Below are 72089 nucleotides of genomic sequence, written 5' to 3'. Positions count from 1 at the left end.
AGAGCAACTGCAGCGACTGAGGGAAGATTTATCAGATGACATGCAGCACAACTAACTGTTCATACAGAAAAGCGTTACTTAGAACATGTAATTATTCATGAATAAGTATGAAAAGGTCCTATAATGTCAAATGCTGTACACAATTTTCTAATGCCTCAGAGAGAGTTTTAGCCTTTTTTGTACTCAGCGAAATACGATAGGAAATCTGTTCAAAAATCTGCGGAAATAGCAGGACCTGACATGCACTTACTGAAAAAGGTGCGAAATCGCTTGGCACATTGGCATGTGAAGCTGCATTCAAAATGCTGAAAGAATGATTGACAAGTAGTCCATTATTCATCTTTCCAAATTATGAAAAGAAGTTTGTATTATTGAATGATGCTAGTAATCATGTATTGGGCTGTGTTAAGAAGTAGAGAGGAAGGAATTTATGCTGCCCTATACATCATGACAGTTAAACAAAGTAGTGAAGAACTATTACACCAAAGAAAACGAAATGCTGAGTCTAGCATGATGCCATGACGCACCCCTCTTGTTATTTGAACAATAAAAAGATTATGGTAATAATAGATCACACAGACCTGGAATGGGTACTGGGACTGAAAGATTCATTTAGTACCGCAACACGCTGGATGCTAAAATTAAGAGAATTTGTTCTGGAAGCACTCCATAAACCCGGTAAAAATCACAGCAATGCAGGTGTCTTCAGTAGCAAAATCAGTGTACTGCGGAAAGTAGATCGTACCACTGCAGAGCGGCAAAGAGTAGACGCTGCTGACGCCGACTGCAAACTTTCTGCATCGTAGTGACAGTTCGCCATGCATGGCAGTGGAGTATACAAGACGACAAAGCTTGTGCTGCATGTTGTCAGAAGAAAAGCTACGACAGACACATTAACATGTATTATCTGGTTATGAGAGCCATAGAACCACAGAACGGCAACGAGACGAAAATTAATAGTGCCATACATGTATACAAGATGTGGAACAGTAAGTCAAAAACCGTGTACCATAAGCACTGCATATCGAGTTAAACCATCACCATATTTCACTACAACTGATACTGAAAAAGACTGGCATGAATGTGTTGAAGATTGTTAGTGTTTTAAAGGAATGTTAGATGATGAGGATAGTGTAATCCTTTCTTAGGTTGCATGGTGTGTGGGGAGTGTAAATTAGTAGAATTCACTTAAATTCATATTCTTGAGGATTGTCTTAGAATTATTGTGTAATTCTTAAGTTAGTTGGGTTGAGGAATATAGAAAGCTTCATTTCTATGTGTTTTTGAGGTGTAGTTGAGTAGCCACCCAGTCCGATTTCAAATCATTACCTCTCGATTTATGCATCTCATTATATGTCAAAAATGATACGGATGTTGCATAAAATTTGAGCTACTGCACAAGGAATAAGTTTCGTTTTACTCAGCAGCATAAATATCCGACACAATACTTCATACACAGCGAACAATTTGTTAAGATTTAACAGTGTGTCTCTCCGACAACAAAGCATAGACATTCGCTTTATCGTACTGGTGACGGCCTTCCTAACTATCGCCATGTGTGTGATGTAAGGCTAGATCTGCCGTAATTGTTTAAATTCATAATTACTGCTTCGTCACATGTATGCCCAGAACTGCCGTATGATAACTTATGGCCTGTAGCAGTAGCTGCATGGCCATTATATAAGATAACTCTGTTATCGGTACACTTTCCACGTGCTTGTGGTGTGTTTATTGCTTATGCAAGCGCTGAACTGTTATCCGGAGTTCACTGTCACCCAACGTACTTAAATTCCAGAATCGTTGCGTGTGAGAATACGAGATGAATTGTTTCAGTAAAGTGAAAAATAAACCTGACTTCGTGGTACTGGTAGTCCCACTGCACTTCTAAAACTGTATGTGTAGAACAAACAAGAAATTGTTTAAATAAAGTGAAACAATCGCCAGTCCTATGCTATACCAGAACTACTGCAATAGCCTAGTTGCGCTAGTACACTGTATTCAAATAAAGTGGTGAAACTGTTTAAATGACGGTGGTAGGAAGATAATATCGACAATATGTTAACTTGTGTGTCACAGAGCCTACTGTTTTTAAATATAATGTAGCTGTTTAAGTCAGTGGTCGTCAAACGTTTTTGCTCAAGAGCCAACTACAATGCATTATGTTTAATACTGACATTATGGGGCAGCAACGGTATCATTAATTGTTAACTTACATAAATTAGTACGTTTTGGCTACAGTAATGGCGTAAAAAATTGGCCACTGTCGCCCCCCCCCCCCCCCACGCCGAGTACTGACTGTCAAAAGTCAGCGCCATTCGGAAGACTTCGTGTCGATTGCTCCTTATTTCAGATTCCTGCCATCCTCAGCGTCACCAAAGTTGTGACACTGTAGTTGCCTGACGAAGTGTTCCTGTGTTGTCTTTGTGAGCGGATGATTAATGGATTAATAACAATAATCATATTTACATTTATATGAATTATGCAGAATAATAATAATAATAATAAATAACATGTAGAATGATATCCCATCACAAGTGCTTATTAAAAAATTTCAATTTAATTTTTCTTCAGCTCATTGTGTTATATTACAACAGCCTTATCTTAATTTCATACTCAATGCTACAAAAATGTACAGTCGTGGACAAAACGAGCGAACCCCTCGCCTTTTCGTTATGCTGATCCGCACAGCGTTAAAGTCTGCCACACAACATAACACGCAAGGCGACGAAGTGCAACCAACATACTATGCACAGGAGTGGGATTGAAAAACTATCCGAACTTTGTCAGACTGTTTTCAATCATGTGTAAGACGATATTAATGCTGATTAGTGTGTTAAACACAACACGTAGCCGGCCGGTGAGGCTGTGCGGGTCTAGGCGCTTCAGTCTGGAACCGCGTGACCGCTACGGTCGCAGGTTCGAATCCTGCCTCGGGCATGGATGTGTGTGATGTCCTTAGGTTAGTTAGGTTTAAGTAGTTCTAAGTTCTAGGGAACTGATGACCACAGATGTTAAGTCCCATAGTGCTCAGAGCCTTTTGAACCATTTGAACCACAACACGTAAACATAAGGTATAAATGAAAGAATAAACGCTAATTAGTATGCATTGTACTAATAAAAATGAATTTCAGCTTATCCAGATAATATAACTGTTTTAGTAAGACAAAGTACCCCAGATCGTTACGAATTAGCAAAATATTATGAGCATTCGGCTGCGAATCGGTCTGTGTCAAAGTTCAGACCAGCCATACCGGTTTCCTTGTGTTGACCTACCATGAAAGTGTGCAAATTTACCAGTGCGTGAAGATTCATAACGAAATTCAGTTAAAAATCATTCAGTACCACACTTAAGTCAATTCAATTATTGGCAGAAGCGGAAAAAGTAGGCAGTACACAGCATGAAATTGTACAAGAGTTTCATATTGACATCCACAGGGCACCAGTATAGTATAAAGGTAGCAATAAAACTATTGGGGAGCGACAATTTCTTAAAATTGCAATACTGCTACTCAATGTGCCTCCATAGAGATTAGAACCGAAAACAAACCAGACCTCCCTTGCAGTAGCAAACACCTTTCACTACTCTAGCAGAAAGCCCAGGCAAACAGCCCTCTATTATTACCCCAGACGTGAATAAGCCGGCAATTTCGCAAGGAAAATGGCAAAATGATCTGCAGTTTCTGTTGCATAGAGCTTTCTGGACTCAAAAACATGAATTTTCTACCTTTACGTCACCGCTTATGTGACAATCATTCGGGATGTTTCCAGAATGAGATTTTCACTCTGCAGCGGAGTCTGCGCTGATATGAAACTGCCAGTACCCCGTCTCCTACCTTCCAAACTTTACAGAAGCTCTACTGCGAAGAGGAGACGAAGTATTGGCAGAAGTAAAGCTGTGAGGACGGGGCGTGAGTCATGCTTGGGTAGCCCAGATGGTAGAGCACTTGCCCGCGAAAGGCAAAGGTCCTGAGTTCGAGTCTCGGTCCGGCACACAGTTTTAATCTGCCAGGAAGTTTCATTCGGGATGTTTATCGAAATAACAAAATAGTTACTAGCGAGTAAGTTTAGCATGATAATTCTGCGCCACCGCAGGAAACAAACGGCTATATAACTGCCAAACGTATTTTGTAATGTTTCAAATTCTCCATTAGACTCATAACAGTCAGAACACGTTCATAAGCGGAAGTGTTTCTTAAGATAGCTAGCAACGGGAATGCGCGCACTTTTAAAACGCTGTGGAATTAATACTGGGATCTGAATTACCACGTGTATAGGCAAATAGATTTTATTTGCATTCCTGTAAACGTGATTTGGATTGAAAGCATAGCTACGATTAGTATGCTGATGTATCCACTGCAAGTAGAACATTTCGAATAAAGAGTAGGGAGAATTATTTATTCGGCGCTCTTCTTCAGTAACTGTCGTGGATATTTTCGTTGTTAGGATTTCGTCACCTAAATCGGTAAAAATGGAACCCTGCTAGTCTTACATCCCTGACCGTCTATCTGTCTACCCATCCTTAAAAACCCATTTACCTCGAGTACGGGTAGACATAATAAGCGGAAATGTATCGCACTTCCTGCGGCATACGGTCCCTTGGTGGTGTAAAAAAGTGAGCTTCTGTGTCAGCGCACTCTAAAGTTACGGCCGTTTATGTAAAGAAAATTTAAGCGAAAGGTAAAAAAATGGTTCTAAGAACTATGCGACGAAACTGCTTAGGTCATGAGTACTCTAGACCTAGAACTACTTAAACCTACCTAACCTAAGAACATCACACACATCCATGCCCGAGGTAGGATTGCAACCTGCGACTGAAGCAGCTGCGCGGTTCGTGACTGAAGCTCCTAGAACGGCTCGGCCACCGCACCCGGCGAAATCCTTTTCACCTCATGTATAATGATAATATATACTGTCTAGTGAGGATAAACTGTATTCGCCAGCAACTCAGATCGTTTGATCATGGAACTTTTACGAAACTACATTCTAATTTTGTTCGAAGTCGTCTGCAATATCCACTTATAAGCACCCTAGGAAAGTCGTATGCGATGTCCACTTCTGAATACGCTGGCAGATGCTGCAGTACCATAACAAGTATTTAAAAATTTATTGTTATTGGTCCAAGCATGAAACTTTATTTCAGTACCAATTTAACGCGGTTGACGGTCAAGAAAGTGAGACTAGTAGGGTTCCATTCTTACCGATTTAGGTGAAATCCTAACAACGAAAATAGCTACAACGATTGCTGAAGAAGAGGGCCGCTTAAATAATTCCCCCTACGCTTTATTCGAAATGTTCAGTCGATACATCAGCATACTAATCGTAGCTATGCTTTCGATCCAAATCACGTTTACAGGAATGCAAATAAAATCCATTTGCCTATACACGTGGTAATTCGAATCCCAGTATTAATGTCACAGCGTTTTAAAAGTGCGCTAGCTTAAGAAACACTTCGGCTAATGAACGTGTTCTGGCTGTGGTGAGTCTAATGGAGAATTTGAAACATTGTAAAATACGTTTGGCAGTTTCGTAGCCGTTTTTTTCCTGCGGTGGCGCAGAATTATCATGCTAAACTTACTCGCTAATAACAGTATTTCGTTATTTCGATAAACATTTCTAATGATTGTCACATAAGCGGTGACGTAAAGATAGAAAATTCATGTTTTTCAGTCCAGAAAGCTGTATGCAACAGAAACTGCAGATCATTTTGTCATTTTCATTGGGAAATTGCCGGCTTATTCATGTCTGAGGTTATAATAGAGGGCTGTTTCCCTGGGTTGTCTGCTACCATAGTGAAAGTCGTTTGCTACTGCAAGGGAGGTCTGGTTTTGTTTTCGGTTCTAATCTCGATGGAGGCAGATAGAGTATCAGTATTGCAATTTTAAGAAATTCTTGCTCCCCCAATACGTTTTATTGCTACCTTTATTCTGTACTGGCGCCCTGTGGATGTCAATATGAAACTCTTGTACAATTTCATACTGTGTACTGCCTACTTTTTCCGCTTCTGCCAATAATTGAATTGACTTAAGTGTGGTACTGAATGATTTTTAACTGAATTTCGTTATGAATCTTCACGCACTGGTAAATTTGCACACTTTCATGGTAGGTCAGCACAAGGAAACCGGTATGACTGGTCTGAACTTTGACACAGACCGTTTCGCAGCCGAATGCTCATAATATTTTGCTAATTTGTAACGATCTGGCATACTTTGTCTTACTAAAACAGTTATATTAACTGGATAAGCTGAAATTCATTTTCATTAGTACAGTGCATACTAATTAGATCTTCTTCTTTCATATATATCTTATATTTACGTGTTATGTTTAACACACTAATCAGTATTTATATCGAATTACACACGATTGAAAACAGTCTGACAAAGTTCGGATAGTTTTTCAATCCCACTCCTGTGCATAGTATGTTGGTAGCACTTCGTCGCCTTGCCTGTTATGCTGTGTGGAAGACTTTAAAGCTGTGCAGATCAGCATAACGGAAAGGCGAGGGTCTCGCTCGTTTTGTCCACGACTGTACATGGGAAGATGACCATCTGTGTAATGCGCATTCACGAGTCCACCTTACTTCCATTTGAAATTTGCACCGTAGCAGTTTATTGGAACGAGTCACGCCGGCCCGAGAATTTTCAACGGTGCAAGACAAACAAAAAAAGATTCCCTCTCTCTCATATCTTCTAACCACGAAGTTGTCGCGCTACTTACCCCTTCGTCCCTGAGGTAAGAGGTAAATGGCCAACTCTACTTGGCTCAAGGCCGATTTCACAGTTATCAATTAAAATTAAGGACACAGGGCCGTGAGTCGTGTTTGGGTAGCCCAGATCGTACAGCACCTGCCCGCAAAAGCCAAAGGTTTCGAGTTAGAGTCTCGGTCCGGCACACACTTCTAATCTGCTTGCTGCAGAGTGAAAATCTCATTAATTCTGAAAGTTAGACATCTTAAAATACTGCTCTCTCTGTAAGAATTTTGTTTGCTAATGAGCAGAAAAAGTACCCTCTTAAGAGGCTTTTAACGTTAGTTGATGTTTTTGGATTCGGTTGTTTGCTGGTAGGTGCGTACGGCTGAGAACCGCGACCCGCATGGACACTTGATTCAAGCTTCACAAATGCTCACATACCCTAGTTACAAAAATTAATATTACAATTCACACTTGTTTACCCAAAATACTTAGACGTGTTCCAAAAACTATGTTAGGCTCTGTCGTTGATGACCAAAATGTCATTAAATGTTTTTCTGTCTGCTGACTCGCTATTAATTCCCGCGCCTCATGCTTTCCACTAGTTTATAGCTTTGGTGTGCGGCTTCGCTTTCATAGCTGTATCCATTACTATATAAGTATCAGCACTTCCCAGTACGTTACGAAGGAGAGTTCAATGAGAGCGTGGATCTACTTTCATCCCACTTTCAACCTGGCCACTTGTCCTGGGCATTGGGATCAGAAGGTTTTGGCTTCGATCCCCGGCTTGTTTAGTTTCTTATAATTCTTCTAGTTTCCTCGAACTTCGTCACATTTAATGTGCAACACGTGTACATTATGTTTAAACGATTACTACCCCACCACCGCCGCTGCCTCCACCTACTCTGAACAATTCTGAATTGCATACCCTAGCAGATTGCTCACTTTAAACAATTCATTGTCGAGAAACCAAGCGAGGTGGCGCAGTGGTTAGACACTGGACTCGCATTCGGGAGGACGACAGTTCAATCCCGCGTCCGGCCATCCCGATTTAGGTTTTCCGTGATTTCCCTAAATCGCTCCAGGCAAATGCCGCGATGATTCCTTTGAAAGGGCACGGCCGACTTCCTTCCCCGTCCTTCTCTAATCCGATGAGACCGATGACCTCGCTGTCTGGTCTCCTACCCCAAACAACCCAACCCATTGTCGAGAAACCAAGAATTTTCTTGTTTAATGGCTTGTTTAGTTTGTAGAGCTGCAAAGTCTGGAGGATAGACATTTTGTTTAGTTCTTTATTTCTGATTCTATAAAACGCAAAAATGTAGCTTCCCATGTCATTTTTAACGTTCCATGCCATTTTACGTAAATCATTAAAGAAAAACTGAGAATCACAGGGGGTGTGAGGCGTACCAATATACATCGCCAGCAACGAATTTGATAGAAGCTTCCTTGTCATACGCCATGAAACATCTCAATAGGAAACGGTTTTGCAGACTGCAAGCATTACATATTAAATGACATCATTTTCGTTGGTTTTGTCGTCTGAGTGAATAAGCGCGTCAATGTAGCAGGTATGTGAAGTATGAGTCGTTGAAACTGTTAAAACTAAATGTCAGTCACACACATGGGGAAGACGATAAATGTAAAATAGCCAGATTTTGGTACTTCAATAATATAAATTTTACTTCGGTCCCTCAGACGGTATAGATGGGGCTAATTCGATTTCATTTGTTTTTTGGAAGGTATCAGTTTGAAATTACCGGGACTCGAACCCGTGATCTCCTGATCTCCTGCTTACACGGCAGACGCTCGACGCTTTTCCGTAAGACCCACATTCCCAACTTATTGTCCCTCACTATATACATAGTATCCGTGCCCATTTTACTCATTGCTCGCGGCTTTTTGCCGATTCCCGTAAGAGTTCGGGCACTGTTTGTGCATCCGCGCAGAAGAAGATGATCAAATGGCGAAGATGGTATCTGAACAGATACCATCTTCATATATATGTACCAGTTTGGTAAAATTATTTCGCAAGTAAGGCTGCTCGACAGACGGAGATTACGGGTTAAGTGAATCTAAATAGGATCCTGATTGACTATTACATTATTCGAAGAATCAGAGATCTTCCGCGCTCTTTGGTACCGGGAGAAGACTTTCGTGCATGAGTCTTGTCGAATCGGTGGTCAGCCTTCGTGTGTGCGATCATTTAGCCCAGACTTCTAATCATTCTTCTGAAAGTTGTGCAATAACTGTTTTTTGAAGAACTGTATTTATATGTAAAAGCCGAAGATGACGTCCATGGAAATTTCGAGTTTTTCTGTGGAAAATTAGACTTTTTTCGTAGAATAATAAATTCTGGGTGGCATACTGTGCAGTCGTGAAAGTGAACTCCCAAGAGTTTTAAATGGGAAGAGTTGCTCGATACTTGAGCGAGCATTGAAAAGTATTATACAGCGTATGTTTCTATAAACAGATAAAATGTGCGCTTCTTTCGATAACATGTCGTCATTTCAGATGTTAATAGCACTACTAGAGAAAGAGTGTGTACTTTAAGTGTGACAGGATTAGTCCAAACTATGCTCATTTTCGTACTTTCGTTTCTGGAACTTTGTGCTAGAACGCACTTCGTAGCAAGATTTTTGAACTCAAAATGACTGTACAGAGCCGGCCGGGGTGACCGAGCCGTTCTAGGCGCTACAGTCTGGAACCGGGCGACCGCTACGGTCGCACGTTCGAATCCTGCATTGGGCATGGATGTGTGTGATGTCCTTAGGTTAGTGAGGTTTAAGTAGTTCTAAGTTCTAGGCGACTGATGACCTCAGAAGTTAAGTCCCATAGTGCTCACAGTCATTTGATTTGACTGTACAAAACAGACGTTCCTTGCAGGGATTTTTCTTCATTTACTCGTTACAAACAACGAAATTAACTCAGGAAACATATATAACACAGTTATATATCCCTACACACTGTCGTCATGGGCATCTTTTTTGTGTCCTTGCAGCTTTTCTCAGCTGTGGAACATTAAACGCCGCGTCATGGCAGGTAGTATTTCTGAAAAACTCACCAAGCTGAGTACTTTCGACGTTAAAGGAAGACAAAGGTGGCACAAGGCACTAGAGTTAGTTGGTATACTCACACAATAAACTAAACTCCGTCCGAAAGACGCTAAGGGTACTAACCAACCGCCGTGTCATCCTCAGCCTATAAGCGGCACAGGATACGGATATGAAGGGGCGCGTGGTCAGAACACCGCTCTACCGACCGCTGTTAGATTTCGTGACCACACCCGCTGCTTCTCACACGCACCCTGCTCGCCAGCAGCGGTCGGCAGACCGGACGGTCACCCATTCAAGTGTCAGCCACGCCGGACGGCACTTAACTTCGGTGAGCCGACAGGGACCGGTGTTACCACTGCGACAGGGCCTATGACCATACACAGTGCACATCCAAAATTTTAATTTTGATGTGGGACAGTGGACACCATTGTCCTGTCTGATGAGGTTCCCGTGGGTTTCCTTTGGTCATCAGACGAATGCCGCACCTGGAAATCATTTACAGTTGGGGTCCCCTCTGCCCCTCTCCCAGCCTGTTGGGGTGTTTGGTTGATACGAACCAAGTCCTTCAACAGACCGCCAATCTATCACGAGGTGAAAATAAAAGATGAAAAAAAATTGCATGAATTTTGTGATCCAAGTAGTGCTTGGTGTTCCTACCGTGCGGCTGCCCGGCGGCGTACAGTTTCCATCAACATGCAGTGACTGGAGCTATTGCACTGATAGGCCCGAACGCGTGTTGTGTGTTTCCAAATAAAATAATTTCATACACCTGAAGATGGGATTTAAAAATCCCGAAACAGGTCGTGGTTTGAATAAATATTAGTACAACTGAATCAGATCTCTCTAAATTAATTATCATGCATCTCAGATGCGGATATCCTATGTACCAAATCTTGTGATTCACAGCAAGTAGAAACAATAATTTGTAGAGATATTTCAGTCACAGCCTTGTTGACTATAATCGCTGATTGCAGGCAGTCTGACAGATTCGTAACCATATTCTTACCCGAGAGAGCAGCAAAAATTGATTTTACGGACATCAAAAACTGTACTTTTGAAATTTAATTTATCCAACTACAATAATTACATCATCAAAATCCGTGACGTGACTAAAAGTTAATAGTCATTGCGGTTCTGAACACTGCACGTAGACAGTAATCGGGACAACTGAGACTATAGTCATTGCGGTTCTGAACACTGCACGTAGACAGTAATCGGGACAACTGAGACTATTTCAAATAAAATGATCATCTTCATACATTGATATTACACTTTTGTTAGCTCACCTACAATACGAGTGAATTACATTTGCGTTGCGAAGTATACACCTACCCGTGGCAACAAGCAACGAAATTGGTGTGTATAATGCGACAATCTTAAGTGAATTTTTTGAGCCCTTTCAGAGCATTCCTGACCTTCTCTTGGATGCTCTGCAGCAGCCTAAATTCGATTTTCTTTTAAAAATTTCTGGCAGTACTTTTCTGCAGTCATTGAATTCGAAGCGAGGCGGTTCTTTTGCTTTTACTTGACTATTGCACAGCAAATGGTTGGTCCCTTTCGACAGCGGAGCAACGAATAGAAATACTTGTTTTCTAGCGTTATTCTACTGAACCACACCTTTATAACAGTAGATCCTTTCTAGGTGCCAGTGTTTACACTAGCATAAGTCGTTACATTTCAGTAAGACAGTGTTCGTCAAAAACATTATTAAGCCACAGCACCAGCGTATTACCTCTGGAGTCTAGCTATCACAGTGACAGACGTACATTCATATTTACGGATTGTTTATGTGTGAGATCTGTTCGATTACACACGCACCCACACACACACACACACACACACACACACACACACACACACACAGGATAAAAATTAACAAGAGAGACTAGAAAAAAAAAGATTGGAAAGGACGCATCCCAGCGTTAATTTTTATTGCTTTTGGGAAACCATACGGCACGTAAGTTAGAATTATTAGATAGTGATCGCTGCCCCACTGTTTTCGTATGAATGCTAACTGTTGTGCCATGATGTGCCTCCGTCATCACCAAGGTGAGAGGGCTGCCACTCACAAGTAGTTAAGTATCTTGTAGCGGGACTTTGAATTTCGCCGCGCTACACTCGTTCCCTCAGATATAAATTATACCGTCGCAGCGGTATGAGCGCTCGACGGCAGAGAAAATACTAAAATTGTAACTCTTTTTTTTTTGTTTTCTATCCGTTTTTTGTCTCTCGAGAGCCGAAGCTTAATTCAGACGTAAAAACTTATTAGCTAGTCTTGGTCGGATTTAGACGAAAAAACTCATTGATGTGCAGATGTGTTGTGAAAGTTTGTATGAAATTTGGAGGTTGAAAGCAGCAACGTAAAATATATTGCATTCAACACCAAGATGGTTTAAGTTTGTATACATTAGTAATTCCCGGACAATGAAAATGTATTGCAAGGTTTCCGAGCAGCTATGTCTTTCCACGCAGAAATGAAGCAGGAGATTTTTGAAGAACAAGACCTGGACGCCGCACAAGAGAAGACATGTTAACATGGTAAAGGATGAACTCTTATCTGTGCCATTTCCCCCAGTTAATCACATTTTGTTATTCTCTGTTCTTTTTCAAATAATTTTTGTAGTGGAAATTGGTTTGACTTTTGCTCAGAAACGCCAAAAGGACCACCCCAACAATACCTTTTCCGAATCACGAAGTCCGATAATTTTTTGTAATACGAAGTCCGATTTGCATTTCATTCTTTCCCTTTTTCACGGTCATTAACGATTTTAAAACCCCCTTTTTATTCACCATTTCTTCCCACATTTTCAACCTTTTCTTTTCTTCTCTTTTTCTTTTTTATTAACCACTACAATCTGCAATTAAATACACGTTCCAGTCACGTTAATGTTATAACAGTCTATATTCGACATCAACGTGCAGTGACCACTCTCAGACGGCAACTGGCAGCACTAGCAGTGGAAAGTATATAAAGATTGTCGGAAGAAGTGCAGTTGTTGTCGCAACGTGGAAACAGAACAATTTCTCTGACGCCCGAAAAGGTATGTTCATTGGCTTTCGGGTCAAGCGTGGAAACAATTCCGAAACGCCTACGTTTGTAAACTGTACGTGTGCGTGGCAAAACTGCATTATCCAGAACTGGCACCGAGGCAACTGTGGTGAACCACGAGCGTTAGATTACAGGGACGAACGAGAGCTGAAGAGATGTGTAAGAGAAAATAAACGGACTACGGTTGAGCATCTGACAGCCCAGGTGAACCGAGGTGATATCAACAGTGTTTCTTCAACGATCGTTCAGTCAACGTTGCTGCATATGGGCCTCGGCATAATGGCATCTATCAGCAGGACAATGCAACGTGTCACACAGCTCGCGGACTATGTGCATGGTCCTAGGAGCTACCAAAGTCCCCTGACTGAAACCCAATTGAGGGTGTGGAACCAGCTCGACTGAGCTATTCGCACCTTGGATCCCCTATTGAGATACCTAGTGCAGGTGGCAACGGTGCTGGAGTCGACATGGCTCCACATCCTCTTCAGTCTCTTCCGGAACCTGGCTTACTTTCTTGCTTCACGTTTCACAGCGGCTCGCACTGGAAAAGGTGGTTGTTCAGGAGTGTGAAGGTGCTCAAATTAATGTGAGTGAACTGTGTAGCCCACCAGTTCTCGCAACAATATTTGATGTAGCCCGCATGAGCTTTGCTGCTTGGGTTAAGGCGTTAAAAAGAACAACGACAGCGACAGGTCTAGAGAAACTGGACTGACCGCTACGAAGGCCGCCGTGTTGACGGGGTAGAGGTGTCCCGCCGTGATGAGCAGCGGCTTGTGGGCGCGCGCCATCACGACGGACAGCGCCCTCTGGAATCCAGTACCGGCGCCGACCCAGTGGCTGCTGTACGCTGCCTCAGACAGCGCCTCGCCCTGACAACAACAGCAACACGGTGGAGCGCACCCTCTGAGATTTGTCCAGACTGCTGCAGGTGGGTCAGTCTTTTTGCAATCTGTGTAAAGTGGTTTGCGATCGGAGGCTACTGAGTTGGCTTAGAGTTTAGCGACTTTTTTCGTGGAGCAGATATTTTCCGGCAACTGTTGGAAATTAACTTGTGAGACGCTGGGAGGAAACAGCACTCTCCAGAGAAGTGTTATTAGTAGAAAGAGGAATTGTTCAACGAGAACGTCTGCGTTCTGCTCCTCAGGATGTCTGCCACAAAACATGTGAAAACAGTTTGGCGTTGACAGCGGAAGCAGGCGATCTGGCAGAAACCCTTCAGGCTGTAGGTGGCCGGTCGTGGAGGAAGTGATCTGAGAGTGTTCAGTGTTTTGGCAGCCAATTACGTCCCTCAGAGATCAAAAAATAATTGTTCCAATAGGAAAGCATACGAAATTTTCAAAGTGCGTACCCATTTACAGGTGTCTCATTCTGAGCAATTCTTTTCGGTTTTCTAGGCAAGTGTGTAGATTTAGTGCAGGTGCTCTGCTCGGTGGGCAGAGTCCTCCTATTAAGTCGTTGAGCCATTACCCAGCTGGATGTGATGCAAAGAGACCGAGGTGACAATGCTTTGGATACGTGAGGAAACACATAGGAGCAACATGGCCAGACTGAAGTGTTGCAGACATAGTAGCTAGTAATGGCTAACGATCATGTTGCTGGGACTGGAGCCTCCTATTGACGTATTTTTTTAGTGTCTGCAATGTAAACTTGGATTTTTAAAAACCCACCTTCCTCAAAACACAATATATTTCTTTTTATGTTCTTTATCCACACATGTTTTGACGCCTATCCATCATCCTCAGTTAGTCTCATTTATTTTTGTAAAATATTACAGAGTACTCTAGGTTGGCATTCTGTTTTGGGTCTAAAAAATTTAACATGTGTATTTTGTTCTGACGCCTCTCCTGCAACTACATTGATTACAAAGAAGCCATCGTACAGGTTCGTTTGCTTTTATGATTTGATAGCATGCCATCTGCAAGGTAGTGTGAAGATTTTGCTTAAAGAGTTATTATTTGTTAACTTTTTTCCGAGAGTAACGACGTTGCAAGTTCTGGATTTTCGACTTTATTCTCATCCGGTATCACACGTCGTCAACCACAAAAAAAAAAAAAAGCTCGTCGTCGTTTCGTTTCCGTCTACTGTAGTTATAACTTTGAATGTTAGAGTTCAGGAGGTGTGTGTGTGTGTGTGTGTGTGTGTGTGTGTGTGTGTGTGTGTGTGTCAGAGGGAGAAAGGGAGAGAGAGGGCGAGAAACTCAGAGAGGGAGAGAGAGCGAGACGGATAGAGAGAGAGAGAGAGAAGAAAGGACGAGTGGCTTAAGAAGTAGATGTTCTTGGATAACAGAGGATATAGTACGTTTTCATTAAGTAAATGTCTTTGTGAAATTCATTACTCCTCCAAACGTTGTTTTCTTGCGTAGTGTTGTGTATTCGTTCAAAACGTTCTTCCCTTGTACTACTGTTTTTTCAGTGCGTAAATTATGCTCTATTGGAAGTTTTTGGTAGAGACTGCCATTTTGTCTCAGGACCTTGAGATAAGTTGCAATGTCATTTGGACGATGAATTTTCCCTACGGCAGGATTCTGAAAAGTTAAGTGTATGCTATTACCTTTTTTAGGTCCTGAGGGGCTCACAATGTAACGTTTTTGCAGCGCTAACTGGTTGATGTATTTTAATTTTGTCGTTAACAATTAGAGCCCCACTATAGTTTCACGTATGTTACTACGTGTTAATAGTTTTTTCGACAGCATATTAAAACCGAATACTCTGGGAGTGAACAGTCGACTGCTCACTAAAGTTGAGACTAGATGAGATAGCATTGTTCAATAGAACACTGTTACACAGAACCATTGAAGTGTGGCCAGAATATTTCGACGTGGCTGAACTTCGTTATCTTCTGATTATAATGGTAGCAAAGTGCGCTTCTATTTTGCCCTAGTTTCTCAGTTACCTCAGTTGCGAATGTGACAAATTTTTGTGAATTGTCCAAAGTCCGTAGGTTTGCTTTCTTCTTTAAATAATTTTATGAAGGAGGAGACCAGAAAGCGCTTTCGTCCTGCCGGAGAATTTTTGGTAAGCTGAGATTTTATTTTATATATTGGTGGGAATATAGTTAGCGCCAACGACAGAAGCAGCAGTCGTTTTTTTTCCACGCATCTGGTGGTCTAGCGGTAAAAAGAAGAGATCGAGTAGTGGAACCACTGAGACTTTATTTATTTATTTTTTAAGTATGTATTTATTTAACCTTATCTGACTGTGAAATTATAAAGTAAATACTGGCAGTATTTCCGCTACCACTGCTGCTGCCATTAATAATGATAATAATAATAATAATAATAATAATAATAATAACGTCAATAATAATGACATTAATAACAACAATGATAGTGGCAGGTATAAAAAGAATTTATAGGTGCACAAAATAAATGTTTTCTAATATAGCGAATTCTGGGGTAAGCAAATTTAAGAAGACTGCACCAGCTAAGAATAACGAAAAATGAGGAACTTCTGGATGGAAAGGAGGGTGTACACGTGTAACGACTGTGTAGTCATTATTGTCGCTACAGTAGGTACGTCATAAATTGTCTTCTGAGGCTGGAGACGTTACCCAGTTCTCTAATAAGATGCGAGAGGTTATTCCAGAGTCGGGTTCCAACTGCTGATAAGAACTTCTAGAAAGTGCCTGAATGACGGAGTGGGGACAGGTGTTTCTGTCGTGTTGTTCAGAATAGAGCGTTAACGACGAGAAGAGATATGAGGGACAATGTACATTGATAAGACAGTAGAGAAGACAGAGAAAACCGCTGTGCTTTTCTGCACGCTGCCAGGATAGCTGTGCATAAGACGCTGAAATATGTTCAAAGAGTCGAACATCACAGATATAACGAACACGGGCATTCATAGCCAGTTACAGGCACCGTGAACTGTCCTGAGAAATACCTTGCGGGATAAGATCGCTGTAATCAAGAATTGAAAATGTAAGTGATTTCCCTTTGACATCGTTCAGAGATGCCGATGTCTTCTTGCACATTCCGTTTACTTGCTCAGTCCAATTTAGTTTTCATCTTATTACTCCGACAATCTTTGCTGATGGAGATAAGTAGCTATTTGTCCCTTTTAAGATTGAAGGTGGTAACGATTCTCGATATTTCGCTCTATGAGCCTCGAATGACCAACCAGCAGCACTTGCTTTTTGGATTGGTTGAGCTTTAACCCTATATTCTGTGTCCATCTTCATGGTGCACACAGGTCATTAGTGATACTCTCGATAGCTGCCGTCAGGTTTATTGCTTTTTGCGCCTGGGTACAACTGGAGGTGTTCAGCGTACATTTGGTATTTACGGTAAGACAAAACTGATGACACACAAAGACTAAGGCCTTGGATAGTGAAGGAACAATGCAATTATTTCGTTAATCCGTGTGTGCTCCGGCAACGTCCATTTTAGATACTGGCTTAACTAGTCCCTGTTTCCACGCTTCAGGGAAAACATTTGTAGCTAAGGAGTGGTTGAAGATGTCTGATATTGTAGGCACTAGTGCGCCGATAATAAACTTCACCACTTAGAATATGAGTTTCACTCTAACTTCAACGTAATCTTCACCTCTTTTGTTTTTGCTCTATAATTAAGATGCAGTTGACACAACAGTGCGTCTGTTTAGTAATTTTAAATGTTGAACCTGAGTGGAAAACCTTGGTTCATCATTCACTGCAAGTTTTGCAAAGCACAAAATAAATGTTTTTCGTAGCAATAACTGATTCTGATTTTTAAAGTAGGTCGAAGTCGAAATTAATGACCTTATCTCTCTGTACATGATTATCAATTAGCTATTACAACGAGTCAGTATCTCGTTCTCGCTAAACATTAACGAAGCCAGTTAACTGATTTATAGTCAGTCACTCGCGTCATGAGCGCGCTTTCATTGGCAGCGGCGTGGCTGCAGCGCGCGGGTCGCTCGAGTCGTTGACTTCACTCTGTACACAAGTAAAAGAAATTATTCAGATAGTGAAGGGAGACGAAAATTTAATAGTCATGGGTGACTGGAATTCGAGTGTAGGAAAAGGGAGAGAAGGAAACATAGTAGGTGAATATGGATTGGGGGACAGAAATGAAAGAGGAAGCCGCCTGGTAGAATTTTGCACAGAGCACAACATAATCATAGCTAACACTTGGTTTAAGAATCATGAAAGAAGGCTGTATACATGGAAGAACCCTGGAGATACTAAAAGGCATCAGATAGATTATATAATGGTAAGACAGAGATTTAGGAACCAGGTTTTAAATTGTAAGACATTTCCAGGGGCAGATGTGGACCCTGACCACAATCTATTGGTTATGTCCTGTAGATTAAAACTGAAGAAACTGCAAAAAGGTGGGAATTTAAGGAGATGGGACCTGGATAAACTGAAAGAACCAGAGGTTGTACAGAGTTTCAGGGAGAGCATAAGGGAACAATTGACAGGAATGGGGGAAAGAAATACAGTAGAAGAAGAATGGGTAGCTTTGAGGGATGAAGTAGTGAAGGCAGCAGAGGATCAAGTAGGAAAAAAGACGAGGGCTAGTAGAAATACTTGGGTAACAGAAGAAATATTGAATTTAATTGTTGAAAGGAGAGAATATAAAAATGCAGTAAATGAAGCAGGCAAAAATTAATACAAACGTCTCAAAAATTAGATCGACAGGAAGTGCAAAATGGCTAAGCAGGGATGGCTAGAGCACAAATGTAAGGATGTAGAGGCTTATCTCACTAGGGGTAAGATAGATACTGCCTACAGGAAAATTAAAGAGACCTTTGGAGATAAGAGAACCACTTGTATGAATATCAAGAGCTCAGATGGAACCCAGTTCTAAGCAAAGAAGGGAAGGCAGAAAGGTGGAAGGAGTATATAGAGGGTCTATACAAGGACGATGTACATGAGGACAATATTATGGAAATGGAAGAGGATGTAGATGAAGATGAAATGGGAGATACGATACTGGGTGAAGAGTTTGACAGAGCACTGAAAGACCTGAGTCGAAACAAGGCCCCGGGAGTAGATAACATTCCATTGGAACTACTGACGGCCTTGGGAGAGCCAGTCCCGACAAAACTCTACCATCTGGTGAGCAAGATGTATGAAACAGGCGAAATACCCTCAGACTTCAAGAAGAATACAATAATTCCAACCCCAAAGAAAGCAGGTGCTGACAGATGTGAAAATTACCGAACAATCAGTTTAATAAGCCACAGCTGCAAAATACTAAAACGAATTCTTTACAGACGAATGGAAAAACTAGTAGAAGCCGACCTCGGGGAAGATCAGTTTGGATTCCGTAGAAACACTGGAACACGTGAGGCAATACTGACCTCATGACTTATCATAGAAGAAAGATTAAGGAAAGGCAAACCTACGTTTCTAGCATTTGTAGACTTAGAGAAAGCTTTTGACAATGCTGACTGGAATACTCTCTTTCAAATTCTAAAGGTGGCAGGGGTAAAATACAGGGAGCGAAAGGCTATTTACAATTTGTACAGAAACCAGATGGCAGTTGTAAGAGTCGAGGGACATGAAAGGGAGGCTGTGGTTGGGAAGGGAGTAAGACAGGGTTGTAGCCTCTACCCGATGTTATTCAATCTGTATATTGAGGAAGCAGTAAAGGAAACAAAAGAAAAATTCGGAATAGGTATTAAAACCCATGGAGAAGAAATAAAAACTTTGAGGTTCCCCGATGACTTGGAAGGACTTGCAAGAGCAGTTGAATGGAATGGACAGTGTCTTGAAAGGAGGATATAAGATGAACATCAACAAAAGCAAAACGAGGATAATGGAATGTAGTCGAATTAAGTCGGGTGATGCTGACGGAATTAGATTAGGAAATGAGACACTTAAAGTAGTGAAGGAATTTTGCTATTTGGGGAGCAAAATAACTGATGATGGTCGAAGTAGAGAGGATATAAAATGTAGACTGGCAATGGCAAGGAAAGCGTTTCTGAAGAAGAGAAATTTGTTAACATCAAGTATAAATTTAAGTGTCAGGAAGTCATTTCTGAAAGTATTTGTATGGGGTGTAGCCATGTATGGAAGTGAAACATGGACGATAAATAGTTTGGACAAGAAGAGAATAGAAGCTTTCGAAATGTGGTGCTACAGAAGAATGCTGAAGATCAGATGGGTAGATCACATAACTAATGAGGAAGTATTGAATAGGATTGGGGAGAAGAGAAGTTTGTGGCACAACTTGACCAGAAGAAGGGATCGGTTGGTAGGACATGTTCTGAGGCATCAAGGGATCACCAATTTAGTATTGGAGGGCAGCGTGGAGGGTAAAAATCGTAGAGGGAGACCAAGATGTAGGCTGCAGTATGTACTGGGAGATGAAGAAGCTTACACAGGATAGAGTAGCATGGAGAGCTGCATCAAACCAGTCTCAGGACTGAAGACCACAACAACAACAACAAGTAAAAAATTATATCTCTACATACACCAGCCTTTGATTTTTTTAGACATATTTTCCCAGATTTAAATTAAAAATAATTCTCGTCCTGGGCAAGGATTACGAGAGGTTTTCCTCGGATGTAAGGCAAATGTCTGAACTGTAAATCCTCTGACATGTTCCCAACTGGGACTCCCTTTGTTGCCTCACGACCAAACTGCGTATACTAGCTGGGAAGCCCTGGTCTTGACCGGAAGAACTCGCTCTGCCTTTTGGGGTAGGGAATGAAAAGTATTACAAAATGCAGAGATCATGAGTAATTTTTCACAGAGTGCAAAAAATATTACTTTTATAATTATGGTGGACGGAAGGCGTTATGCAAGTATTGTACGGCAAATTAGGAATCTGGGTCGGACGGAAAACGTGCTCGGATAGCCCATGTGGTTAAGGCGACCACTCACATAAAGTGCAGAAATCCACCTTCTAATCTCGATCTGGCAGAAATTTTCACTTGTCGTCATTAAATTCATGTCAGCGCCCAGTTGCGGCCGACATCAGAATTTATTTCGTTTCACCATCTATATGTACGTCTGCAGCATCAGGAAACAACAGATATCACACATATGAAATATTACTTTTATTTGATTTGATGGCGATCCCGGTATATATCTTAAACGTTTTGGATTTACTTAATTCACTACACCACCACAGTCGGTGGGATTGATTAATTAACAGTTCACAATGCTCTCGCATTGCAGCAAGCAGAAACTGGAACAATTCAATCATTATTTTTAAAAAATCGAATTTGATACACTGGTGTTGCACTTTTGTAGGCTCATGTACGAAATATGGAAACTGAATTTATGTAGTGAGATTTGCACTTGCCGCACGTAAGTGCGTAATATAATCATTTATCTATATTACGACAGTTTTGAGAATAAGCCTTTGCTAAGACAACGTCCGTGAGAAAATGTTTCATTTACCTCAGCGTCTACAGATCAATCGTATCATGTCTGGAGTCGTAGATATGGTATTTGATCATTTATTCTTATTGACCACACTTTTTACGTCTGAGTGTAGCTCCGTTACTACTTCGTGCAGGATGACAACTGAACAGCAGCTTCACAACTGCGGTGTATGCAACAAAGTAGCAGTAGGGGTCAATGACAGTGTTGGTTATCGCCACAGCTGACTTTTCAATTACCTGTCCTACGGATTCCAGTCTTTGGCTGACGCTAGTCTTCCTCATCTACTGACCCTACTAGCGCCAGAAATACAGTATTCAACACGAACTGATTGCTGACGCCGGAGGAAACAATGGGCTGTCAGAAAATATAAAGAAAATAATATATCGACCCACAATCTACAATTAAGCACTTTAATTCATCATTTTTTGCAGCTGGCTTCGGATTCCTTTGCCTACTCGTACGCTGTAACACCAGCAGCCCTGGCTAGCCAGATAGGTGTGTGACCTCAGAATGGGTCTAATCCGTGTGCTGGACAATTGACCACCAGTGCGATACACCAGTCCGTTTCGGCGGTTTACCACGCCTGCTCTCGGAAACTGAATCCGAGCTCACACAACAAAGCATACATTATGTGTAGACAACTAGCCTACTCGTGTCCTCATCGCTTTCACAGCGACGACATCGCAGAGCCAGTAGGGCAATGAGCACAATTTGCTAGCAAGATAGTGCAGTCCTACCTGTTGTGTGATGATGTCCGCCGTCCAGCAGTAGAAATATATCTGGGTGCTGTGGAAGGGCAGGACCATGGCGTACTGCAGGGCTGTAAGGGCGTCCTTAATCTGCACACACACATACACACATGTATCAAAGACAAATGTTCCCTAATGTCTCGCGCCTGCACGTATCATTTACACAACAGAGGCACGCATGTTTACCTGGGCACAGTACCCCAATGAAGTTGACTACTGTAGATGTATAAAGAACAGATTGAAAGAAATCTACTGTATCCTTTACTGCTTTCATCTTCTGACACATTTCTACAGTAAGCATGTATTAATGCTTGATGAGTTTTCTCACAGCTGAGCTATCTGGCTTGATATCGTTTGTCGCTCCGACCTGCTATCTTCTCTGAGATGCGAGTTGTCCAACGAGTGCTCTACAGCACCTGGATGCGTAACTCTGGTCTCAGAGTGTACAACCAGCGTGCCTACAAATTCGTGCTCTACGTATTGCCCGTCAAGTCGCAGTCAGGTGAATGAACTCCGTTGCTATGTAAAGTGATTAAAGGCGATATACACATTTCAGATTATAAACCTAGTGCCACGGACTACATCGGTGACAAACAGGAAATTGTCAGATCAGCACGATATCATTTACCTGTCACATTGTGAAAGTATCTGTGTTGCAAAACTAGAGTACTCTACGCCATTAAGCGGCAAAATAAATGTTAGTGGGGAAAGCATCACTTCAGATACTAGGTGTGCGAAAATGTATTTCGGGATCCGCGTCAAGTGGGACTGATGGATGACATCGAAAAAGTTCAAATAAAGGCGGCTTGTTTTGTACTATCGCGAAATGGGGGAGACATGATACGTGCGACGGGAGCTTCTCATGAAATTTCAATCACCAGTTTTCTCCACCAATTGCAAAAACATTCTGTTGGCACTCATCTGCAAGGGGAGAAATGATCATCACGCTAAAATAAGAGAAATCAGGGCTCGCACAGAAAAATTTAAGTGCTCGTTCTTCCCACGCGCCGTTCGAGAGTGGAACGGTAGAGAGACAGCTTGAAGGTGCTTCATTGAACTCTCTGGCAGGCATTTTACTGTGAATAGCAGAGTAATCACGTAGATGTAGATGAAGATGATTAGTCTTTCAAAGTCCGGTTCATGTGAGACTTTTAAAATGATACAACATTTCACCATGTTCTTCACCAGAAACCTTGATCATGCAGAGTAATAGATTCATTGGTTTGGTTTTGGTTTTGTTTTGTTTTAGGGCGCAAAAACAACTGGTGTCATACTCGCCCAAGTCAAAACTATAGAACACGAAGACAGAGAGGAGATGAAAAACGACTATACTTCAATCCCAATCGACGAAAGAGAAGACAGCTAAAAACAGGGACGTGGAGAAAGGGCTATAAAATACGCCATAGAGAAACGGATGTTCATAACTAAAAATTACATTGCCTTCGGCATATTGCTACGACGGATAAAAAGTAAAACGCGGTCCACAGACCGCGCGTCATTTGCTAAAATGGACGATAAATCAGACGGCAAACCCAAACGGGAACGTAAACGGTTAAAAAATGGGCATTCTGTCAAGAAACGGCGGACAGTTAAAACTTGAACACAATGTGCACAAAGTGGAGGGGGAGCGCCACTTAACAAATGGCGATGGCTAAAAAGGCAGTGCCCAATAGGCAACCCAGTTAAAATGACCTCCTGTAGGCGGGAGGGCTGAGCGGAGGTCGTCCGAGCTGCTGGGAGGGGCTTAATAAACCGGAACTTATTCCCATGAAGGGAGGACAAATGGCGATGCCAAAGGGACACCACCTCCTGACAGAAGACAACACACAGGTCATCGGAGGGAATATAGGATCTAGTGGGCTGAGGTACGAGGACCGCAGCTTTAGGAACAGCATCAGCAGCCTCGTTTCCTCGCAGACCGACATGACCAGCAACCCAATTAAACATCACAGTGGCTCTATCAAGAGCGACAAGTGACAGTTTTCCTGGACCCGTTATACTAACGGATGGGGAGCAGGAATACAAATTAATTTATTTTGCATTCAGGCGACAATTCACAGCCACGATGCAGCAGATGAGCAACATATACACTACTGGCCATTAAAATTGCTACACCAAGAATAAATGCAGATGATAAACGGGTATTCATTGGACAAATATATTACACTAGTTCTGACATATGATTACATTATCACGCAGTTTGGGTGCATAGATCCTGAGAAATCAGTACCCAGAACAACCAACTCTGGCCGTAATAACGGCCTTGATACGCCTGGACATTGAGTCAAACAGAGCTTGGATGCCGTGTACAGGTACAGCTGCCCATGCAGCTTCAACAGGATACCACAGTTCATCAACAGTAGTGACGAGCCAGTTGCTCGGCCACCACTGACCAGACGTTTTCAATTGGTGAGAGATCTGGAGAATGTGCTGGCCAGGGCAGCAGTCGAACATTTTATGTATCCAGAAAGACCCACACATGACCTGCAACATGCGGTCGTGCATTATCCTGCTGAAATGTAGCGTTTCGCAGGGATCGAATGAAGGATAGAGCCACGGTTCGTAACACATCTGAAATGTAACGTCCACAGTTCAAAGAGCCGTCAATGCGAACAAGAGGTGACCGAGACGTGTAACCAATGGCACCCCATACCATCAAGTCAGGTGATACGCCAGTATGGCGATGACGAATACACGCTTCCAATTTGCGTTCGCCGCGATGTCACCAAACGCGGATGCGGCCATCATGATGCTGTAAACAGAACCTGGATTCATCCGAAAAAATGACGTTTTGCCATTCGTGCACCCAGGTTCGTCGTTGAGTATACCATCGCAGGCGCTCATGTCTGTGATGCAGCGTCAAGGGTAACCGCAGCCATGGTCTCCGAGCTAATAGTCCATGCTGCAGCAAACGTCGTCGAACTGTTCGTGCAGATGGTTGTTGTCTTGCAAACGTGCCCATCTGTTGACTCGGGGATCGAGACGTGGCTGCACGATCTGTTAGAGCCATACGGCTAAGATGCCTGTCATCTCGACTGCTAGTGATACGAGGCGGTTAGGATCCAGCACGGCGTTCCGTATTACCCTCCTGAACCCACCGATTCCAGATTCTGCTAACAGTCATTGGATCTCGAGCAACGCGAGCAGCAATGTCGCGATACGGTAAACCGAAATCGCGATAGGCTACAATCTGACCTTTATCAAAGTCGGAAACGTGATGGTACGCATTTCTCCTCCTTACACGGGGCATCACAACTACGTTTCACCAGGCAACGCCGGTCAACTGCTGTTTGTGTATGATAAATCGGTTAGAAACTTTCCTAATGTCAGCACGTTGTAGGTGTTGCCACTAGCGCAAACCTTGTGTGAATGCTCTGAAAAGCTAATCATTTGCCTATCACAGAATCTTCTTCCTGTCGGTTGAAGTTCGCGTCTGTAGTACGTCATCTTTGTGGTGTAGCAATTTTAATGGCCAGTAGCTGCCATTGTAGCTGTTGCAAACCAATCCTTGGATTGACCACTACAGAAGAAGAAGAAGAAGAAGAAGTGCAACTTATGAGGTTAGCAGGAATGCAATGCTGATTATGGACCAAACACTGAACTCAGTCATTGACCTTGAATGCATGTCATCTCATAAAGCCCGTCTCTGTCCTAAGCTACACTACGCTCCAGTACTTCGACTTCCGTCCTCTACCTTCCGCTCTCCTAAGTCATGTCCCTACCCCTACACTCTTACCCCTTCACAATCCAATATTTTACTGACAATTCAAATGAGGCGACCAATCGCATCCCGGTATTTTGATGGACATTAGCTGCCATCTTGGACACGCGGCAAGACCTCTCTTCGGACTAGGAAGCGCCAGGGGTTCTCTGGCGCGGGGATCGGTGGTTGTTGACTGGAGTGACGCAAGCCAGACACGTGGCGGTCGAGACGTGTCTCCTGTGCACAGAGAATTGGCCAGGAACAAGCGGTGTGTTCGGTGGCCTGCAAGGCAGTGCTATTGCATAAAGCATAAATGCATTTGTGGCGATGTAAGCGAGACGAAGCCGACGTTCAAATTAAGGTATGATTTTACTGTGCCTCTGATGAGAGTACTGGTGAAGCCCCGTAGTACTGTTCACTGCAGCCGTCACGGTCTATCAGTTGCGTAATACCGAGTACTACACACATCAAAAAAAGTTTTGCATCAACCCGGTTCCCAGAACTCCTGAAGACAGACGTTGACTGTGGATATTCTATCACAGACGCAGTCCCTTTGACTCTTCAGTGGTCTAAACCCGCCCATAGATGTAAACAACCACCTATTGGACGGAGGGGGTCCGACAGCCCATCAGTTAAGAGTCATTCCATCGGGCAGGAGGTACACGGATCATGTTGTCTGTAGTTCAACCACGCCTAGACCGTAAATACCGCGGTTCGGTCGCTTCCGCATTGTTACTTTGCGCCAGGAAGGGCTCTCAACAAGGGCAGTGTCCAGGCGTCTCGGAGTGAACCAAAGCGATGTTGTTCGGACATGGAGGAGATACAGAGAGACAGTAACTGTCGATGACATGTCTACCTCAGGCCGCCCAAGGCCTACTACTGCAGTGGATAACCGCTGCCTACGGATTATGGCTCGGAGGAACCCTGACAGCAACGTCACCATGTTGAATAATGCTGTTCGTGCAGCCACAGGACTTCGTATCACGACTCAAACTGCGCGCATTATGGGCAACTTCACTCCTGCCGTCCATGGCGTGGTCCATCTTTGCAATCTCAACACCATGCAGCGCAGTACAGATGGTCCCAGTAACATGCCGCTGAGGATTGGCATCACGTTCTCTTCAACGATGAGTGTCGCATATGCCTTCAACCAGCTGTTAATTATGATTGTTTGTTAAATATAGGCATACGTGCAAATGGGGAAGATTGTTGCCAGATTCCGGAGAGTACTGGACGGCAGATGAAACAAATTTAAGGGTGAGAGGGTGCTGGAAAATTTGCCTGGAAGATAGATACGACGGTGACAGAAAATTTAGCTGCCAATTGCATCCTCGGAACCGTTTGGATTTCTAAGGCGGGATTAAATCCCAATTTGTCTAATTGCCAGCTTTGTTTTAAATTTTGTCCCAAAGGATGTTCTACTTTTGCCCTCATGAATAGAAGACTGGTGTGTTTCTCACAGGGTAAAAAAGGGAGTCAACGTGGAATTGATTTGTTGGAAGTACAATTGACTCACTTGGATGATGCAATAATGGAGAAAATCAAAGGAGTTTGCGCCGAGTATTCGGGTGTTCATACAGATAAATTAGGGTTTACTGGATTACTACAATACTGGGTCAAGTACCGGTAAAGCAGCCACCTACTAGATTATTTTCACCTAGGCTGAAGTTTTTAAGAGAGCAAGTGGACAAGATGTTACAGAAGGGTGTCAGTCGCTTCTCACAATCACCTCACGCTGCACCTATGTTTTTGGTGCCGAAGGCCAGTGGCGGACAGCGAACAGTGGTTGACTACCGGGAGCTTAATGGAAAGGTCGTGTTATGGTCAATACCTCTTCTTGAGTTGCACTGGTTTAACAGAGTTTACATATTCATCATGCTAGACCTCACCATCTCAACCCGTCCTATAATCACATATCGCTGGATGAAGCCAGTAACAGCTTGTGCTTCTGACTGGAACTTATTCGAGTTTCGTGAAATCCCATTCGGCCTAGCGGCAGGTGCGGCTGTACTTCCCCAAATAACTGATGTGGTATTTTCGGATACCAACTTTGAACATGTGTTCCATTTTCTGGACGATCTTGTCGTTTACAGTACTCCTATAACAGAGAAAATTCAACATCTACATGATGTATTTGAACATTTCAGAACGGCTGGGTTAATGGTCAATCCCACAGACGTAATATCTGTGGGACTGTCTGTGAATTTCTTGGATATATTGTAATGGCAGAAAGTTTATCTATTGATCCCGCAGAGGTACTAGCAACTGAGGAATTCCCAACACCACGCAATATAAAAAAGTTCCCAGATTCGTTAGGATAACATTTTTTCAGGAAATTCATTGGTGGATTTGCTAAAAAGGCTGTCCCACTCAATGAGCTTGGAAAAAAGGAGTGTAAATTTAACTGGGTGGCATCTAAGCAGGCAGCATTTGCCAGTTTGGATGAAGCTTTAAAAACTTCGCTAGTACCGGCACTATCCTATTTTAATATGGACTTTATATTACAAACAGTTGCATCAGCTTTAGGATTGGGAACGGTTTTGCTGAAGAGCAGGAAGTGGACATCAAGGTGATCGCCTATGCCTCCCAAACATTCAACGAATCGGAGAAAAGATATTCTTTCTGCGAGCTGGGGGCATTAGCGGTGTTATTTGGTATTAAAAGGTTTAAATACTACCTTGAACATAGTAAATTTTCGCTCGAACTGGACAACGAAGTCTTCAGGCTGGTATTAGCCAGGTCCCAGAAAACTGGATACATTGCGAGGTGGGCCACAAAGATTTTGAGTTTTTAATTCGATCTGCATAATATTAAGGTGTCAGCAAACGTGATCACTGATAACTTGAGCCGAATGTTTTCGGAAGAAGAGAAACAACAAGCGAATGAGAAGGGTTCTGCAGATGGGTATGAGGAGCCTATTCTGCCGTCTATTTTAACTCAGATTCCGTCTCTTTTCAGGAATAGTAGAGAGTTTCAGGATCAGGGCCAGGATCTATTCCTGGTCAAAGAAAAGCTGAGAAGAGCTGAAATGATAAAATAGTATGTCATGAGGGACAGAGACGTATGTTGCAGAGAATGCGGTTCAAAACAATTGACGGTTGTCGCTCCTAAGGAACAGCGCCCTTTGGTCACCTGTTATTTCCATGACTCACCTGTGGATGGGAATTCGGGAATCTGGAAGACCAGGGAAACGGTCTGGAAGCAGTTTATCTGGAGTGAAATCCATAAAGAGATACGCAGTGCAGAAGTGGCCTCTGATGTCTGTGCCATTAGTAAGCCAGGACAGAATAGTAAGTTGGGATTCTTAGCATCCAAGGCAGTGGATTAATCTTTCCAACGATTGCAAATTAACTTTATGGGTTCTCTGCCTCGATCAGCTAGTGGTAATAAATATATTATCGTGTGTGTGCGGATGCGTTTACGTGATTTGTTTTGTGGCTACCGACTCACGCCGCTAACACACAGATAGTTATTCAGAATTTAGAAGGCATTTCGGGAACATCTGGATCACCCCAATCTTCAGTGTCGGATAATGCTACCACCTTTACGTCTACCAAGTTGAAACAATTTTGTCTTGGGATCGCAATCCGTCACCTTGCAATCCTTTGTATGCAGAGTGAATGAATCCCCATTTGAAATCTGTATAAATAGCACACCATTGCAGCAGTCAAGGCTCACGATGGCCTGCAGTAGCTTGACACGAAAGTGATAACACTACTCACGTTGGATTATAGGTTATCCACCCCTCTCTGCAATTTGTGTTCCATTGAGGACTTGTTACTGGATAATACAGGTACTCGTCAAGTGATTGCAAACTGGGGGTCGCCAAAAAGGAATATAAGAAAGAGAACGTAAACGCTATAATCAAGGGAGGAAGCCGAATACTTATAGACTTTGGGACTGGGTGTTCATAAAGAACTATTAAGGCTTTAGTAGGGTACCACAGAGGATAACTAAACAGTTGCTGCTACTTTTCAAGGGACCCTTGGAGGTAATTGGATATCTAATACCCGTTACGGTGAACTTAAGGGACGTGAGACCTTTAAACCGACACACAGATTGAAGCTCACCTCTCCCAAATAAAATCGGGTCATCAGGGCAAGTATGGGAGCTCCGGTGCTGGCAAAAATCATAGGGGGTGGGGAGGGAGTATGTGGCGTGGGGGCACTTACCCACTTATCGACAGTAGCATCAAGGGCTAACGTCCTCTCTTTAGACTGGGAGTGGCCGGAGGTTCTCTGGCGCAGAGATCGGCCGCGAGTGAAATGGTAGTTGACTGGAGTGGGGGGGGGGGGGGGGGGGGCGAGGAGTGAGCGGTGGGCCGAGAGACCTGGCACCGGTGTGCGCGGTGCCTTGCTCGAGCAGTGTTACTGAAAGTGTCAGAGCTTCGTCGGAAAATGTGATAATTGCATGTGTGCCGATGTAAGCACGGCGAAGCCGACGTTTGAAAGGAGCTGTTATTGCACTGTGCCTCTGCTGAGAGTTTGCTGAAGAAGCCTCTTGGAACTGTTCATTGCTGTTGTCACGGTCTATCTCTTGTGAAATACCAAGTACTAGTTGTGGTTCGGAGACAAGATGCTCAATTTAATACTGGTCACTCCTTTGCAACGTGTCAAAAACTTTTGTCATCTTCTGCTAATGATGTTAACTTACACGCTATCACACAGTGAAGACTATATGAAACTATGCACCATCCATCACTATTTTCCAGCAAGCAGGGAAGGATGGGAGGGATGCTGCCTTTGTGTGACACGGGGAATGCTATGCTGCTATGTGCTCTTATGCTTAGTCGACAGTCTCACCTTGATGCGTTTTGCTTGTTGGAACAAGCCCTGAAGCACTCTCGTCGACAAGTCTCAATTTGCTGACTAATCACTTTTTCCTGTTAGAAAAAGTCACAAACTGTAGGAACAAGTCTCAACTTGTTTAGTCAGCTATTTATAAGGTTATGTTTTACAATTTCACCTAATAATGGTGCTGTATGTGCCAAACTGTTACTATTTTGCCGTACGATAGTGATGTATGGGGCAAATTTCAACAGTTTTACTGTAACATTTTGATGTATGAGGCAATTTGTTGCACTTCTTCTGTAACATGATGTATAGAGCAATTTTTTTACAATTTTGCTATTACATGGTGATGTATTTGGCAATTTTTCACAATACTGCTTTAAAGTGGCGACGTATCAGGCAATGTGCGACAATTTTGCTGCAAAATTTCGATTTATGAACCGAAGTACCATGTAGCTTCCACAGTGTGATAGTGTAAGATAGCATTATTAGCAGAAGTTGACAAATGTTTTGTACAGCAAGATAAAGTTAATAGCCTAGTGGAGCCATTTTAAATTTTGGTTGATCTGGAAAAGTAGTTGGAAAAGTAGTAATAACAAGTTTTGTTCATTAAGCTATTTCATCAAAGTGTCCCGCAGTTTCCAATGTGAGATAACAGCAGTCACCCTATAAACTAACTGTAATTGCCCAAACTGCATTCAGTGTGATGATAGTCACCATAATTGGGGTGACTACAGTCACTGCTTGACTGTAACATTGTGGTTTATGGGGTAATTTGTTACAATTTTGCTCTAACATGGTGATATATGGAGCAATTTCTTACAAGTTTTGCTGTAACATGGCAATATGGGCGAATGTGTGGCGGTGTGGGGGACTGAAGTGTCACATAGTCTACATTGTGCATTAACATAAACTAGCACTAAAAAATCAGCAGGAGGTGACCAATGTTTTGTACCGTGTAATTTAGTTTTTACCTAGCTTGGGGAGGGGGGGGGGGAGTCACTATAATATTTATCTGGCTTTGATATCGGTTTAGCTGATCTAAAACAAGTTATTGACAAATGATACAGCCAGTTAAGACATAGGCATAACATTGTTTTCTTTGGAACAAATATCAAACTATTCTCGTCGACCAGTGCGTTTTAACTAGAAAGTTAGGTCAGCAGTAGTGCTATGCATGTCATGTAATGTTACAGGACAGACATTTACATATATTAATAAGTCATAGATACGTTTTTGGTTTCTTTAAAATTTGGCACAGTAATCGAACTATACTCATCAACAAATGCAGCTTTACCAGTATGTTACATTAGTAGTACTTGCATATTTTTTGTAATATTATAGCACAATTTGTTATATATTTCGATAAAAAACTTTTTTGATCCTTTAAAATGTAGTACAGTGGTCGATTTGTTCTCATTGACAAGTGCATCATAAACTTTAAGTTAGATGAGCAGTAGTGTTATGTGTGTTTTGTAATGTTATAGAGCAAATATTTACATTTTTTGATAAACAATATAGACACTTTATGAATTCTTTAAAGTACGGTAAAAAGACTGAAATAAGTTCATTGATAAATGTGGTTTAACCTGTAAGTAGTGCCTGCACTCAAGCAACGCATATCTTTTTAAAAATCGTATAGAATACTAAAGATATGACAGCACTGAAAATTACACACAAGTTTGTGTAAGCTGGTACCATAGACCTTAGGCTACTGTTGCATGTTATTAGGGTATGCAGCAATGCTATCTTTAATCCAATAGTCGCTCTCACAGCCTGTTTATCGGCACATCGTCTGCGATGCGAGAATTTCAGAACCACTCTGAAAATAAAATCACCGAAGCGTACTTCTTAGGCTTACAGAGGCCATCGATATAAAACCTGTCGAAACTATATTGGTAATCCTAAGGATCCGGTTCTTCGGCAAAAAATGGTTCAAATGACTCTAAGCACTATGGGACTTAACATCTGAGGTCATCAGTCCCCTAGACTTAGAACTACTTAAACCTAACTAACCTAAGGACATCACACACATCCATGCCCAAGTCAGGATTCGAACCTGCGACTGTAGCAGCAGGTTCTTCGACATTCGTTATGATATTGCGCAGTGCGCTATTAACTCGAGGCAGTGGTAAATAACATTAACAAAATTCAACTCCATATGAATGGCAGCGCGACTGGAACAATAGGACTATCGGTTCATGTGTGTATGACTTTTTTCCAAGTGTTAAGGACAGATTATGAGCATACCTAGACAACCTGACTAAGGGATGATGCACTTTATTACTAGACATGGTACTTAACCTGTCTACTTACAAATATTGGGAGAGAGGCTACAGCTGTCTACAATCGCTGAGAAGCTGGGATGCCTGCATAAGTAGCGCTCCAACGTAATTTACACCCTCTATAGAGGAGGAGGTGATTGGACGATTTGAATTGGTTAAGATAACCAATGGATGGAGTTACTTTAATGTACTGCCAACAGAATATCAAGAGCCCTTTGTTTTATAACAGGGAGCAAATGGAAACTGATGATGAAGTACGGCCTAATATACCTGGTAACGAAATGGATCAATGCCAATGACGTTTAGAGCATATCTATAGAATAACACCAGCAGCAGGACAACCTTACAACGTAGTTCAGTCATGGAACAGTGAAGGGGAAACTTCATCAGAGAGTAAGAGATGGTAATGAATCTGAATGAGATACTAATGAGTAGGCTAATTAATGATGTAATGTGTTAAATTAGAGTGCGTAGCAAAGCAAATGGTAATGCGCAGGCTCAGGTGCTGCTGAGCCATGCAGAATTATTTTTGCAGTAATTTATCTTAAGGATAAACTGAAATGTAATATATTGTATGGTACATACTCCTGAGTAATTCCAAGTTTGTAGATTACCACTGTAACAGTTTAGGGACAGAGGGTCATGGCAGTGGGTTTCCCCTTACTTTCACGTCACTATTACTGCTTTCTTTCGTAAGTATTTTTTTTTTCTGTTAATATAGCTACAGAGTTCAGTTGTATATTACGTATTCATTATCAAACTGAAACGTATAAAATTTAACAACTTGCCTTAGAAAGCAAAACTGCGAAGTCCGATGTGTAGGAATAGATAAAAACATGTTTTGTATTCGAAATAATCATGTTTCTACGTAAATAATAGAGACAGTTGTATTTTGATGCAAATCTCAATTTTTTCTCAGCAGTGAGAGAGCTATAATTATACTTCTGTATATGATAAGCAATATGTGTGTTTTTTATTCAAAAACTTTATGGATTTTGATAAATAGTTGTATTTCGTTGTACAGATCATATTTTTGAGACATTAAACTTTCCTCTGTGTGCGAAACCTTGGCCATTATTGTCTTTGACAATGTTGTGTTGTGTTTAAATTTCGTATTTGCAGCATTAGTTATGCTTGTGTACTATAAAATCAGACAGTTTAAGTTATACAAAACATTAAAGATTTCATAAAGCAAGATTTGTTACTCTAAAATGTCAGAAAATCCTGTGGCAGATGATAAATATGCTACCACAGGTATGTTAACGATGAAAAGTAATAGAAACGGTTCATTAGTCAGTTAATAACGTTAATCACTACTTATTCATGCGTTGCATTCTTTCTCCATCAAATGGTGCCTGGCCACTTCCTGTACTACCAGTAACATACACAGACGCCGACTCCATGGGGCCTGAGGGGGCCCAAGCCCTCTCTAAACTTCGTTTTGGGGGTGGAGCCCCCTCAATAATTTAAGAAAATTATTAGTTTATTATGCTGCGTAAAATCACAAAATTATGTTGGAATTTTTTATTTTCCTTGTTTGAGGATAGTTACCTTTAAAAATACATTCCGTAATGAGTTAAAACAAATAATTATTATGATAGTAAGCAGGTTAACTGAAAACGAGTGGTGTGAATTATGACAATTTATGGTGTTGCAGGCACACTTGGAATTTGTCCCGGTGCGCGAATCTTCGGGTAAAGTCTGGTGCCGGTGGGCCAGCCGGCCAGCGCTGCGGCCGCGGCGACATCAAAAGGACTGGAGCAGAAGCGCCTGGAACCCTCCGCCCCGCATCGTCTCGACGCTTTGAGACATTGCGGTGCCACGGCTATATAAAGCCCACGGTGCTGTCGCAGTTATTCAGTGTGGACTCTTTCATTCAGTGCATGCTGCAGACGTGTTTAGTGTTCTGACTTTAGTGCCTAGTGAACTATTTTATATGACTTGCTTTATTCGTTTACTTTAGTCTTTTAGTGTATTGTGAATTAAGCTTGCAATGGATAAATTTGTTAGCAAAAGAGGCGCACTTGGAAGATGATGACACTGCAAGTCAACCTCCAAAAATTACTGCGTCGTCAATTGCTTCGTCGTATTCAGGCAAGAACCGATCACAGCCGAAACCTGGACAATCCGGTAAGGGAAGATCGTTTCAGAAGCCTTGGTTGATCAAATGTACATGGCTAGAGTATGAAACATCTACCGAAAAAGTTTTTTGAAAAACGTACAAAGAGGTAGATGCTAAAAATTTATTACAATTTTCTTAAAAAATGTATTTATTTCTGTACGGTTTTCTAACTGGAAAAAGGCTTTGGAAAAATTCAGTCTTCATGAAAATACGTTCACGCAAAAAGAAAGCATTCCGAAACTAAATTCTATCACCAATCGAAGTGTGGCCTCCCAATTGGTTCAAATGGCTCTGGGCACTAAGGGTCTTAACTGCTGACGTCATCAGTCCCCTAGAACTTAGAACTACTTAAACCTAACTAACCTAAGGACATCACACACATCCACGCCCGAGGCAGGATTCGAACCTGCGACCGTAGCGGTCGCGCGGTTCCAGACTGTAGTGCCTAGAACCGCTCGGCCACTCTGGCCGGCGGCCTCCCAATTGAATGAACAGTTAGATAGTGATACGAAGAAAAGCCGTTTAGCTCTTGAGACAATTTTTCCCACCGTGTAATTGCTATGCCGACAAGGACTAGCAATTAGAGGGTACGAAGATGTAAACTCAAATTTTTTTCATTTGTTGGAACTCTGAAAGAATGACATAACTGAGTTTGAAGATTGGTTAGGGCGTTCGGAGCAGAAGTGGACGTCCCAATATTTTTAAAACGAGATCATTGATCTCCTAGGAAGGTCTGTGTTGAGTAAGGTATTGGCTTCAATCAAGAAATCTTAACATTTTTCTATTGTGATTGACGAAACAAGTAATTCTTCGATTCACGAAGAAATGCCATTTTGTATTGGTACTGTCAATGATTCCTTAATCATCAATGAAGACTTTATTGGCTTATACGATACCCCCAACACTGAATCACAAACTCTGTTTAGTATTTTAAAAGACTTTTTTCTTGTCTTGATTTGTCAATGGATAACTTGAGAGGGCAGTGGTATGATGGTGCCCCGAATCTGAGAGGTAAGTTCAAAGGACTAAAACAGTTAGTTTTGGATATACAACCAAACGCACGTTATACGTACTGCACTGCTCACAGTTTAGACTTGGCACTTGTAGACAGTCTCCGTCATCTTACGTCTATGATGGATATGGCTTTAGCCAAGGACTTAAACACTGTAAGGGAATCCAACATAGGGATGGGACTTTTCAGAAACATACGTTGTGAGAGCGCCAACGACCAAGCTGGTCTACGACCCCTTTGTCCGACTCGATGGACTATACGAGTTTCTAGTATATTGAGAATATCGAAAAACTTTTAAGAACTTATAGAGTTTTTTGAAACATTTTCTGCAGATGACAAAACAGAGGCAGGTTCCAAATGTGCACGCTACCTTGAGTCAATGTTACAATTCAAGACTTATTCCTGTTGACGTCTTTATTGCCATGCAATGAACCCTGTAGAGGATGTCAATGAAAAAATTCAATGCCCTCATCTAAGTGTTGCTGATTTGGAAAAAAAATATATGAGGTCTTGATTTGTATATTGAATGGAAGGCGTGATAGTTTTGAACACTTTTGGGAATTGTGTTTAAAAGCAAAACCTTCACAAGTTGATGATCCTTCACTTCCTCAGAATCGAAGTATACCAAAGAGTATGAAAACAACGAAGCCAGAACACCGCACACTTTCAAAACCCCAAAGAAATACCAGAAAGCTATTTACACTGAGGTTTGTGAAATGGTGCAATCTTGCTTTACTGAGCGGTTTGCTACAATTGGACTTACACAGATCATTGCAGTTGAACAAGAGTGTTTGCTTTTAGCAAACAGAGGTGAAACAAATTTGGAAAAATCAACTGCGTTTTTCAAAAATAACCTAGACTTTGAGAGACTGCGCTTACACTTCAATATGTTAGCCGATATCGATAATAAAAAACAACTGGTCTTAAAAAACATGCGTTATGTAAGAAAGTACATTAAACAAGAGCCTGCAGATGGAAAAATGTTATGTGAAGTAGTGAAAAGCATTAAGCTTCTCCAAATAGTTCCAATTCCGACAGCAACAACAGGACAGTCATTTAGCGCCCTTAGATGTCTGAAGTCATATCTCCGATCAACAATGGGACAGAAGTGATTGAACAACTTGGCTGTTCTTCATGCCCACAGAGTTGTTTTGGATGAATTGGATATCCGACCAGTCATCAATGCAGTCAGATGGTCGACATTTATACCTTTCTAAAGACACTCTAGCGGTAATAATGGCTTTTAGAGCAATATTAAAAATATTCATAAAAAAGAGAATTAAATACATACATAATGTTAAATTTTCAGTTTCGAAATATTAGTTCTAGTTTAGTACTGTATTACTATAGTACTGTATTAGTTATTTTCAAATACTTGAATATTTTTAGCGTGTAAGATCGCATTAAAACCAGCTATTTACATACTTTTTGACGGAAAGTATACTGTATTAACTTTATTAACTGTATTAGAGCCTTAACTTTGAGATACTGTTTTTATTTTATGAACCCTTATTCAAAGTTAGCTATTTCATTTATTAATGTAAGCGCTATTACTTACGACAACAATATTTTATGTTTCATTCTTTTAGTGATAGTTTTGTATTTATTTGAAAATAATTCAGTCTTTTCAGAGCTATAATTCACTGCTCTGTAATAATTAAATTAGCTTTTTACGAAAATACCGTGCGCGTTTATGTTTTGTTTCTTTTTTCAAAGCCAAAAATTGTGTCGGGCTTGTCGAGTTTCCCAGAGTGTCGAGTTATTGAGAGTCCAGTTTTCGGGGTTCTAATGTTGATAATATGACTCTAAAATTATTAAAAAAACTTTGAAATTCACTATTTTTCATCTAAAATTTAGAAAATTCCCCGGGGTAAGACCCCCAGTATGCAGCCCCCCCCCCCAATATTTTTTATAAGTTGGCGCCCCTGGTAACATAGTCTTACTTAGACCTAGGAGGAACTTCCAACTCCCTGCTAAGCAAGTCATTTTAGGAGAGCCATTTGATTTGTACAGTTATAGAACAATTTAGATACTACAATACTGTAAGTTACCTGTGCAAATGTAACAGACAACAGGTTCCACACGACTTTTTTGTTGTTGTAAAAGTCAAGTGCAACCGGTTGGCTGACTATTACGTTTTTATATATTTGCATATACGGTTGGTGAGCGCACAACCGAAAAATGTTTAAAATATCAAGATTTTTACCTCTAAGTTACTCCCTTTACATATTTTCGTAGATATTTTAGGCGTGAAAACATCATTGTGACATTTGACGTGATACTGTGTTAGCTTTGTTGACGTATTTTTGTAAACATTTTAAATGCAGGAGTACCATAAGTTACACCCTTTAAGTACTTTGACAGACATTTTCGATGTGCTAACAACGCTGATGTCACCATTGTGTGTCTCCAGATGTATTTTTTTGTAAATTCATAGCGTCATTTAGGCCTAGCAGAATCTGTCAAATTTGACTGTTCTAACTCTGTAATAACACAGACATAACTATCATGTGTGTTTATATATTGCATAATAAATACAGTTTGGACGCGGAAATATTTAATATGAGGGTCCATTGCACCTTACACAAAGTGAGGTGCAGTAAGTGAACTATGCTCGTTCTAAGTGCTGATCTACCAGCAACTTAAGACATGGAAATGACGTTGAAATAAACGTGTTGTGTGTGTGTGTGTGTGTGTGTGTGTGTGTGTGTATGTATGTGTGTGTCGGTGTGCCTCCATGTGTGACGCAATATATTGACAGGGCAGAATTTCAAGTACAGTATTTGACACAAATACTTTTATTAAATCATACGGAGCTGGAAACATTGGAGCTTACACCAGTATTGTCAATATCTTTACACGTGTTTCTAAAACAATCGAATACTTTTAAACATCATCCAAAATTCAGGTTGTTCTGATACCTGTGTACATGGCGAAGACTGCATCTACATACTGACTGGCCTGTTTAGTTTTAATGGCCGTTAAAACACTGGGCTGTGATTGGCTTTTTTATTTATTTATTTATTTTTTTACTGAGCTGTGACTGAATTAGAGAGCAGAGGAGGGGTAGCGTCACGACTCAGGAGAGAGGAGGAGTAGCGGAGAAGGATGGAGTATCAGGAGAGAGGTGGCAGGGTATGATGATATACCTCAAAGATCAAAGACCACGTTTCACTCCTACTGAGATTCTTTGGCTGGCATGCTTACATGGCCAGAATTTGACATCCACTTTAGACAGACAAAACTGGTTGCTCAAGTGCTCTCTTCGGTGATGGGTTTCCAGACGTTGCTGAATGAATTAGCAATGCGTTTTTGGCATTCATTTTCCGGGACCTGGTTGAGGTCACGTCGCCCTACACGGTCTTCTGTCATATGGTTGTGAAGTGTAGGGTCGCTCTAAATGTATCGGGCGAGCAGTACACATCAGAGGCGACTAGCCAGGTGGTTGAGTGCGTACAGGTTTTATTTTAGATTCGGCGACTCACTTCTAGTCAACGATAGCTCCACGGGGCCCAGAAATATAAGATCTAAGGAAATGTCCTCTAACGGCGGATGTATGAAAATCATAGTGATTAACTAACGAAGCATTCGCAAAAAGTGTCAGAGTTCTAAGCGGTCCTAAAAGCGATAAAGTTCATGTAAAACTCGATTGAAAAGGCTGGTTAAAAAATGAAATTGACAGCAGCGATATTTTTTAGGGATAATTTCAGCGTGTAACAAAAAGATATGCTAATGATAAACGGAGATTGCGTATCTGTCGCATTAGACGGTAACTCAGTTCCAACGAAATACAAATTGAAACTGCGTCCGAGATTGGGCAAAACTTAATACCAAGAGTGGGTGTAAACTTGTAATCAGAGCCTTCCATTGACCACTAGACTCACCTCAGGACAGAACCGAAAGTTTCAGGTAAAAACGGAGTTCACTAATATTTTAGTTCCCCAGTCACACTAATCACCACTGTAGGACACTTAAATAATCCATCAGTCAACTGGTAAAATTCAGTTTTGTAAATGGTCAGCGTGACAAGACAATCTGCAAAGACGAAACATTACCAAATGAGTTCTCAGAGAACTACCTAGAGCTCAGTAATGATGGAAACGTACTGGAACTAACGACAAAAGACAGATCTATCATCTTTGAGAAACTGTAGTGAGTGACCATGAGGTAGTTGTAGCAACAATAATTAAGCAAGTACAAAGGGCAACTAAAAAAAATTAGGATTTATATCTTCAGAAAATTGGATGAAGGGGCAGTAGTATCGTACCTCGATAAAGAAATCAAAACGTTTAGCTTTAGAGAGGACAACGTGAATGAATTTTAGCTCAGCTTCATAAGAATAGGTGAACATGCTCTTGATAGCCAAATGAGAACAAGGGTATAGGGTCCAACGGAATGCCTATCACATTCCATGCCAAATCTCCGAGTTAGTCCCTCTTTTAACCATAATGTACTGTATTTCCCTCCAGCAAAAAGAACTGTTCTCCGTAGTTGAAAAGAAGCAGAGTTCGCGCCCATTTACAAGAACGGTAGCAGAAGTTGTTTGGTTGGTTAATACGGGGCAAAGGACCAAACAGCGAGGTCATCGGTTCGATCGGATTAGGGAAGGAACCATACCGGCATTTACCGGAAGCGATTCACGAAAATCACGGAAAACGTAAATCAGAATGGCTGGACACGGGTTTGAACTGTCATCCTCCCGAATGAGAGTCCAGTGTGCTGACCACTGCGCCACCTCGCTCGATGTATCACAAGTGATCCAAAAAACTACAGTCTAATAGCCTTGACGTTAATTTGTTGTAGAATCTCAGAAAATATTCTCAGCTCAAATATAGTCAGGTATCTCGAACAGAATGACCTCCTCCAGGTCAGCCAACATGGATTCCGAAAAATATCTATCATGTGAAACACAACTCACACTTCTCTTGCATGACGTCCTGAAAGCCGTGGATCAAGGCAACCAGGAATATGCAATATTTCTCGAGTTCCGAAAACTGTGTGACTCAGTGTCACACCTACAATTACTGTCTTAAGTACGATCGTATGGGGTATTAAGCAAAATTTGTGACTGAGCTGAGGACACAGAATGTTATCTTTTGTGGAGACAGATGTAGAGGTAACATCAAGTGTCCAAGGGAAGTGCGCTGAGGCGTTTTTTGTTCATGTTGTATATTAACGACCTTTCAGACAATATTAACAGCTATCTCAAACTTTTCGCAGGTGATACAGGTATCTGTAAAGAAATATTGAGTGAAAAAATCCACACAAATACTCAGTCAGATGTTGATAAGATTTCATAGTGATTAGAAGATTGGAAAACTGCTTTAAATGTTCAGAAATGCAAAATTTTGCAGTTCAAAAACAAAAATACAAACAAACAAAAAAATAGTATACAATGGAGGCGAGATTCACAAGTCAAAATTGGAATCTGTCAGACCATACAAATACGTGAACGTGACAGTTTGCAGAGATATGAAGTGAAATGATCACATAGGACCAGTTAGTTTTTTGCTTAAGTGAATGGGACCCCACACCAAACAGGGCTAATGAGGGGTATTTAACGTAAACATAGGAGAGCAGCACGATTAGTCACAGGTGTGGTGACCAGTAGGAAAGTGTCACAGATATGCTGAAGAAACTGAACTGGCAGGCACTTGAAGAAAGATGCAAACTATTCCGAGAAATCCTGTTTACAGAGTTTCAAGAACAACCTTCAAATGATGACACTAGGATTGTATTATACAATCCCCTATATATCACTCTCATAGGGATTGTAAGGGCAAGATTAGACGCAGAGAGGAATTGAAACCGTCATTCTTCCCATGTTCTATACGTGAATGGAACAGGAAGATGCTCTAATAACTTGTAGAGTGGCAGAGATGGGCAAGATAGTTTATTAAAAGTATCTAAATTCAAAATACAAATAATTATTATTTTTTCTATTTCAGATGTAAATACTAAATGGTTTGAAATAAAAGCATTTAAATACAAAATGCAAAATACGTATTTTCAAAATATATTTATTCAAATAAAATACCTCTAGTTAGTGAACATTTTAACGCCAATTTTCACTGATTTTAACAGCAATAATTGTTCAAATATTTCATCTGCTATGTTTCGTTCATGTGGCCTCATTATTATCCCACCAAAAGAAAATAGTCGTTCAACAGGAGCACGTCTTGGCACTTATGGAAACAAATTTTACAGTTGGTTATCTGTTCAAGGAATCTAAACCATTGCCATTAACTTTTAACTATTGTAGTGTTCCCAGATCTAGTGTAGTGTTTCCACTATCACTGGCTGCCGAAGAATCAGGGTCATCGACAAACAGCTAATGAGATTCACTGTGTTTTTTATCATAATGTTGAAAGTTCTTCTCATATTTTTCGTCTCCTTCTTGTTCTTGTTTCATCTTCTGCACTTCTCAAATAAACAATTCTTTAACTATTCTCTGCTAGCCTGTGGTAGCCGTTTCAATCTGAAAAAAGGATAAGATATGTAAGCTAATATGCCATCCTTTGCTTTTGCTTCCTCTAATTTATACATTCTCTCAAAACTCCTATTAAGACTTTCTTTAATAACCTCTATCAGCACACCACAGTACGTAGGTTTATCTATTTGCAAGCTGTTTAGCATTCTTTGCATTTTCATTAGTTCTGGCAGAAGACATCCATCGTATGTATCTTGATCCCTTCTAAATTTCTGGTAGTGTCAGAAATAGATGTTTAACAGCTCATCTATTCATTAAGAAATTGTATTTTAATTTCTTTAAAAGTTGCTAATCCGAGTTTCCTTAATGTTTCATCTAGAGTAAACTTCAGTACGAGTACATCTTGAATAGAATTACGATATGAATTCCATCGTGTGGGACACAGATGAGTAGGGCATTTTCCAATTAGTTCCAAATAGGTTTCAGAAGTTTTAGGAAACCTAGAAAACAGATTCCAAAATGATCGACACTTTGACCTGGCTGCATCATAAACATTTTTGCATAAATTGCTTTGAGATTTGGCCATACACATACCTCTTGAAGTTATAAATATAATGTGTAACCTCGCTCTCTCGCTCATTCAATTCCTTTGACGCTATCAGATGATTTCGATACGTTTAACATTAAACAAATAGTGTTGGTAAACATACAACGTTCACTCAAGTCTTACTGCTTTTTCTGATAACCAGGGACGTGGCCATCCATATTCACGTGACAGGTATGCTTTTGGCACTTACTGCGGCATCTGTATTCGCCATAGTACTAGTTTTGTTTTTAAAAAACTACTCACTAAATGAATGAAAACTATGAAGTATGAAATAAAAAAGTTGAAGGGGAGCATTTTACATTTTACAAATACAAATTATCTACATTTTAAGTATTTAAAAAAATAGGAAATGCTTTTTGAGAAAAATATTAGAATCCTGTCAAATAGTAAAAGCAATCACTCTTGTAGCGAAAAAACTAAATGATGAAGTACATACTTATTACGTCCCTGCATAAAACAGGTAGAAGACTATAACAGAAAGGATCAAGAAGATTATATAACAAACACAACTCAAATACCAAGTTTACGAACCTAAAGATGAACCAGCGCACGTATAAGGTTTCAAGAACCAACTTTAAATGACGATAGCGAAAACAAGATTGGATTAGTTTCACTGCGCACAGATGAGCTTAAGCGACCATTCTTTATTTAATTACTAACACATAGATAGCTGTCATGCTTCATAAGCGATCGTAAATAGTTACATACATATGTTCATAGCTTTTTAAATACAGGCTGTGTTTGGCATACATAAATGCACAAGAACGTGCCGATACAGGAATGGACACTTTAAAGTTAAACATATTGTACATTGGCGAAATTTAACTACACTATTCTTAATTGCTATACACACACTCTCAAGAATAACTGATAAAGATGTTGTTTCGCAATTAATAGATCACTTATATTACTATTTACAAACTCTTTAACGGGATATGAAGCTTTCTTTTTCAGCCAGGATTATATTGCCCTTCTGAACAAATGGTTCAAATGGCTCTGAGCACTATGGGACTTAACGTCTGAGGTCATCAGTCCCCTAGAACTTAGAACTACTTAAACCTAACCAACCTAAGGACATTACACACATCCATGCCCGAGGCAGGATTCGAACCTGCGACCACAGCGCTCGCGGTTCCAGACTGTAGCGCCTAGAACCGCTAATGAATGTCGTCTCATTTGGTTCAGCCATGAACCACAGTTCTGCAGTCACGGATGAACATCGTTGGCAAGTACGGCGGCGACCTAGAAATAACGAGACTGATCATACTGTTTGATGTTTTGAGAAGAATTAAGATAAATCTAGGTCAAAGATTCGTGGATCATAAAGATCGTTGACGTACATAATGCTTCTTGGGGCACTTAGTAGGCTTATCAGACGTACAAGTAGGACTGGAGAGGCGCATCCGCCAACCGTGAATCTGTCCATCAGAGCAGGGGTGTCAAGTGATGTCGGCATAGCAGCTGAGCGCAAACAGTCACCTTGCCCTCACCGAGTGGAAAAGCCTTCGTTTATAGCTACCTATCCCTTAAGGTGCAAGCACCTCAAGGTGCATCCGCCACGGTGCTCGAGGCTATACCCTCGCCTAATTCCCAAACATCTAAAAATGAACCATATCAACTGGGCAGTGGGAGAGGGGGGCGAGGATGGAGAAAGGGATGGAATGCCAGGTCGCACCAAACTACTACACTTTTGAGTTGCACATAAATACTGAGAGGTTCCCACAGCTTCAGCAACAAACCTCGGGAAGAACTATGGTTAACGATTACTTATGAAATGCCAGCTTTGTAGTGAGTGAGTAGATAAAAATAAACAGCTGGTAAACCTTGCCCCATGCTGAAAGTCCCCTAAGGTAGGCATGTAATTCATGCAGTTTTCTTCATACAACATACTGCAAAAATACCGTTGCCTCCAGAAGGAATATAATGAGAATTCTGGCCCACAGTTCATAAACTTAATGATGCTCACACCCAGGTTGCCTCTATGCAGGTTATGGGGCGAGGGGAGCACGGGTGAACGGCACGGGAGTTGGCATAAGCGCACATGCACACGCAGATACGCGCACTCACGCACACCCACACACCCAAACAGACACACACACACACACACACACACACACACACACACACACAGAGAGAGAGAGAGAGAGAGAGAGAGAGAGAGAGATTTTGCTCGCCCAATCACCACCCAGTATTTGTACTGACTGGTGCAAGGTACAGTGGACTCCCAAATCAAGTGCCACGTCTCACACACACACACACACACACACACACACTGTCACTTCTAATCTGCAAGACAAATTATACGGAAAAGAACTCCAGTGACTATGTGAAAGGCTTGCTGTACTTCTACTAAGAGTCTCAGGAGTGGTAATATCTTTGAAAAGGTTTCACACGAAACTTCCAGGCAGATTAAAACTGTATGCCTCACTGAGACTCGACCTCGGGACCTTTGCCCTTGCGAGCAAATGCTCTACCGACTGAGTTACCCAAGCACGACTCACGACCCGTCCTCACAGCTTTAAGCCCCCCAGTACTTCGTCTCCTACCTGGGTAGAGCAATTCCCCGCGAAAGGCAAACGTCCCGAGTTCGAGTTTCGGCGCAGCTCACACTTTTAATCTGCCGGTAAGTTTCATATCACTGCACACTCCGTTGCAGAGTGAAAATTTCATTCTGAAACGTTTCACACATCTCTGTACCACAAACGAAACTTCGATCTCTGAACCATGGATGCCCGCACCAAAATTTATATAGCACTTTAAAGTTACCAAAAAGTATCTGTATTGTTAAACATGTAAAGATGTGTTTTATAACAGTACAATGCATATGTGACTTGCATTATTGGCACTACTGGTGTAAGTTACAGGTTGAGGTACACTTGGCGTCCAGAATACAACGATGGCTTGATCTATGTATTCACTTGGTGCCAGACACAATGGGCCCTCAAATTAAGTGCCGCAATGTTACTTCGACGTGTGATATAGGTAAGAAACGGTGCATGCAACGCTTTCAGCTACTCACCTTGGGTTACTTTCCATATACGTACGAAAAAGGCCATGTGATGCTTTCAGCTCCCCACTTTACGCTACTTTTCAGAAACGAGGGATGGTATTCTTTAAATTACCTAGTTTCAGCTAATTTTTAGCGTCACCAGAACCAATAGAATAGATACATGTAAAAGTAATTCTATTGCAAATGCTGTAAAATTAAAGTTATGTATGGAAACTCCGTATGAATGTGGAGGAGCAGGTATAAAAGAAACGTATACTGAGATCTGTCATCATTTTGTTATAATTATTCTACAGCTCCATACAGATAAGAAGCAAGAGTTGACATGCTTTCAACTACCCACTTTCAACTATTTACGAAAGTCATATAGATAAGAAACCATGCTTGTGGTGATTTCAACTAACGGAGCCGTGTCGGTTTCCTTTCCATTAACAAATTTCCCGCCTCGTCCCCATGAGTTTGTATCCGCGCTGTTTATGTAGGGGGCATGGTGGCGGTGTCGCAATCGGGCAAGCCAAATGCTGCCGCGGGGAGTGGTGAGCTTGGACCGGGGGCCGGGGGTGTGTGGGCGGCGACGTCCTCCTCCTTTAGTGGCGAGAGGGTTCGAATTAGTGACGAGGCGTATTGACTCTGGTCATCGGGAAGTTTACGTGTCCACGACGGTTTTGTGGGGTCTGACCCTTTCTTAGCCTGGGGCTCAGTCAAGTCTTCCTGACTTGATTAATTTATCACGTCGTAATCAAACTGCGCATGGGACTGTTTCATAGCCGCCGAATTAAGCTCCCTTATTGCTTTTTCGCCTAGTGTGGAGTTTGGCTTCGAGAAACCCACTTCCTGTCTGAAAGCATAGCTCGAACTTCTGCAAGTGAACGTAATTGTTCCGGCCGTATTAAGACTCTCACTGCCTCGCCTGTCTCGTTCTCAGTTCCTCTGTAAATCGGAGATGAGCCGAGTTGATTTGCAAATTTGTGGCTGTTTCAGTTTCTTAGTACATGCTCTGCAGTATTTCTGGAATTATTTTTCTATTCTGATATCTTATTTTGTGATACCCACAGTGTGTGTGTGTGTGTGTGTGTGTGTGTGTGTGTGTACTGTGACACATTTTCTCAGCTTGAGCCATCGTACTGAGCGGTGTAACTGCGGCAGTTGTTGAGGGTGCAGCGGTGGGCCTTCAGTCTGTTCCAGCGTCACGGACAGCGTGGTGTGCCGCCTTATGGGACTCCTGGACCACAGAGCCTTCGCAGCAGTGCTACTACACACCACGCCGGCCTGCACCATCTTCGCCGAGGAGGTCTCCGCTCGCTAAGTTATGTAATGTTAATCTAGTAATTCTTTCACGTAAGTGTTGTTTTCCTCGTTCTAATGGCCTAAGCGGTCAGTGGAGGTCGCCGGTCGCTAATTTATGCAATTGTCTAACCGATTGCTTAACACTCTTAAGTTGGACTTTGTGCAAAAATCGATCATTTGACTCTATTGGCTGGATCTTACATCTACATGCTAATTAAGGTACTGGTGTTTTTCATATCTATACTTAACCTGTATACACTGTGACTTCGATACGAGTAAATTTGTATATTTTAGTGAATCTGTCATTGGTTGTTACATAGCCACCTTTCGAGAAACCGTCAACTTAGGGCATGTCCTGCAACACCAGTGTCTGCCGTCACAACAGAATGGTGATGAGGAATTTTGACCGTGATCGCCGTCGCAACGAAATGTCGACAAGGATCTTTGAACATCAGTGATAATTTACATTTCCAGTTGTGGCTACTCCGCAGGTTGGAAGGTATGAGATGAGGTACTGGCGGAAGAAAAGCTGGGAAAACGACTTTTGCGTCGAGCTTGGGTAGCTTAGTCGGTAGAGCAGTTTCCTGTAATAGGGAAATGTCCCAGATTTGAGTCCCAGTCTGGCAGGTGTAAGTCTTGCAGGAAGTTTAAATGACGGGGTGTTTGCCGCTGCATTCCTCTGGGGACAACAAAGACGGGTCCTTGGTCGAATCATCAAACTGTTGTGTCACTCTATGGTTGAAGTACAGATAGGCTGTCCTGCCTACGCCAGGAAACACCTCCTCAGTTTTCTAAATCCACGAATCCCCGTCAGGGTTTGGTTGAAAGACGAAAACCCGTTTTTTGTTTTTCAGATCGGCTAAATTTGGGAGTCTCCAGCTAGAATACACACAGCATCCGCAACCGGACCCTCCACGAGCTCAAGACCACGTTACCGGGGACGGAGATGAGACTGCCAGATTCATCTCCATTCTTATGGATGTCAGTGACACCGACCCAGAGACATCTCACCCCGCTGAGATGACCATCGAGTCGATTTTCCGTGACATCAAGATGCCTCCGCTGTCTCTTCCCTATTTGGATAGGGGTGTTTTATCCTAGAGGCTACACCTTACCGCAATTCAGTGAGGCCCATTGCTTTTTGTACCCAACAGATGTCAACACTATGGGAATAAAATGTTCACGTCCTGTACTGACAAAGGCGGCCTCAGTGTGGCACTGGTGGCGACAAAGTCGCTTCACTGTTTCCCTACACGCATTACGTGTGCGCAAAGCAAGTGGACACGTAACCCTCTACACAGCTGTTATTTAGGAGCTTTGAAAGTGCACTTGGGTTTGCTTAAAATAAAATTATATTTAATGAAAACAGGCGTCACACGTCTTTTGTCCTCACCTGAATCTGCTGATAGAGACCCATGCACAGGCAGATCATGTTGGTGGAGAGCTGCACCAACACCATGGTGCTCATGGCGGCCTCCAAGTCGCGCAGGTACCTGCAGCACATGCAACAGAGACTGAACCCTGGACGATTACATCCCCACTTAGCAGACACATTCACATTCATTCAGAGGTCGAATTTACTGAACTCTAAATCTGTATACTCACTCGGAAAGTCCTGTCCAGTCAAGGTGGACACTCACTTATATTAAATTGCAAAAGGTTATATTACTGAGCGCCAAAGACCCATGTCGTAATAACATCAAAAACGAAGGACATGAAAATGAAATTGTAGCTGAGGATGGAGTTAGACGATGTTATTGCCTATCTCCAATGCCAATCAACATGTACATGTAGCAAACGCCAACGGAAATCAATGAGAGAGCTGGAAGGAGAAAGAAGACGTTCCAGGGAAAAGAAATGAAAACAGAAGTTCGTAAATGGTATTGCAGTTCCGTTAGAGATGGCAAAGAATTTTCAGATAAGTTTAAAGGAGTAAACTGTTGTTTGAAAAGGGGTTTTAAGACGAATATCAACAAAAGAATAAAAAGGACAATAGAACGTAGCTGAAACGAAACAGGTGATCCTAATGGAAAAATTAGGAAATGAGACACAAAAAGTAGTAGATCATTTTTTTTTATTTAGGCAGCAAAATAACTGTGACAGACTAATTAGAGCTGATATAAAATTCAGCCTAGGAACAAAAAGACAAATTTTTCTGAAAAAAGAGATTTGTTAAGGTTAAATATAAATTTAAATGCTAGGAATTATTTTCTCTGGTATTTATCTGGAGTGTAGTCTCGTAAGAAAATGAATTGTGGGCGATAAGCAGTTCAGACAAGAAAAAAGTATAAGATTTTTCAATGTGATGCTACAGAGGAATACTTCAAACTAAATTCATTGGTCGGGTAACTAATGACGAGGTAATGAATCAAATTCTAGAAAAAAGATGTGTGTGCAGAACCACGCAAAGAAGTGATTGGTACACAGGACACCTACAGAGAAAGCGAGGAATAGTTAATCCGATTATGGAGGGAAGTAAGGGGTAAAAAAGTTACATCAATTAATTTATTATTAATAAAATATTATAATAATGGGTGCTAGAGACATGTCATTTAATGAAATAAAGAAGAATAGTAAGTTCAATAAACACTAAGAAAACTTATGGAAATGTTTGTTAATAATCTTGAAAGTAATGACAGAGACAGAACTGTATTACCAGCGCTTTTCGTTTTTATTTCGAACAAGCTGAACATTAAACTGCTTATTATACAATGTGCAATGTTCCAGGTGTACACAGTGTTATAAGACGAGCAGTTCTGTTAGAGATAAGAAAGAACTTGCAAGATAAGTTTAACGGAACTGACTGCTGTTTGAAAAGAGATTGTATGATGAATATCAACAAAAGAATAAATAGGACAATAGAATGTCGCTGAAATTCCAAACACCACTGTAACATGAGTGAGCACAGCGAGAGCTCCCTCATTAATGTCAACATCAAAACTATATTGCTGGGAAATCTTAACAGTGAGATTCAATTCAATGCAGGCTAGGTCCCTTCATGATCTGAATGAATGACGCCATTTGAAATGCATTGTGGAATGTTTTGCTCTTCCATTCCAATCCTATTCCCTTCCATCAATTGTGAATCGACCTTTATACAGACTTACTTCGTGATCTTCTGATGGTTCACGATGCAGGTACAGAGCTCCGCGTACAGCACTTGCCGCCTCTTAAGACCCACATCGCCAGCCAGGTCCGCGACACCGCCATTGATGAGCTGCAGTTCGGACACGCGCTGCCCCAGCAGCTGCAGCAGGGCTGCCACGTGCAGCATGCCCGCCACGAAGAAGCAGTCCAGGCCGATGACGACAGGCACCTGGGTGAGGAGCACAGCGCACTGCAGGGCGTAGAGCGCGGCGTACGCGCCGGGCCACAGCGACCAGTCCACTCCCTCGATCTGCACCACCGGCAGCAGCTTCTGGTCGCCGCCGGCCAGCAGCGGCGCCGGGAGCCACAGCAGGATGAGGGTGTAGATGTAGGCAGTCAGCGACACAGTCATCCGGCGGGCCCAGCGGCGTGCGGACTCCAGCTCGGGGCGGTCCCAGTCCTCGGACACCATCAGATCCAGGTCCTGCACCAGGCGGTAAAAGGACTGCCTCTTGCTGAAGAAGAGCCCCGCCTTGACCATGCCGGAGACGACCTCGAGCAAATGCATTAGCGTGTGCGATATGCTGTCCACGTCCCCTCTGGCGGTGTAAATGCTGGCCACACCGACGGCGATGTAGGCGATGGCACACAGCTGCACCATCACCGTGTGCAGCAAGTAGCGGGTTGCCTGTGCATGTGGCCACAGCCCGGCCACTCTCAGGTACAGTATATGACCTGCCAGTGTGCACCTGTTGCCGTGTTGCCCATCAATCTCCGACCACGGTTTCTGTGACAGATGGAACTAAACAGGACTCCGACAGCGGCTCCACATGGTAACGTGGCGCTGACAGTTTTACATTAGGCCGATAGAAAAATTTGTATACATTTCAGTCGCTCTATACTGAAAGAGCTGAATCACAATAGTAGAAAAAATAAGTTATTGCCAGAGTAATACTCCTTGGGACTAAATTAATCTGCTACAATAAAGGGACCTCGGTCCCATACTTATAAACCAAAGAAGAAAATACGTATGTTCCGTAATGCTATGAAGAAAGCGTCGCAGTATGTAACTGAAGTTCTTTGTGTGTTTTAATGCCCAATAGCCAATCCTTTCACATCACTACCTGATGAACGCATAACCAACCAAGATTACAGAAAGCAGTTGTTTCGCCATTATGCCACTTTTTCTGTCATCGGTACGTCAGCAAAACCACCCATTCTTCAACAGGTTGTCTTAATGAAAACCAGGATGCCAATTCATCATGGCTGGGTGACCGTGTGACACCTCGGGATCAGAAAGCAAAGTACGCTGGGCCAGGCCACACACAAATAGCGCCTGCGAAGCCGGAAACAGACTTCACATCGGGGATCACTGGAGAAAAGGTGACTGCATTGTGGTGTGGAGAAGCGTTGCCACTCAAGCAGCATTCACTGATGCAGCCACTAACGTCAGGCAGTACCATTCAACAGGCCTGATTTCATACAGTCGCGCACTGATGAGCGCGAGGGTCGCACCGAGATCCCACTAACCAACGACCGGCTTGGCAACTGCCATGCAACGTGCAGTCAACGAGACACTGTGGTCGGAGATCACTATCCAGGCTGCATCGCCTTCACTGCCAGGCACTGCTGGGTAGGCTATCCATGCAACCGACTCACCTCTTGGCCGTGTACGACGGCTGCATCGCTAGCACTTGCAACGATCATGCATCATTTGAGATATGAGGATAATTCTTCTGAATTTTATGTGAACGACAAATGATTGCGACGTATGGTGACACATGATTTCTAACGATACAGAACCAGATCTGTTGAAAGAAAGACGCAGAAGTGGGCCAGCGCTGCAAGGAAAGACAAGAAACAGGCGATCTGTGGCATTGCGGACGATAGTGCCAACAAGGTGTCTCGAAAGATGGAGACACGGTTCATTGAGCGTCAGCTGTGTTGTCACACGAGTGCGAAAAATGGCATTAGGGCATTAACTTTAGTAATGTTTACCGTTTACCAATGAGTGAAATGACATAAATGCACCAAATCTTGAAAATGTGCACAACTTACTTTCTCAGACTTGTATGAATAATAAGCAATAAGTCAGCAATGTGCACCTTGATGCATTGTGGCAGAAGTGCGACCAATGAACATACTGGATAAAATCAATTTCAAATGATTTCGACACTAATCGAGTGCGGTATTGTGGCCGTGTTCAGTAGCAAATATTCACATCAAAACACTTGTCGATAGAAAGATATTTTTTCTAATGGGAGAGGCTGAAGAACACGCACAGAGGCCAACATACACCGAGGTGACAAGTCGGACATCCTTCTGCCCACCGCAGTGCAGCAGCTCGACGTGGCGTGGACTCAACAAGTAGCTGGATGTCTCCTCAGAAATATTGAGCCATGCTCCTATAACTATCCATAACTGTGGAAGTAATGCTGGTTTAGGATTTTGTGCACGAACTGACCTCTCTATGTTCCCTAAATCTTCTACAGAATTTATGTTGGGCGATCTGGGAGGTCAAACCATTCGCTCAAACCAATCACGAACAGTTGTAGCCCTGTGATATGTAGCATTGTCATCCATAAAAATTCCATCGCTCAATGGCTGCGAATGATCACCAAGTAACCGAACATAACCGTTTCGAGACAATGATCGGTTCGGTTGGAGCAGGCGACCTACTCTGTTCCCTCTAAACACAGCAGAAACCATTATGGAGCCACCACCTGCTTGCATAGTGCCTTGTTGTCAACGTGAGTCCATGGCTTCGTGGGGTCAGCCACACTCTAACCCTACCATCAGCTTTTACCAACTGAAACCGGGACTCTCCTGACCAGGCCACGGCTTTCCAGTCGTCTAGGGTGTAACAGATATGGCTGCAGGCGATGCTGTGATGTTAGCAAGGCCACTCGCCTAGGTCGTCTGCTGTCATAGCACCTTAACGCCAATTTCGCAGCACTGCCCTAACTGATACGCTCGCAGTACGTCCGACATTAATTTCTGGGTTATTTCAAGCAGTGTTGCTTGTCTGTTAGCACCGACAACACTACAAACAAACGCCGCAGCTCTCGGTCGTTTAGTGAAGGCCGTCAGCCACAGCGATGGCCGTGGCGAGAGTTAGTACCTGAAGTTTGGTATTCTCGGCACACTCTTGACACTGTGGACTTGGGAATATTAAAGTCCCTAACGATTTCCGACGTGAAATGTCCCATGTACTAGCTCCAACTACCATTCAGAGTTCAAAGTCTGCTAATTCCCGTCGTGTGGCCATAATTACGTCGGACACCTTTTCACTTGACTCATCTGAAAACAACTGACAGCTTTGCCAATGTACTGCCACTTTATATCTTGCATACGCGATACTACCTGCATCGCTACTCGTACAGATCGCTATCCCACGATTTTCGTCACTTCACTGGAGGTCGAGCATGGAAACACTGTCCCATTTCTTGACCTCAACTGAAGCATTCTACATGAGCAAGTAGGACTAAAGAATTATTCAAGTCTCAAGAGGAAATGTATTTTTGCAAATGTTGAATGTCATACTTCGAGAGAAGAATTTTATGATAAGTGCATCGAGAGACGTTTTAAAGTCAATGAAAGTCGTAAATATTCGTGTTCTCCTGTACCAAAGGATTATATCAATCCAAGTAAAACTTTGTAATCATGCATGTAATAAAGCGAACTAATATTTAACATGTTGTACATCCAATGAACCAAGTCCCAAAGCATTCAAAGAACCTACAGTTATGGCCAGACAACTGTACTTTCGTCTGGTCATAATGTCTTTCTTGTCACAAACATTACTCCCGTGTCATCCAAGATCATCCAAGTTCTTTCAGTCTCAGAAACAGTTATCAGCACCTTTCTAGTAGGAAACGACTGCCTGAGTTGTCCCGAACAGGCTGTAGACGCGCTATCGACTGGTGCAGAGGGCGAAAGAGAATTAACTCAAGTGAATGCAAATCGATTAGTTGATCGATTCAGTTTTCTTCCCCGAAATGGTTTGATGCGGTCCGCCACGAATTACTCTCCCGTGCCAACCTTTCCATTTCAGAGTGGCACTTGCAACCTACGCCTGCAGTTATTTGCTGGATGTATTCCAATCTCTGTCTACCCACAACAATTTTTGCCCTCTATAGCTCCTTCTAGTACTATCGAAGCTATTCCCTGATGTCTTAACAGATATCCTACCATAAGGTCCCTTATTCTTGTCAGTGTTTTCCATGTATTTCTTTCCTCACCGTTTCTCCGGAAGACCTCTCATTTCTTACCCTATCAGTCCACCTAATTTTCAACATTCTTCTGTAGCGCCACATCTCAAATACTTCGATTCTTTTCTTTTCCGGTTTTCCCACAGTACATGTTTCACTACCATATAATTCTCTGCCCCAGATGTACATTCTCAGAAATTTCTTCCTCAACAGTTTGATATCAGCAGACTTCACTTGGTCAGTAAAGCCCTTTCTGTCAGTGCTAGTCTGCTTTTTAAATCCTCCTTGCCTCGACCGTCATGGGTTATACCCTGACTTCACCTACTGTGATCACCAATCCTGATTTTAAGTTTCTCGCTGTTCTCATTTCTTTTATTTTTAATTACTTTCGTCTTTCTTCGATTTACACTCACTCCATATTTTGTACTCCTTAGACTGTTCATTCCATTCAGCGGATTCTGTAATTCTTCTTCATTTTCACTCAGCATAGCAATGTCATCAGCGAATCTGATAATTGCTATCCTTTCACCTTGAATTTTAATTCCACTGTTACACCTTTCTTTTATCCCCATCATTGCTGCTTCGTTGTATTGATTGAAGGGCTGTATTCCTGTCTTACGCCTTTTTTATTCCGAGCACTTCGTTCTTGGTGTTCCACTCTTATTGTTGCCTCTTGCTCTTATTGTACATTACATGCCTTTCCCTAAAGTCCACCCGTATTTTTCTCGGGATTTGGATCATCTTGCACCATTTTACATTGTGGAACGCTTTTTCCACGTCGACATATCCTATGAATGTGTCTTGGTTTTTGTTTAGTCTTAGTTCTATTATCAACCACAGCATCAGAATTGCCTTTCTGGTGCCTTTACGTTTCCTAAAGCCAAACTGATCGTCATCTAACACATTCTCAATTTTTTTTCAATTCTTTTGTATTTTATTCCTGTCAGAAACTTGGATGCTTGAACTGTTAAGCTGACCTGTGCAATAATTACCACACTTGTTGTCTCCTGCAGTAATCGGACTGCGTGGATTATGCTTTTCCGATAGTCTGATGGTATATCGCCAGTCTCATACGTTCTGTACCCCATTGTGAATAGTCGTTTTGTCGCCACTTCACTCAATTGTTTTAAAACTTCTGACGGAATGTTATCTATCCCTTCTACTTTATTCGATCTTAAGTCTTCCAAAGCTCTTTTAACTTCTTATTCTAGCATTGGATGCCCATCTCTTTTATGTCGACTCCTGTTTCTTCTTCTATCACGTCATCAGTCAAGCCTTCCCCCTCATAGAAACCTTCAATGTACTCTTTGCGTCTATCGGTTTTTAACTTCACGGAAGGTTGTTTTGATATTCCATTTGATGGCGTTCGCCAATTAGTTCGCGACGGGTTCCACTGCAAAAGACACTAACTGAACAGAGCGACGGTATCTTGGCTGATCTTCGTTTGCATTGAATGAAGTCTAACTTTGCAAAGAATATTTAGCTGACAGCCAGTGGGAACTTCACGCAGTGACTCGCCACCAGTTCCCGCCATATTTCTTATCCAGAGAGAAATCTCCAGTAACTAGCCACGTTGTGGTGTTACAGCAGCGGCCGGCGTCCTAGCGTACCGCTCCTCAGGATAGTAGGTTCGACGCCCACCCTGGTCAATGAATGAGGGGCCTGCAGCATCGCTGTACACTGTTCGTGATGATGGAGTGAGTCTGGTTGCAGCATGACCATTGGTAGATTTGCACCTGCTCCCCACTGGTTAACCTGCACGCCAGGGGTGAGGAAGATCGAGGGGTCACCCTGACAAGCCTGAAACTACTCCCCCGTGCTGCCAGCACCGTTGCAGTGGATACCAGTTGCAACCCCGACCACAGTTGCCGCTCGTATCTGCTTCCTCTCTTGTCTCTGTTTCAAATCTCCTGAACAATGAAAGAGCAGAGCACTGTTGTTTCTTGCACTCTATTTTCAAATGACATAGACTATTGCTTAGCAATGGAATAATGTCATGTAAAGTTCAAAAACAGTCTGAGATATGTGCTTTATAAAAAGGAAAATCGAGGTGTGAAATGCAAGAGCAAAGGGTGATCCGCACACGAATTACAAGTTCATTTTAGTAATTGGTCATTCTTTCCTTCCTTGCGGCAGGGAGTTCGGCCTTGTAACAAGTTTCTAGGGAAACGTAACCGAATTTATAGTAACAACATATACGAATGATTATTGTAAACTGCACCAAAGCTAACAAGTTTCTAGAAAGGGAAGCACAGACATCACATCTTTCTTGCAAATTTTACCCAACACAGACCTGGGTGTTGGAAGAAACGACTAATAGAACCGTTTCTCGAACTAGAAAATGCAAATCAAAATCGCCACCTTCGAGCGTTGCACCCATCATGCCAAGTTGCCTCGTTGTCAGAGACTTCACTGATGGTACGATAAACCATACTTTCTGAGTGGTTCAGCCAGAACAACATGGGGCCATTCTACCACCATCCCAGCACACCCAACAGGAACTGTCCCAATTCAACCTGCCAAGTTGACTGGTGTAAGAAAACTGCTTCGTTACATACCTGAGGAATGCAAACAGTCTTACGAGGAGCTTCGTGTATAAAAATGAAACGACTAATGTTCTTACACAAAAAATAAAAAAAAATAACATTGCAGTTGATTACCTAAACAATTTTAAACATTTTCTGCATATTGATTGGTACTATCGATAATTTTAGATGATGAAGTCTGTATTTAAAAGTACTATCTGAAAATACACAGCATTACGATTGTGTGTGCTCCGCCACTTCTGGATCTATGTGTTCTAGGTGAAAAACAGACAAAAATTAACAAACTGCACCAGAACGTTTAATAGCACGCAGAAAGGTCCTCAGTCAATCATCTCCGTTTTATCACTCACATTATGCTAACGTTTGAATATCACTAGTATTATGGAACAACATTAAGCATATCAGTGGCTATTTAGCTGGATATTTTTTCAAAACCTAAGACACATTCTAAGCGACTTAAACCGTTTTTCCAGCATATACACTAAGGCCCTTTCAGAATGGGCTCAACTTCTTCTAGTTGGAACCTCTAACATATTGTGGAACATCTGCTACCATGATACCTACCTCTTTTTGTGATTTCCCTAAATCATTTGTGGCAAGATCCGTCCTTTGAGAAGCAAACAGCCGAACTTATTCCTCACCCTTCAACAATGCTAGCCTGTGTTTGATTTCTGATAAATTTGTGATACAACTGTATCTTCAAAAATTGATTATCTTTTAATCTTTTAGTAACTTTTTATTGAGTTCATTCTATCTTGTAGTTGCATGTACCGACAGTCGTGAAGCGCAGCTGGTTAAAGCGTGCTCAGTGGCAAAAGCATTATCTTTGCCTGAGACAATGTTTGGTGTTCCATCGTTGCTGTTCGTGCAGTGGTCCAAGTGAGTAGCGACGTTTATAGATTTTATCAGCGAGATAGTCCCCAATATTTCTCCAGCGTGTAGAGCATAGTGCAATTTGTCGCCGCACTTTTGTCTCGAATAAAATGAGAACGAGAACACATAAACGTCCCTTTTCTAGGACAAGTATTAACGCAGAATAATTTTTCAGGCTCTGACTCAACATCAATCAAGACTACAGAAAGGATCCGTATTTCTGTTCCATTCACCATTTGCTGAAAAACTGCTCGTATTTGACTACCACAATAATATTTCAGGGCCACGTAAATTACACAAACTACAATTCTTCTTTCACCTTGAAGGGAATCAATATACTGACGAAATCCACAGACAGCACTTTACATACTCAGCTATAAAGAACACAAAAGACACATATAATCAGTATTAACATATCATCGCATGTTGGAAAGCCAATGGTTAAGCAATCGTATTATTGCATCCTGTTTTCAAGATTCTAAACTTACTCATTCCTTTCTCAGAGTTCTCCTATCTTAAAATATTCATACAGCACGCATACTATGGTAAGAGATCCTCATTTATACTGACAGATATAGAATAGTAATAGATAGATAGTAGCACTGAAAGCAGAAAATCAGAAACAAGGCTACTAACAGCTGGGGACCTGGGTTTGCCAGACCCATAATACCCACAGATCGGATATTCCCCTGAGTTTTGCATTAATTCAACACAGCTCTTGCTTCTCTCAGGAGCCATTCTTTTCAATTTACACAAAAAAACCATAAACAGCATGTCACTCGTCCACAAAGAAACATTTTATCTTCACATTTGAACCAACCTAAATCCTAATTGCACAAGGAAAGAAAAAAAAACTAAAAACATCACTTCAATCAATCACATAGAAACTTCTTTATCATTATTTTTACCAACATATTATTGAAATTGCATTTATCACAAATGTAAACTAATCAATTGTTTCTCTTCACCGTCCTCTCTACTCCTCACTGTCCTTTCTACTCAATGTATGGTTTTACGTTTGACACATGGTGTAGCCCTTTTGATTTCTTCGATCGAAGAGTTTCAACTTCTAGGGCGTTTTCATGGGGAATCTTCCTTATCCGATATGGGCCGTTAAAAAGATTAAAAAATTTCTTGCAGGCACCTGACCGTTTATTAGGCAGCTTGTGTGATCTGATAAGAACTTTTTGTCCTACATGAAACACTGTTTTTCTCACGTTTTTCTTATACGCCTTGACTCTGGCTTCTGCAGCACGCTTGATGTTGCGTAAAGCTAAGTCAACAATTGCGTTCCGGCGTAGTCTCGGCTCTAGTGGCCAAGGCACCACCTCTTTGATTTTGCTCGGGGGCTCTTTGCTTTTTAGCACAGTGATTGGCGGAAGCTTTGTTGACGTATTAGGTAACTCATTAATTATGTTCTGAAATCCTTTTAGGTGTATGTCCCACGATCGGTGATCACGACTGCAGTCTAACCTTCATAATTTTCCTAATTCACGCATAATACGCCACTGGGGTTCGAGCTGGGGTGAAATAGAGATACATATATAGTTTTAATGCTTCTCCTTCGAAGCATCCGCTGCCAGTATTGTGATCTAAATTGTGGTCCATTATCCGAGATAACCCTTTTCACACGCCCAACTTCATGCAGAAACTGCTTTGCAAATGCAGTTGCCACTGCCCTTCCTGTGGCTCGCTTTAACGGAGTCAGACACACAAACTTAGAGGTTAGCTCTACCGCTATGAAACCATATGCAAAACCTGCTTTAGATCGTATTAGTGGCCCAAATAGATCCACGGCCGCGAGGTCACAAATTTTGCTTGGTATTATCGGGTGCAATGATGCAGCATAAGTCACTGTGGCCGCCTTTGCTCGCTGACAAGGTCCGCACACTCTAAGTACACAGCGAATACGCCGTAGCATGTTATTAAAAAGCATGTCTCATCTAGGTTTTCACAACATTTCTGTGCTCCGAACTGACCATAACTCAAATGTATGTACCATATAATTTTGTTTACGAGTTCCTCCGGAATCACCAACACCCATCTGGAGTCGTCCGAGCTCGTTTCTTGAATTGTATTCTATTGCGCACTAACAAGGGAACCTCCCCATCGCACCCCCCTCAGATTTAGTTATAAGTTGGCACAGTGGACAGGCTTTGAAAAACTGAACACAGATCAATCGATAAAACAGGAAGAAGTTGTGTGGAACTATGAAAAAATAAGCGAAATATGCAAACTGTGTAGTACATGCGTAAGATAAGCAACATCAATGATACCGTACGCTCAGGACGCCGTGGTCCCGTGGTTAGCGTGAGCAGCTGCGGAGCGAAAGGTCCTTGGTTCAAGTCCTCCCTCGAGTGAAAAATTAGATTTTTTATTTTCAGACAATTATCAAGGTTCAGGCCCTCACACATAATCAACTTCGCTCTCCAAAATTCCAGGACATGATCAGATTTGCTTGGACATATGCAGGATTTGACGGCCTACACACGGAAAAATTTGAAAACGTTAAAAACATATGTTTTGACAGAGCACAAGGAAAACTGTGCGACTGTGAAACTGTTGCATTCATTTGTTGCAGTTTATGTGACAAACTCTTATGTTTTCATCACTTTTTTGGGAGTGATTATCACATCCACATAAAAACCTAAATCGGGCAAGGTAGAAGAATCTTTTTACCCTTTCGCCAAGTGTCGACAACAAAATCCTGTCATGTGACGCACATGCCGTCACTAGTGTCGTATAGAATATATCGGACGTGTTTTCCTGTGGAGGAATCGGTTGACCTACGACCTTGCGATCGAATGTTCTGGGTTCCCATTGGAGAGGCACGTCCTTTCGTCTACTAATCGCACGGTTTTGGGTGCGGCCGCAAAACACAGACACTAAACTTATTACAGTAAACAGAGACGTCAATGAACGAACGGACAGGTCATAACTTAGCGAAAATAAAAAAAAGTAAACTTTTCACTCGAGGGAAGACTTGAACCAAGGACCTCTCGTTCCGCAGCTGCTCACGCTAACCACGGGACCACAGCGCTCCTGAGCTCACACTCTCCTTGATGTTGCGTATGTTGCGCATGGACTACTCAGTTTGTATATTTTGCTTATTTTTTTCATAGTTCCACACAACTTCCTCCTGTTTCCTCGAGTGATCTGTGTTCAGTTTTTCAAGGCCTATCCACTGTGCGAACTTATAACTAAATCTGATGGGGGTGCGATGGGGAGGTTCCCTTGTAAGTAGTACTGGCGTATTCCTACATTCTCCTTGTCCTCCCACTTCTTCTTTATATCTTTCAATACTGCGTCCTTATCCTGTTCGTCCGCTATACTCCCTAAAGAGGTGGTAACAAAGTTCTCGAACGCTACATTCTGTATAGGATACTAAAATTATTTTCACCGAGTTCCCCTTCTTCTGTGTGAACCAAACCAATAGGAATGCGCGTTAAGGCGTCAGCAATTACATTTTTCTGTTCCGGAATGTATTCTACAGTGAAACTATATTCCTGTAGGTATAGTGCCCAGCGTCCTAGTCTCCCATGCGTGATTTTTGTGCTCATAAGAAATTGGAGTGCACGATGGTCAGTGTACACCCTGGTGGTCCTCCCAAATAAGAAATACCTATAATTTGAGAATGCCAAAACTATCGCGAGTGCTTCGAGTTCTGCCACGGAATAATTTTTTTCACATCGAGAGAGCACCCTGCTCCCAAACGAGATTGTTTTCCAAGTTGTAATATCATCATTTCCTTCCGTTTGAAACAGTACCGCACCTAATCCTGACAAGGAACCGTGCGTCATTAAACAGAATTCTTGTGTCAGGTCGGGATGCACGAGGATGGGAGCCTATACCAATGCCTTTTTCAATTTATAGAATTCATCCTGTGCCTCTTGATCCCAGACCCACAAAGCGTTCTTCCCTGTTAGTCCACATAGACGGGGTGTACCAAGTACACAAAAATTTATAAATCACTTATAAAAATTACACAGGCCTAAGAATGCTCGCAACTGTTTTTTATTTGTCGGCATTGCACACTCCGCTATCGCCGCAATTTTCTGCGGGTCAGGTTGTATTCCATATGCTGAGACTATATGGCCTAAGAATTTTATGTTCTCTCGTCCGAACTGTGACTTACCTAAGTTGACTGTTACACCTGCCTTCTGAAAAACATCCAGTAGTCTGTTCAGAACCACATTGTGATCCTCCCACGACTTTTCCGCAATTAATATGTCATCCACGTAAATTGTCACTCGCTGTTTCAAATCATCAGGCGAAATGCTTATAAAAGCAGCTGATGAGACGTTTAGTCCGAACGGGAGACGCCGGAATTGGAAACAATTTCCATAACACAGGAACGCTGTATATAATCTGCAAGATGGGTGTAGCACGATTTGCCAAAAACTCGAACGGAGGTCGACAGATGATAGTACCTTTACGCCGTGGAAACGTTGTAAGAGTTCCTCAAGGCTCTCAGGCCTGTTCGTTTCCGACATAATAATTGTGTTTATTTGTCTCGAGTCTAGTACCAAACGAACAGAGCTTCGCGTTTTGGTACGACAAGCAAGGGTGAGTTGTACGAGCTTACTGCCGCTCAATTATTCCTTGTTCTAACATCTTGTTTATTTCCTTCTCCACCTGGGCTTTATACGCCACGGGAATAGGGTATGGTCTAACAGAAAACTTCTGATGGACACGTACTCTGAATTGGTAAGTAAAACCCTTAATCGACCCCGGACTCTCAGAAAATACACATTCATGATTCCTAAGTAGGCAATACAATTTCTCCTTTTCCCTGTCCGTGGTTCTGACACCCGCGATACTCTTTCTCAGTGCATCAGCAAAAACATCATCTTTCCCCTGCTCACCAGACGTAGATCACGACTGTCTTACATAGTTCAAGAGTAGCTCCAGTCTGGGTTGCGACTCGGTTTGAGCCTGAAATTTTAGGAAACTAATTTCTAACTCGGCACGTAATATGCATTCATCAAATACTAAATTAATTGGCTGATCCCCAACTTGAACTGTCATTACTCCTCCACCCATGTCAATTACTGCATGGTGGGCATTCATGAAGTCATTTCCTAAAATCATTGCCACATTCAGCATTGGGAGCACAAAGAAGTTGTACTCAAACTCTCTTCCCTGGCAGGTAAAATTAAGCCGAGTCTGCCCTCGGATTTCTACGCTCTTACCGTAGATTGCGCCCTTCACCTTTATTCCTCGCACTTGAAAAACGGGCCAAGTCCCAGTCCCTTCGCATTTTTGAAATGCTGCCTCGCTCACTATCGAGAAAGGGCTTCCAGTGTCAATGACACACTTAAAACATATTTCGTTTACTGCAACTGTCACGACTGGATTTATTCCCGAAATTTTAGCACTCGTAGTTTCTTGCAAAAAATCCTCTCTAATATCTTCCCTCTCTATATACCGTATGCACTCATTTGCCATGTCGCTCATTTGTTCCGATTGGGCGCCTTCTGCGCTGATCGTTTGTCATTGCCGGTTTTGTTCATTTCCATTTGCTGGATTATGTCTAGGGTTAGCCGGCCGAATTTCAACATCATGAGGTGCTCCGCCTACAGTCCTATTCCCACCATGTTCACCGTAGTATCGATTCTGGTTGCCATAACTGTTGCTTTCATGATCCTGTCCACGTCCTCAATCATTTCCGTTGTTCCACGTGTGATCGCGACTGTTACCCTAGTTTCTATACGGCCGGTCCCGATTATTGTTCCGTTCGCGTCGCGAAGACCAGTCGCGCCGTTGATTAGTACTACGGCCACGACTGCGATCGCGCTGCTGTGCCCCGTAGTAACTTTGTGCCTGATTAGGCGGGCATTCTCCTGTATTGTATTCCAACTCTTGGAGAAGTGTCTTAAACGTTTCCACGTCCTCTTTGCATCGTCCCGCAAGAATGACGTGGCGCAAGTGCATCGGCAATTTGGTGATGCATATCCTAATTAGTTCCGCAGGCCCGTCTTGGTCGTATAAAAATTGATTTGCCTGCAGCATGTGGTCGAATAGGCGTGCTGGGCTGCCGAAACCAGACTGGTTCAAATTTGGCAGCATAATTATGCCATGCTTGACCCTATCTTGTGCCGCTTCCGACCAATAGGCGGACAGAAAGGCTTGTCAAAACTCCCGAGTGGAGTTGCAGTGACGCGCTGCCGACCTCATGCGAATCGCCGGTTCGCCTTCCAAATAGCCACACATATATTCTATCTTATGTGAACTTGCCCAGTCGGGGGGAAGACAGAATTCAAATTGCTCGAGCCATGCTCGTGGATGTATTCCTTTTTGCAAATTTCGAAATATCTCAAACTTTCTCACCGTAAGGAAATGTTGGAAATCAAATCCCCGCATTTCCTCCCGGCGAGGCCCTTGGATGTTTCTATTTTTCTCATGTCTGCCCCTCAAAATACATTGTTCCCTGTCGTCAAAATCTCCCTCTTGGCCGGAGTCCCTCTCTGCACTGTTCGTACAGCTATTTTTGGTGCTATTGGCGAGTTCAGAATCACACCCAATGCGGCTTTCCAGATGTGCCACGCGTTCTCGTAATTCGCCTGTTACAGCTTTGTGCCGCCTGTTCACTTCGAACTGTCCCTTCTGAAATCTAAGAAGCGAACGCACTTCTTCGGTCTCTGCGACCGCTACCTGTGTAGTATTGTTATCGCTCTCCGTCACCTTCATCGTGCCTCCGATGTCCGCTAATGCCGCAATCTTATCATGTATTTGTCTGTTGTCCTCCGCCCCAGTCTGCTTCAATTGTTCTACTTGCTGTTCGAGTGCGTGAATCGCTTGACTGTTGTCCACTACTGTGTTGCTAACGGACGCGGGACAATGCGTTTCCGCCTCCTGGACCCTCGAAAGTACCTGCTGGCGTTCCCTTTGGCATTCTTCTCTCAGCGCTTGGAAATTCCTAAGTAGCTGTTCCTCTCTCTCTTTCGATTCCGCATCGCGACTCTGCTTGCCCTGTTCTAAGGCTTGCAGACGGTCATCGATTTGTTCAAATATACGGCCTAATTCTTTCATAATATCACTTTTTATTTCACTTGCCAGATTGTTTATTCTTTGTGACATATCATCGGACGCACTCTGAATCGACTTGTCGACTTTATTCTTCTGTTGGATTAGTTTTTCGTCTATTTGTTCGCCTAGCTCTTGGATCGATTTTTCAGATTTCTGCGTCATTTGTTCGCCTAGCTGTCGAATCGATTTTTCAGATGATTCTTCTTCTTCTCGGAACGATTATTCTGATTTATCTGCGTTTTCTTTATTTTGTTGCAATAAGGCTTTCATGAGTTCTGCCAAATCAATTTGGTTAGTAGGAGGCAAATTAATTTCTGGCTCTGCTGTGAGCCCGTTCGTCCTGTTTTGCATTTCGTCTGAAGTATTCCCCATTGCATTTTCGGAACCGTCCGACGCGTTAATATTCGAAATCAAATTATCCCCTTGGTCCATGTTGCTTAAGTTGTTGGTCCGCCTACTTTTAGCTTGGTTACGTGTCTGAATTAGTTCAATTTATACCTGGTACGCAACACACTAATCACAATAAATGTATCCCCAAAAAATTACGACAGTTACACGAAAGGTACCCAACCTAGTACGCACTTTTTCACACGCAAAACAAATTTTTATCTTTGATCTAAGTCAGTGCGATTAACAAGAGAGAAAAAAAAACACATACATATAAAACACACAAATATAGAAAACAAAACAAGACAAACAACACAATGCCGCTCAACAACGCCGTGAATCTTTTGAAAGTCTGCTCAGAAACAACGCAGAGGTTGTTTGAGCGCTGCAGGGGAAAAAAATTAAGATTATACAACGCTCGCAATCTAACGTTTCAGAGATTACAGAGTCTAGCGGAATCACAGAACAGGGTCGCCATGTGTAATGTTGTTGCATTAATTTATTCAGAAAGTGGTGCTGATATTCATGACCATAAAAGTGGGTTAAAAGCTGTGAGCTATGTGAGGAAGTTAACCTTTCATTACTGCGCAACTGTTTCACCAGGTATCCAATCTAGCTTACCAAATTCCCAACCAGACTAACATTAATTATAATCTTTTAGTATGCATCTTATGCTAACCGGTAATATACATATAAAAAGACAATTTAAATAAAAAGAAATAAATCAGTTTATATTTGGACATTTATGTTAACATTGATCATTGTTCCATTAAAATTTCAGCATATCAAACATGATTCATAACTAAACTGGTGCCTTATTTAGGATTGTGAAAATTGTGAGTGTGTAATCTTACGGAACACATCAAATAGGGGGCCAAGATTGGAAGACTACATACAACACTGCATTCATAAAATATTACACGAAGAACGTTGAAACATATCCAAGAGGAAATTAACCACAACCAACCGATTCAATTTTCACCCAAAGAAGTTACGTTCATAGCGCAATCCTGTCCGTCATGAAATTACCACACACCGGTATACTAAATTCATACTAGCTCTCTGTGAAATCTTCCCGTAAAGAATAGCTGAGGGATACTTTGATGATTACACCATATGCTTCACGTGGTCAACTTGGTTTACACAAAGAGTGTAACTCTACAATAGTTTTGATAATTAAAATAAATTACATCAAAAAGCAATTTACAAAAGAAAAACCTCGATCTGGTTACTATCGTCTTACTATTAACCTGATGGGTCAAACAATTGTATAAGCACGTGGTACTGGTCTCACAAAGTACAGCCCACGTGGGTTGAACATAAAGAAAAGTTGCTATATTGAAAAATATTGTCAAGACGAGACGTTATAATCTCACGCACATTCGCATTTAAGACTGATGATCTTAGTTAGAGTTACTGATCAATACGTGGTTCCACTTTACTCACAAAGTAGTGACAAAGCAACTAGTGGCAATTTAAGATAACATTAGATATTTTAGAGCTAAAACTTGAAATAAAGGTGATTAAATTTTCAGTTAGGCTGAACTTAAGAAATCCATTGTCCTATGGACTTAGCAGACACGCACTTAGCTGGAGATCTTACCACTTCAGACACTCGCCACGGACAGACTGCAGTGGTCCCTTCCTGAGGGTGCCTCACAAATAGAAATGGAAGTGACCAGAGAGGCAGCTTCCTATACCAACATGACAAGGGATGGACAGGACCATACTAAAATAGAAACCTCTTTGCTTGTAGAAAGCGTAGCTACCTGTTCTGACGTTGGTCTTACTGTTCTCTAGCAGACAGGCTTGTCTGCTACCATCAAGCATGCAACTAGAAATACATTTGCTCATTCATTCTTTCACACAGAAGGGAAGGGGTATGACAGTATCTTATCATATACAGTATATAAAAGAAAGCGGATGTAGGTTCCGTATGAGACTGTGTGACATGAATTACATATAAACTGTGTTTTAAAGTGTAGTAGTGTGACAGATCGTTCTTGTTTATGTGTAAAAGTAACACATTTCACTGCTCAGTCTCCTCCCAGATAGTCAGAAACACCACAGTAAATTTAGAACAGGAATTTATGCCGTAAATGACAACAGATTTAAGAAATTAACATGAAAGGAATCCAACAGAGACCTTTCAGTATGAACCTTCGGGCTGAGAACCTTGCTGCTCCCTTTTGACACGGCCGCAGTTACGACCGCTCACAACAACCTGTGAAAGACTACACTGATGCAAATCTGCAACACACCAGATTACTTTAAACTACAAGTTTTAACAATTCACACAAGCACACAAACTATGCACCCCGTAGGAGGGATGCAAATGGTACAAAACACTAAAATTAAAATATTAACTTTGCCACCGAAGGTGCAACTTGATTTTAACTTCTAAGGAAAGTCTTATGGTGGAAGGGTGGCAACTTTATATACTAAAATGACCATTTCAATAAAAGCCCATGAAATGCAATCTTATATAAAATTATACAAGGTTGCCAAACAAGTTAACATGCTCTACAGTACACAGATACCGCCTCTACAGATGATAAGCAAGATCAAAACAAATTTCAGGAATTAGGCCGTTACACTCCAAGCAGTAAATTCGTTAACACCAAATCCGACAAACATGACAGAGGCAGCTACTAACGTACGGTATATTGATAGGGAGATTACCGAACAACCCGAACCGCAGGTTGCTCTAACCCACCCCTACTCTGCAAGGAAAAACGGACCACCCAATTCATAAACAACCACCTTCCCGTAGGTGGGCAAACGGAAACGGGTGGGACGACCCCAAAACAAAACGGCTGGTGACCTCACCAAGAAAACAAGTAGAATTTAACAAGTAAATGAAACAACATATCATCAATCACTTAACTCCTAATAAACTGCGATTTCTGGAGAAGACTTGGGGCAGCACGCCCAAATCGCTCTCCCGAACCGTCCGCTGCCAGCCGCTTCAACGGACGCAGGAAGGCGCGCCGATCTCTCGTCTCACGGCGTCGCACCGGCCAGACCGATGTAGTGGGTTGACTCCTGTTGCTCTCGTGTCGACCGCGAAGCCACTACCCCCTCGCTATACGGCGCAGCCCACTGGACTCACGTGGCGACCTCACATGCGCCGATGCTCAAGCCGGACAAGTCATCTTGTGTCTCAGTGCGCGACCGACAGACCGACCGATCGATCCAATCACCTTGACCATTGCCTAAGCAAACTCGAGCAGACTGGCGGCCTAACGCGCAGAGTCAGATGCAGGAACTCAGCCCCAATTGAGCGCCCACTCGCTTAGTTCTCTTACTGGCGGAGTGGAAAGACTCTCTGTAAAGGATGATCCGGACGAAAGACATACTAGCACTCCGGACCACAGACAGACACTAGCTAGAATGAAATTTCCACTCTACAGCGGAGTGTGCGCTGATATGAACCTTCCTGGCAGATCAAAACTGTGTGCCGGACCGAGACTCGAACTCGGGACCTTTGCCTTTCGCGGGCAAGTGCTCTACCGACTGAGCTATCCAAGCACGACTCACGCCCCGTCCTCACAGCTGAGGCAGAAGTACTGGCAGAAGTAAAGCTGTGAGGACGGGGCGTGAGTCGTGCTTGGATAGCTCAGTCGGTAGAGCACTTGCCCGCGAAAGGCAAAGGTCCCGAGTTCGAGTCTCGGTCCGGCACACAGTTTTAATCTGCCAGGAAGTTTCAGACACTAGCTACCTCACAACTGCGGACGAGGGACAGACTAGCAAGCTGGGGACGAGAGACTTACCCAGACTAACTCCCTCACTCCTGGCCAGCTCATAGCGCCCCTCAAATGCACGTGAACAGGCAACCTTTCCCCTTTCCCACCAGAGAGAGACACCAAAGCTGCGATTGCCACAGCGGCGCCACCGTCAGAAACGGAGGGCGACTGCTTCACACTACGCGCTGTGGCGCGCTCTTCAAAACAGCAATTTTTACCACGGCTCACGGTCAATACCGCGGTTCGGTCGCGTCCGCATTGTTACTTTGTTCCAGGAAGGGCTCTCAACAAGGGAAGTGTCCAGGCGTCTCGGAGTGACCAAAGCGATGTTGTTTGGACATGGAGGAGATACAGGGAGACAGGAACTATGGATGACATGCCTCGCTCAGACCGCCCAAGGGATACTACTGCAGTAGATGGCCGCTATCTACGTATTATGGCTCGGAAGACAGCAACGCCACCATGTTCAATGATGCTTTTCGTGCTGGCAGAGGACGTCGTGTTACGACTCAAACTGTGCGTAATAGGCTGCATGATGCGAAACCATGGAGCGTGGTAGAGATGGGCCCAAGAACATGCGGAATGGACCGCTCAGGATAAGCATCACGTTCTCTTCACCAATGAGTGTCGCATACGCCTTCAGCCAGACAATCGTTGGCGACGTGTTTGGAGGCAACACGGTCAGGCTGGACGCCTTGGACACACTGTCCAGAGAGTGGAGCAATCTGGAGGTTCCCTGATGTTTTCGGGTGGCATTATGTGAGGCCGACGTACGTGGTCATGGAAACCGCCGTAACGGCTGTACGATACGTGAATGCCATCCTCCGACCGATAGTGCAACCATATTTGCAGCATATTGGCGAGGAATTCATCTTCATGGACGACAATTCGCGCCCCCATCGTGCACATCTTGTGAATGACTTTCTTCAGGATAACGACATTGCTCGACTAGAGTGGCCAGCATGTTCTCCATATATGAACCATATCGAACATGCCTGTGATAGATTGAAAAGGACTGTTTATGGACGACGTGACCCACTAACCGGTCTGCAGGATCTACGCTGAATCGCCATTGAGGAGTGGGACAATTTGGATCAACAGCGCCTAGATGAACTTGTGGATGGATGCCACCACGAATACAGGCATGCATCATTGCAAGAGGATGTGCTCCTGGGTATTAGAGGTAGTGGTGTGTACAGAAATCTCGATCACCACCTCTGAAGGTCTCGCTGTATGGTGGTACAACATGCAATGTGTGGTTTTCATGAGCAATAAAAGGGGCGTAAATGATGTTTATGTTGATCTCTATTCCAATTTTCTGTACAGGTTACGATGATGAAGAGTAGATAAAAGTTTAAGAGACTACTCAGAAAGAATCAGTCTGCAAAGAAGTGAGATGCGGAAGTACTAATGAATGCAGAGACACTCTTGATCTTCTCTGAGGCTATAGATACTGCGATAACGAGTAGCTTAGTAGGTTGTTCAGTTGAAGAGGAACGGACATCTCAAAAAATGGGCAATCACAGAAGTTGGAGAGAAAAGTATACGTACAAGGGAGGTAACTGCAAAGAAGCCATTCGTAACAGAAAAAATACTTCAGCTGATCGACAAAAGAAGGCAGCACCAAAATGTTTACGGAAATTCAGGAACACAGAAACACAAGTCACTTATCAACGAAATAAATAGGTAGTGCAGGAAAGCTATGACAAAATGATTGCTTCAGACATGTGATAAAATTGAAAAACAAATGATTGTCGGTAGCATGGACTGAGTATACAGGAAAGTCCAAACAACCTTCGGTGAAATTAAAAGCAAGGGTGTAACACGACTGCAATGGGAATACCACTGTGAAATGCAGAGGAGAGAGCATAAAGGTGGGAAGAATACACTGAAGGTCGCTACGAAGGGGAAGACTTGTCTGGTAACGTGACAGAGGAAGAAACACGAGTCCACAGGAAAGAAGTAGGATATCCACAAGGAGAGTCCGAAATTAAAAGAGCTTTGGACGACTTAAGTTCAAAAAAGCCAGAAGAGATACACTCCTGGAAATGGAAAAAAGAACACATTGACACCGGTGTGTCAGACCCACCATACTTGCTCCGGACACTGCGAGAGGGCTGTACAAGCAATGATCACACGCAAGGCACAGCGGACACACCAGGAACCGCGGTGTTGGCCGTCGAATGGCGCTAGCTGCGCAGCATTTGTGCACCGCCGCCGTCAGTGTCAGCCAGTTTGCCGTGGCATACGGAGCTCCATCGCAGTCTTTAACACTGGTAGCATGCCGCGACAGCGTGGACGTGAACCGTATGTGCAGTTGACGGACTTTGAGCGAGGGCGTATAGTGGGCATGCGGGAGGCCGGGTGGACGTACCGCCGAATTGCTCAGCACGTGGGGCGTGAGGTCTCCACAGTACATCGATGTTGTCGCCAGTGGTCGGCGGAAGGTGCACGTGCCCGTCGACCAGGGACCGGACCGCAGCGACGCACGGATGCACGCCAAGACCGTAGGATCCTACGCAGTGCCGTAAGGGACCGCACCGCCACTTTCCAGCAAATTAGAGACACTGTTGCTCCTGGGGTATCGGCGAGGACCATTCGCAACCGTCTCCATGAAGCTGGGCTACGGTCCCGCACACCGTTAGGCCGTCTTCCGCTCACGCCCCAACATCGTGCAGCCCGCCTCCAGTGGTGTCGCGACAGGCGTGTATGGAGGGACGAATGGAGACGTGTCGTCTTCAGCGATGACAGTTGCTTCTGCCTTGGTGCCAATGATGGTCGTATGCGTGTTTGACGCCGTGCAGGTGAGCGCCACAATCAGGACTGCATACGACCGAGGCACACAGGGCCAACACCCGGCATCATGGTGTGGGGAGGGATCTCCTACACTGGCCGTACACCACTGGTGATCGTCGAGGGGACACTGAATAGTGCACGGTACATCCAAACCGTCATCGAACCCATCGTTCTACCATTCCTAGACAGGCAAGGGAACTTGCTGTTCCAACAGGACAATGCACGTCCGCATGTATCCCGTGCCACCCAACGTGCTCTAGAAGGTGTAAGTCAACTACCCTGGCCAGCAAGATCTCCGGATCTGTCCCC

At 42.6% G+C, this 72089-nt stretch overlaps 1 protein-coding gene and 2 non-coding genes across 3 annotated transcripts; 1 reads left to right on the top strand and 2 right to left on the bottom strand.

The window, feature by feature from the left end:
* Window positions 1-17636: 17636 nt before the first annotated feature.
* Window positions 17637-51877, bottom strand: LOC124776154. Its single transcript, XM_047250994.1, has 5 exons — window positions 51852-51877; window positions 50213-50941; window positions 48499-48598; window positions 21851-21952; window positions 17637-17705 (listed from the first exon to the last, which is right to left on the bottom strand). The coding sequence occupies exons 1-5, from the start codon at window positions 51875-51877 to the stop codon at window positions 17637-17639; spliced, it is 1026 nt and encodes a 341-aa protein (XP_047106950.1).
* A 16818-nt stretch (window positions 51878-68695) lies between these two features.
* On the bottom strand, window positions 68696-68770 carry Trnas-cga. The gene has a single exon. It is a non-coding gene; the product is annotated as a tRNA-Ser (tRNA).
* A 75-nt stretch (window positions 68771-68845) lies between these two features.
* Window positions 68846-68920, top strand: Trnas-cga. The gene has a single exon. It is a non-coding gene; the product is annotated as a tRNA-Ser (tRNA).
* The last annotated feature ends 3169 nt before the right edge of the window (window positions 68921-72089 follow it).

Source organism: Schistocerca piceifrons, chromosome 2 (assembly GCF_021461385.2).
Source record: "Schistocerca piceifrons isolate TAMUIC-IGC-003096 chromosome 2, iqSchPice1.1, whole genome shotgun sequence".
Lineage (NCBI taxonomy): Eukaryota > Metazoa > Arthropoda > Insecta > Orthoptera > Acrididae > Schistocerca > Schistocerca piceifrons.
Note: the sequence above shows the minus strand (reverse complement) of the source record. Positions and strands in the feature narration are given on the sequence as shown.

Bases quoted from the DNA above. Each gene is read 5' to 3' on its own strand.
- LOC124776154 (XM_047250994.1), bottom strand. From the start codon at position 51,877: ATGCAGCCGTCGTACACGGCCAAGAG. The intron at 50,942-51,851 runs GTGAGTCGGTTG...ACACGGCAACAG, and splicing joins CCGTCGTACACGGCCAAGAG to GTGCACACTGGCAGGTCATA. The intron at 48,599-50,212 runs GTAAGTCTGTAT...CATGTGCTGCAG, and splicing joins AACCATCAGAAGATCACGAA to GTACCTGCGCGACTTGGAGG.